General features: G+C 32.6%; 7 protein-coding genes and 2 long non-coding RNA genes across 10 annotated transcripts; 5 read left to right on the forward strand and 4 right to left on the reverse strand.

Moving 5' to 3' along the window:
* Positions 1 to 2,246: 2,246 nt before the first annotated feature.
* LOC8289113 lies at positions 2,247 to 3,093 on the reverse strand. Its single transcript, XM_002527648.4, has 2 exons — positions 2,920 to 3,093; positions 2,247 to 2,642 (listed from the first exon to the last, which is right to left on the reverse strand). Exons 1-2 carry the CDS (start codon positions 3,091 to 3,093, stop codon positions 2,490 to 2,492), a joined length of 327 nt encoding a protein of 108 aa, XP_002527694.1. The 3' UTR covers positions 2,247 to 2,489.
* A 3,945-nt stretch (positions 3,094 to 7,038) lies between these two features.
* LOC8289112 (homeobox-leucine zipper protein HAT9) lies at positions 7,039 to 11,017 on the reverse strand. The gene is made up of 3 exons (XM_002527647.3): positions 10,409 to 11,017; positions 7,836 to 7,915; positions 7,039 to 7,680 (listed from the first exon to the last, which is right to left on the reverse strand). Exons 1-3 carry the CDS (start codon positions 10,724 to 10,726, stop codon positions 7,485 to 7,487), a joined length of 594 nt encoding a protein of 197 aa, XP_002527693.1. The 5' UTR covers positions 10,727 to 11,017; the 3' UTR covers positions 7,039 to 7,484.
* Positions 11,018 to 15,455: 4,438 nt separating this feature from the next.
* LOC125369491 lies at positions 15,456 to 17,215 on the forward strand. The gene is made up of 2 exons (XR_007215192.1): positions 15,456 to 15,965; positions 16,820 to 17,215. It is a non-coding gene; the product is annotated as an uncharacterized LOC125369491 (long non-coding RNA).
* LOC8289109 (protein trichome birefringence-like 5) lies at positions 16,716 to 21,226 on the reverse strand. Of its 2 annotated transcripts, none has more exons than XM_015724493.3 (5): positions 20,478 to 21,226; positions 19,116 to 19,236; positions 18,409 to 18,602; positions 17,895 to 18,053; positions 16,716 to 17,545 (listed from the first exon to the last, which is right to left on the reverse strand). In XM_015724493.3, exons 1-5 carry the CDS (start codon positions 21,209 to 21,211, stop codon positions 17,212 to 17,214), a joined length of 1,542 nt encoding a protein of 513 aa, XP_015579979.2. In that variant the 5' UTR covers positions 21,212 to 21,226; the 3' UTR covers positions 16,716 to 17,211. The 2 variants fall into 2 exon arrangements, with proteins under 2 accessions (XP_015579979.2, XP_002527690.3); XM_002527644.4 differs by having other exon boundaries at positions 19,116 to 19,308.
* A 6,081-nt stretch (positions 21,227 to 27,307) lies between these two features.
* LOC8289108 (nascent polypeptide-associated complex subunit beta) lies at positions 27,308 to 30,348 on the reverse strand. The gene is made up of 6 exons (XM_002527643.4): positions 30,191 to 30,348; positions 28,819 to 28,886; positions 28,129 to 28,277; positions 27,990 to 28,046; positions 27,823 to 27,861; positions 27,308 to 27,696 (listed from the first exon to the last, which is right to left on the reverse strand). The coding sequence occupies exons 2-6, from the start codon at positions 28,884 to 28,886 to the stop codon at positions 27,521 to 27,523; spliced, it is 489 nt and encodes a 162-aa protein (XP_002527689.1). The 5' UTR covers positions 30,191 to 30,348; the 3' UTR covers positions 27,308 to 27,520.
* A 1,784-nt stretch (positions 30,349 to 32,132) lies between these two features.
* On the forward strand, positions 32,133 to 33,193 carry LOC107261942. The gene is made up of 3 exons (XM_015724482.1): positions 32,133 to 32,264; positions 32,369 to 32,925; positions 32,974 to 33,193. Exons 1-3 carry the CDS (start codon positions 32,133 to 32,135, stop codon positions 33,191 to 33,193), a joined length of 909 nt encoding a protein of 302 aa, XP_015579968.1.
* Positions 33,194 to 35,149: 1,956 nt separating this feature from the next.
* On the forward strand, positions 35,150 to 35,533 carry LOC107261941 (uncharacterized mitochondrial protein AtMg00810-like). The gene has a single exon (XM_015724481.1). The coding sequence runs from the start codon at positions 35,150 to 35,152 to the stop codon at positions 35,531 to 35,533; it is 384 nt and encodes a 127-aa protein (XP_015579967.1).
* Positions 35,534 to 49,638: 14,105 nt separating this feature from the next.
* Positions 49,639 to 56,892, forward strand: LOC8289107 (bifunctional D-cysteine desulfhydrase/1-aminocyclopropane-1-carboxylate deaminase, mitochondrial). Its single transcript, XM_002527642.4, has 9 exons — positions 49,639 to 50,028; positions 50,113 to 50,307; positions 50,522 to 50,632; positions 51,931 to 52,022; positions 53,269 to 53,361; positions 55,009 to 55,066; positions 55,144 to 55,257; positions 55,969 to 56,066; positions 56,483 to 56,892. The coding sequence occupies exons 1-9, from the start codon at positions 49,711 to 49,713 to the stop codon at positions 56,685 to 56,687; spliced, it is 1,284 nt and encodes a 427-aa protein (XP_002527688.1). The 5' UTR covers positions 49,639 to 49,710; the 3' UTR covers positions 56,688 to 56,892.
* A 4,448-nt stretch (positions 56,893 to 61,340) lies between these two features.
* LOC125369481 lies at positions 61,341 to 62,134 on the forward strand. Its single transcript, XR_007215182.1, has 2 exons — positions 61,341 to 61,624; positions 61,743 to 62,134. It is a non-coding gene; the product is annotated as an uncharacterized LOC125369481 (long non-coding RNA).
* The last annotated feature ends 9,655 nt before the right edge of the window (positions 62,135 to 71,789 follow it).

The following is a 71,789-nucleotide window of genomic DNA, read 5'->3' on the forward strand; positions in this document are numbered from 1 at the left end:
ATCGAGAGAGAACTTGTAGATGTGGAGCATGTTCCAAGAGTTGAACAAAAGGCGGATATCTTAACTAAAGCTTTGGCACGAATAAAGTTTTAGTGAGATGAGAAGCTTGATAGGAGTTCAAGACATTTCCAAGACCAAGTTGAAGCTTAAGAGGGAGAATGTTGGATAAGCTTCAATAACGTCGAGCTCAAGACATCCGTAACAAGTCGGTTAAAGGATACGATAGGCTAAATAAGGAACATAGCTATTTCTATTAAGAAAAGAAAAAAGTAGTTTTCCATTACGTATAGAAATAGGAGTTTGTTCAATGAGAATTTACTATATAAGGAGATGCCGAGTTGTGGTATCCCTCAAGAAAAAGCATTAGCTTTGTGTTTAGTTTTTAGAGAAGATTTTCTAAACATCAATAAAAAGGTAGTTTTTTATTCAAACGCGCTTAAGAAACTATATGGTCAGCCATCAGTGGGCGCTAATCTGTATTTGACACCACTTAACTCCTGGGATTTGCTCAGCACTACGATAACTACTGTTTCTATATGCCAACTCCTCGGAAATTGGCAATGAACAATGTTATCTGAACCAATTTTGCAGCTAGGTCATTGGTATGGTCCTATTGATAGTTCTTTGGATAATCACAGAAAGTTCTTACTGAAAGAAGGTGATGTTTTGTATGTTCCAAGAGGCTTTGCTCACGAAGTATGTACAGCGGATGCCGGATTTGGTTAACTTTCCAGATTTTCATTCCACATCATATTCGGAATTGAAGTGGAACCTCCTTTTGAGTAAGTAATTGCTTACTTATTCTTTATTTGTTTTAATCTCTTTTTCCTTTTTTCTTTCCCTCCTCTTAGCTTCCCTTCGTGGTATTTAATTTATCGGCCATATGAGTCATTAAAAATAGTTTCTTTTATTGGATCTCTTATTTCTAGCATTGGAGATTAGATATTAATAATCTAAGTACATCTTCCCACTACTTGACAGATGCACATATGACCATTCAAATTAAACTGTAAATATTGGTTGATTGATAATAACAAATTGTATCCAGGTGACATTGATATGATCCCAGTAGTAACCTTTGGCTGAGATTCTGCTAGGGCCAGTGATCCATGTGCAGTGGCTAAATCTTTTTGTCAACAAGGTCAAGTAATAACTCCATTGGCCCATTTAATCAGTGGGATTTGGATCTCTGTAACACATCAGATGATTCATGAATGGCAACCGATGTTCTCAAGGGCATAGAACATTATCACTTCCATTTTCAAATATTTTTCCTTTGTCCACATCTGTTTTATTTCAAGTAAATTCCTGCTAATCTCAGGTTTTTTGACTGTTGAGATTTTGTTACCCTTACGATCATCGGAATCTATCCCTGGCGTATCTTCCTTGCTCTTTGTGTTTTGTGAGTTATAGATTTGTGGTTTCTTATTCTCCTTTCACTTTAAGTTATAATCTAATATCTAAAATTCTCCTTTCACTGAATATTTACAGTTACTTTAAATGTGTTTAAATTCATGTTGATGCATTTGCTCATCGGTGGGGAAAAAAATCGTCTAGAGATTGTAACTAGAGCTCGAAATCAAATTCACATGCTTATTGGTCCATGCTCTGGACAAAATTGTATAATGAAGAAGTCTTGTCTGCGAGACATGTAGACAGGGTTTTGGCCCAGATTCTCTGGAAAAGCTGACTTGTGGTCACGCCTTTAAAATATTAAAGATCTGTTTGCATTGCGGCTCCACCTGTTTCTCCATTTTTTGAAATTTTCTGGGGATTTCATATGAAAATGCATTTTGGAAAGTACATAGTGATGCTCTTTTCCTCAAAGAAAACATATCGATGCTCTTTTGAGAATCAGACCTGCTTTCTGGTGTTAATATCTGTTGCCAGTATATGCTCAGCAAACAAGACTGAGAAAAAGCTGCATTCATGCAAATGGCATCCAAGTTCTGTGCTGGGGCATCATTTGAGGTTGTGATCTATTTGAGAAATATAAGAAAGTAAGCAAGCAATATCTGAATGGAATGCTTTCACTGCCTTATAACTAATTTCATTCCTTGGGTCATTGTGTTATAATATCTGATAAGCAGATCTTGACCTGCATATTGAGATCCAGTTTGTTTCCCATTTGATGCAGCTTTCCCCTCAAAGAGTCGGCATAGTCTGCGCTTTGCATCACAGGTATGTTTTGTATTGTCATATTTTCTTTTGTTAAACAGAAAGGAGATGTATTGCAAAACTGACCATTTAACATAATCACTCTTGCATTCTCGCTTTGGTTTCCAATTTTACAAGATTATGTCACACTATGACAGGTACATAGACATCTTTGATAATCCAACCAGTAAAAAAGAAAAATATATATTGAGAAACCAGAAGAACTGCACTAATACTCATCAATCATCTAATACATTGCTAAACATGTATGTTTGATTCCTCCAGCTGGGAACTTGGAAGGAAGAAAATAAAAGAAAAAGAGAAGAAGGATTCTATGGTCTCGGATGTTTTGGAGTTGGGACTGGATGAGTTGTCACACCATTGTAGTCAATGAGGTAAACAATCTCTAAATCATTTCTGCTATCATGCTCTTGTTCTCTGAAATGCTCTTGGAATGTCATTTGCTTTCTGTTCTCATCAAGAACCTGCAGTTCATAAATCCATAGTGAGGAACTAGGGCTACAAGTTAATAATCAATGAAGAGCATGATTCTGTTAACCTTCAGCGTACTAGGTTATGTTTGGTTAGGGATGGTGCTTTATCCAGGGGGAAGATTTGTTAAAGATTGAGTTGCACTTCTTATGGAGAATTAGGGTATGGTAGGAAAGAGTTTTAGGAGAACTCACTGGGGAGGCTTTTTTGGGTCAGATTCAGATAAAGGATTTCTGTGGTGTTGTTTATGCAAGCAAATCGAAAGCATACCTTGTCTTTGTGGTGCCCAATTCCATGGTCGAGTGGCAACATCCTCCGTTCTCTCAAGGATCTCCTTCCTGTAAGAACCATGGCAGAAGGAGAAGGAACAGAGGAGATATTATGGGAAAAGAAATACAGAGAAGTTGCAAGGAGATAGAAGATAACAAGAAGCAATAATTTCATGGTAAATGTAGCTGAAGTTTGCAATCCTTGGGATAGAAGAAGACATGTAGGAACAAATGCATATAAAGATGGGAGAGGGAGAGAGAGAGAGAGAGACTCAATTATTGGTTAAGGGGTTGGGGAAACACAACTGAGCCCATGTCTATAATTATGTTGCTTATGTGAGATTTGAAAGACACAGCAAAGCATGTTAAAATCCTGTATATCTATTTCCATGTTCAGCCAAAGATTTTATTTTGTATCCTTCTTGATATTGAGGGGCTTTTCTTTTAAATGCTGGTACAAATTGGTGTAAAATGCCCCAAATGTAAGTTCATTATCATTATTAAAGTCTTCTTTATCAAAATTTTGAATTTACAAAGTTTATGGATATAAAACAGATCAGAAAGAGTAAGATCAATGGCAAAAAGATTCTTTACTTTTTTTTTTCTTTTAACAATTGGTTTAACTTCTTCATCTTTTACTTTAAAAAAGAACTTTAAACAAAGGACAATTTTGATTAGTCAAAGAAAGGTGGGAAAGCAGCTTTATACATACTTTTCTTTTCTTTTGATTTAATTGTCAAAATTAAGATTAATTTTAATTTTAACCTTTACTGAAATTATTATTTATATTTGTTTATGTGGTATAGACTCTAATAATAATAATAATAATAATAATAAAAGACTAAATTAGTAGTTTTGTTATTAAAATATTGTAGTTTAAATATATAGGATAAATAAAATGCTAAATTAAAAAGATTAAAATTATATGTATAAACAATTTAGTAATGTGATGAATCAATAACTCTAATATTAATTTAAATTTGTTGTTATTGTTAGAATTCGCACCACATCAACAATTTTAATATATAATCTTAGCAAAGATTAAAATTGAATAAATATTAAAGTATGGTGTTAAAATTTAAAAAATTTAAAAATCATATGCTAGATCTGATAACAAATGAAAAGTAATAAAAACATATTAATACATAAACCTCTTATAATATACATATTATATTAAGAGAAATTAAACATATTTAAATTGTATTAAAATAATAATTTAATATTCTATTACATACTACTATTTTTTTACTTTATTTCCTTTCATTTGTAATAATAATTTTAATATATAAATCAAATGCAAAAATAAAATTATGTTCATTTTTATTAAATTATAAATCTAAAATTATTCATACGATTTTAAAATTATTAGGTACTATTTATATAAGATAGGTAAATATATATTCTACAATTGTATTTTAATTTGAATTAGCATTAAAAAATTTAAGTAACAATCGAATTAATATAATTCAATTATTATTATTATTATTATTATTATCATAAGACTATGATGATATGTTAATTCTTTTTTATTTTAATTGGTAATATTCTTAGCTTTTGTAATGAACTATGTGTGCTATCAATTTATATTATAGCTCTATAGTATTATTTTGATATACTTATTCTTTAATATTAATAAGCTTTGAAAAATCATGCAAATCATTTTTCTTGTAGAATAAATTTTTTATTTATCATTACTGTCATTTTGTATTATTTTAATTATTTGCTTATGATTTTGATGTGTCTAAGTTAGTATTTGAAAGTGTACGAAATATTTTTATAATAAAAATGGTAAAACACCTCGAAGTCGATATGTCTTTTCCTTTAATTATTCAAACTAATGATATAACTAAAAAAATTTCTACCAACATAGTTTGAAGCAAATATCGTGTCTCTAATATATTTAACATAAAAATCTTCTTAGCAATTACTATTATTAAATAATATGATGGTTAACTAACAATAATAACTGAGGCTAATAAATATATACAGATAAAAAAATCACTCATTAAATAAATAAATAACAAGGTTCATACATAAGTAAAAAAGTTAAACTAAACATTATGAAAAATTAGCCTAACAAATTATCATGGTATTAAATAGAAAAATATAAAACAAGACTGAAAATTAAAGTTTCTTATAGATCCAGAATCTCTTCAAGGTATGAAAATGATTGATCATTACTCTTCACTTTTTGAAAAGCTCCTTAGATCTTAAAAGAATAATAAAACTAAGACTAAGTATTTGTGAAAGATGAACTATAGAGAATTATAGAGAAAATAATGGTGGATCGATGCAGGTGAGAGATGTAGCAAAGAGCAGACAGGAGAAATCCCCCATCCTCTTTTCTTTTAGAATTAGGTTTGCAAAGATATATATAGAGTAGAGTCCTCCTCTAAATAAGTCTCTCTAAATATTATTTTTTCCATATAAGTCTATCTAATATATAAGACTATAGATATCCTTGACTCCACCAAATATTATTTCATAAATAACTCTTAATATAAATTCTAATAATAATATAAAATGGTTAAAATATCACTTAGGTAAATAGTGATTTTCAGCTAGCATATTAAAATATCCAGTCCACGTGTCTTGATTCTTGGGTCTTTAATAGCAGCAATCTCATTTAAATTTATTTTTTTAATATTTTTCTCTTTTGGCTAATATTATCTGAAATTAGACAATGAAGTATAAGTGAGATAAAAGAACATATTTTCACCATATTATATATAGAGAAACATATCATTAAAGCTCTAAAATTTTCTAAATAACTATATATAATATGAATCTATCAATATTAAAATTAGATTAAATATATATTTAATATTGAGATTAGAGTTAATGTGCTATTTTTGGATTGAAAATCATTGTATAATTCAAAAAATAATTTGTTAGTAATGTTAAAATAAAATCAGATGCTACTTTTTAGGATAAATATCATTCTTAATTTGAAATTCCAATAAAATTGGACTTCTAGAATTAAACTTGTACTATATGAATTATTAATGATAAATATTATTATTAAAATAAATTAAATTAATGACCAAATTAACTTAATCAAATAAAAAATTAATAAGACTTTATTAATATTTATTTGTCCCCCCTCATTTCGCATTTATATATATATATATATATATTAATAATGATATAAAATAGAAAATATTACTAAATCCTATTCGAAATAAAAAAATCCCAATCCAACCAAAAATACAAATCCTACCCATTGTTAATCCAACTAAAAAACCTAAGCAAGCTTAATAACAATAATAATAATATTTTTATTATTATTAAATAAGTTAAAATAATATAAATTAGTAAATTAATACAATTAAATTAACTAACTTAATACAAGAATTTTATCTATCTTTCTCGTTTCACATATATATATATATCAAAATTTTTATTTAAAAAATTATATAATAAAATGACATTCCAATACATTCTCTATTTTCTAAATATAAAGTAAAGAGTTATTTTGGCTCTCTATATAAAGAACCAAAATTCACTTCACTCTTTATCTTATATTTAATAAATGCACTATAAATATTTATACATTTAATTAATTAATATTTATAAGTTTTATTTTTTATTAGTAAAAATTTAAAAAATAAAAAATAAAAACTAAAAATATTAATATTTATAAAATAAAAATAAATTAAATATAAAATATAAAAAGACTCAATGGACTTAAATAAAATATTTTGTCCTATATATCAAAATATTCTTACTTTTATTGGAAAAACTATGTTGTTTAAAATAAAGAACATCATTAGAGATATTTTTATAATTATAAATTTATATTATTATTTAGGAATAAAGTGTAATTTGGCTACTAATCTTATCACACGGGTTCAATTTAGTCCTTTTATAAATTTATGAACTTTTTAGTCCAAATCTTTGTTTATTTGAATCAAATTTATGGACTTTCAATTTACTCTATTTTATAATTTTAGTACAATTAATATAATTTAGCAATGAGTAACTATTACCACTATTATTCTCGCGAAACCTCCAACACCCTCGACACAATTATCTTTTACTGTCATTATTAAAAAAAAATATAAAAATATTATAGTAATATTTATTTTTTTATTGTGTTTTATTTAAATATCAATATATGTATATTTTAATTTAAATAATTTAGTATAAAAAATTAATATTTTTTTACTTTTCATTCTATCAACTCTTTTTATAGGAGTTGTGTAACTCACTCTCTCCTTTTTACAAAAAAAAATAGGACTAATTTAAATTAAATACATACAAATTTGAGCTAAAATATTTATAAATTAAAAAAAAAATTAAATTAAACCTGAACAATAAAATTAATAATTAAATTAAATTCTATTCTTATTATTTATAATAAAAAATAACAAGAACTGCCCTCAATTAGTAATTATTTGAGATAGCTGAAATTATTTGATGGGGTAAAATCCAAATAGAGTTGAAACCAAGGAGTGATTAACAGTTATATATTTTGGGTTCAAAGCGTGACCGACTGACTGATATAAGCCATGAATAATAATTAATTAATAATATGATTAGTGTGTGGAAAAATGGCTTCGGAAATTATTGGTGCAGTGGAGGAACACGTTCAGATGGCGCAGCTTTCTTAGAGGTGCTGCAAAGTGGAAGATGAAGGCAGAATGGTTTTAGGGTTTTCAATTCCTGCAATTCTTTCTTCAGTCTTTTGTTTTCATCACTCAAACTCTCACACCATTTCTTCAACAACTCGCAGTCTTCCTCAGTTTGCTTCAGCTTCGTCCTGTCACAGTTTCAATTGCCATTATTATCACTTCACATTACTAACACCTGTTTACAATTGATTTTCAAAAAGATTTAAAGCTTTCTCTTTTCTTTTTGCCAGTTTTTCAAAAAGATTTTACTTGATAATCATTCCAGAAAATAAAAACACTTCACCTTGCCCTCCTGTTCTGAAACCATACTTCAACTTGTCTTGGGGTCAAACTCAATTGGTGAGCAAGTGCATGTTTCTGGACCTGCATTAATGTTCCACCAGCTATTACTCATGAAGCACATGAACTTAAATAAAATCAATAAAAAGAAATTAATAATACTTGTCACCACCCTAATAAACTATAGCCAACTACAAACAGTTTCTTTCTCCTTAATTATTGTTTAAAGATCACAATTATTGAACAATACTAACACCCTATTCCTATCACTAACTTTATTTATTTTCTATTAGATAATTATCCTAATTCTATTCTAAAAATATAATATATTATTATATTTTAATGTTATATTAATTAATAAACTAGTTTTTTAATTAGATAATCATTTTAATTATATAATAATTCATAATTCTAAAAAGTAGGAATGTACAATTGCTCTAGTGTTAATTTATATAAACTAAAGTCAGTTAGTAAATATTTTTAAAATAACTTTTATATTATTGTACTCATAAAATTTTAAAATATTAAAAGAATTAAGAAAGACAATTTAAAAATATTTAATTTACTGTTATTTTAAAATATTATAAATAAATATTAAATTTAAAGAGTATTATTTTTATCTATAAATTTAATTTTATAATTAAAATAATAACAACATCGTGATGTGTAACAATTATATGTATTGTATAATTAGTTTATTAATTAATAAATTACTAGCTAATCTTAAAAAGATAGTATTTTATTTATATATTTATTATTATATTAACTACTAACTTAGTTTCTAAATTATACTTCTAATTTTAAAAGTATTATATTAATTATATATGTATTATTGTATTATATATATAATTATATATATACATATCTATATATTAATATTGATTAATATAACTCTTAAATTTTTGTATTAATGAAATTCTAAAAGAATTTATAAATTTTATTAAGACAATATAAATTATTTTAAATTATTATCTTTTCTTAAAATATTAAAAATTCTATTAATTTTTTTTTATTAATTTAAATATATATTATTATTTATAATATACAATTAGAAAATAAAAAATTTTAAATTTTTCTCCACAAATGTGTTACTTTTTTTTTCTTTTTTAATTATCAATAAAGAAAATAAACGTCACTCTAATTGAAATATGTATCTATGGATAAACTATCCTATAGAAATAATTATGTGATTTATTTTTAATATCTTATAATTTGATGTTGTTGTTGTTCTTATTTTATTTTCTTATAACCATTATTATTATTATTGTAACTAGACGGGCGGATTAAAATATTATTAAAATAATATTAAATAATCTTAATTATTTTTAATGAGAAGATAACATGATATATTTATAAAAATATTAACTTATAAATAACATGATCTTAAATAATGCTAATAATGAATATAATATTTTTAATTTATTTAAATATAAGATTATTATATTTTTAAAATGATTATACTAAATATAATAATAGTAAAGGTACTCCATATTGATAATAAATTTTATTATCTTTCTAATTAAATATATGCTTATATTGATATGTATTTATATATATATATATATATCCAAAAAATTAATAAAATAGTAAAAGAATAGAAATTTACATTTGAATATAAAAATAGTTAAAAGAAATTTGTGGCATATTAAAGAATTTATTAGTCCAAGATAATAAATAAATAATTTAATCTATATATATGTGATATCAAAATAATAATAATAAATAAATAGTAAAATTTATAACAATCTTATTTATTAAAAATAAGTATATAATAATATATGAGAACTTATTAGTGCAGTAAAATAGATAAAGAGTTAAAATTGATAAGTATATATATTTTTCATATTTATTTACCTTAAAATGCAAAAATAAAAAAATTTCATAAGAATGTATTATGATTTTTATAAAATACTAATATATATATATATATAAGTATTATAAAATAAAATGAAAGTTTATGTTTATATTAATATAATTATAAATTAAATTATATAATATATAAAATAAATAAGACAATCATCCAATGACATGAGTAAAGTGCTATGAAAAAAAATAAAAAATAAAAAGTTAAAGAATTTAGATAGAAGATCAATAAAAGAAAAAAAGCTAAAAAATTCAAGTGAAATAGAGTTTCTTAAGTACCTCATTTTAAGAAAAGAAAGAATGAACTTAAGAAGAAAAGAAATAATTTAAAAGAATTATTCATATAAATTAAGAGAAATACTTTAAAAAATAAAGAAAGCTTACTTTCATATATATATATATATATATAGAGAGAGAGAGAGAGAGAGAAACATCGATAGATTTGCACTCAAATCTTCCCATAACAAAGGAAACATAAAAGGAACCAGATAACAATTTCAGATTATCAATTCATATGGTAACTTGCACAACTTATTAACTCAAGAGTGGAATGAAACCCTAGCAAGCAACCGAACGCAAACAGAAGAAGAAAAAAAAGATAGAATAAAAGAAAAATCTAAATATAAATTATGGTAATGGGAAAGAAAAAGAGAACAAGATTTTGCAAACCAAATAAAAATAAAAGTTTTGCAGAGAGAAAATATAGATACATACAGGATTAAGAGTGTTGTGTAGCTTGAAACTGTCCTCAAGCAAGGCAGACTGGTCTTTAGTGAGCCTCAGTTTCTTTCTGCAAATATTCTTAGTACCATTACAGCTAAAGAAATCAATTCTTTTATTGCTTGCATGTTCTGCTTCATGAACTAACTTGAAAGTCTCTTCTTCTTCTTCTTCTTGTTTAGGACAAAGGGTAAAAGAGAGGTCTAAGGTAACAGCAGATTTGTTCTTGTGATTTTGTTGCACTTTTGGTATGCAGTGATCACCTATGCTCAGCGCAAGAGCAAGTCCTGTGGCACCATCTTCTTCTCCCATGGTGTGTAATGCTTTTTCTTTTTTTTCAGGAACAAAGGAGACAAGAGAAATAGGAAAATTAAGTGGGCAATTATCATATGCTCTTAAATTTTAGTCTAATATATCAGTTTCGTTACATGTTGTAATTTTTAATTAATGAATATTCATCTGATAAAAAAAATATATAGTTCGGGCTTTGATTTTATAATTAAATATCAAACTCGTTTGTATTTTTAATTAGATTAGAATTTCACTTTTAATATGTTTTAATTCTAGTGCCTAATAAAGTGACAATAAAATTTATATCTTTAACTATAAATATTTACTTTATTTAGTTCATTATACTGTGATTTATCAATGTGGCTCTATATACAAGTGCTCTTAATTTTTAAAATCTTTAGAATACTAAAAGTTGGAGTGACAGAATATTCATTAATGATTTTTATTAACATTGAAACTATCTTGTTACAAAACTAATTACTAACCCTATTAAAAATAATAATTTACTTTAATTGATAAAAAAAGTTAATTTTGTAGACATTTAAAATTTGGTAAGAATTTTAAGAATTAATTTATAATTTATTTTTTGATGATATTTATTTTAGTCAGAGGTTAATTTTGTGAATTTATAAGAGATTTTTAATATAATAAAATAACACGGGGCAATCCGTATATATATTAAAAAGAATTAGAAAGTGAAAGGTAATTATTCTAAATATAATTGGCTGAAGAGGTATAATTATTATTATTATTATTATTAGGGTAAGACTTTATAGAGGAATTTAATGTGATTCAATCAGTTATTAATTAGTAGAGATAGTTAATGTAGCTGCTATACTAATGACAACTTCAGTTACGAACTGTAGCTCCTCCTAAGGAAACCGCAGCTTCTTTTTATTCAACCTTTGACTTTACTTTCTATAAAGAAGTACTAATTTAAATGCCTCTTTTAATTGTTCTTCCCACTAAAATGAAAATTTCTAGTGGTCTCTTTTGTTTTAATCAAATTTTAAATGTTTAATTTACTGTGAATTATTTTTAAATCGGTGGCGATCTGTTTCTTCGTATCTTATATTAATTATTTCTTAGGAGTTTTATAATTTTTCGTTATAAGGATATTAAGTTCTCTTTGTATTAGCAGTTTTATAATCCTCTAATATAAAAGTGGTGAAGAGAAAAAAGAAATTGAATTCGAAATTTTTATCAATAAAGCTCGTTAAAAAATATTTATAAAGTTAATATGTAGTTTAATGTCACCGATTAGTGTATTTTTCTCACAAAATTACAATCTACTAGTCTGGCATCATGATTGATAATTGTTATAAATATATTTTTCTATATGTAGTTTTTGATGTATTTATATGTTTGATATTTATTTTTATCATTTTATATCAGGATATACTTATTAATCTTTATCAGTGGAATATTCATATTTTTTCTGAAAAAAACTCGTCCATTCCCTATGGTCGCGAGTTGAATTGGCAATTTTAGTATTGACACAATCTGTTAGACACTCGAAAAAATTATTACTTTTATAAAATTGTTTTTTTTTTTCTTAAAATAGTCTACTTTATAATTTTTAAGTATTTTTTTTATTTTAATAGTAGATAATATAATAGAAAAAAACCCAAGGCCCATTACTAAGATGAATGAAGGCCCTTTTATCTTCTCTAAGCCCAGAATTAATTCCCTAAGCCTACCCACACAAATACACTTTCTCACCCTCTTAAGCCGCCCTCTGTCCAGTCAAAACCCTTTTACCCAGGCCCCATACCAACCCGAGCCCCACCGAAAGTGGTAATATCCTCTAACAGTCCCCAAAATCCCTTTTACTTGCCTGTTCCAAAACACAAGAACTGTGTCTTAGACTTTTTTCGATTGCCAAGATACCAGAACCCAATCTTCTTCCAACAAAATGGCAAACTAGGACACTAGCTTGTCAGGCTCTCATTCTTCCTTTGAATGTTCTATACAGAAGTCATTTTTCAGGTGTTTACTCAAGTTCTCATGAGATGGTAATCAAAGCATACAAGGACCCTAAAAGAATAGCTTAAGCCTGCGAGGGATTCAATCTCAACAGCTGGATCTGTGTCAAATGCCAGGGTTATAAACGTAACACTAGAGTGTATTCAATCACCACCTCGAGGCTAACCTCCGAAAATGAGGCTCAAACAGATGGCCAGAAGGATGAGACCGGTCTCTGAGCTGAGGCCAAACAGGGACAACCTACGGAAAGGAAAACAAAAGATGGAGAGGTCGAGTGAAAAGAACGCAACCAGGGGGAAAAAGTTTGTTGTGATGGAAACATTGCTTCTTAGTTAGTAGGCTCTGCCAGCCATAAATGGCACCCGGGTCCAAATGAAAATTGTATGTTGGACAGTCAAGGTGTGGAGAACTCTGACTTCCATAATTTGAAGAGTATCTGCTATACTCATTCTCCAGATGTTGTGTGTCTTCTAGAGATGAAAAATAAAAGTAGTCCTATTGGTAGAAAAATAAAATGTTGTTGGTTTATTAATGCTGCTTTTGTTGAACCTTTAGGATTAACTGGTGGTTTTGTGTTGCATGTAAGAGTAATTGTTCTATTAATGCAATTTCTTCGGATTCCTTTTAATTGCATTTAAGAGTTAATGATTTTTCAACAGGCCTATGTTGGGATTTTCGGGTGATGCACCTGAGTAGCAAGGCGGAAATTAGGCGTGATCAATGTGCTCATCTAGTCTTTTACTTACCATATGTGTCGGATCAGGTTTTACTACGTGGAGATTTTAACCTTCTTCTGAGTGCCCAACAAAAACAAGGCGGTATTCCTTATGAATGGGCCAAAGTACATGAGTTGAAGGTTTTTCTAATGAACTCCATGTTTATGATTTAGGCTTCTCCAGTTATCCATTTACGTGGAATAACAAACGTCGTGGGGAGGATAATGTACAAGAACTCTTGGATAGATTTGCATGCTTGCATGCATGGAGTAATATCTACCCTAAGACTATTGCATCTCACCTTGAGGATTTGGGATCGGACCACAGTCCCATCTTTCTTGATTCAGGCTTAGTAATTCAAGGGCATAGGATATAGTTTCATTTTGATGCAAGGTGGGTTGGTAAGGCTGATGCGGCGGAAGTGATCTCATCAGCTTGGAACTCCAGTGTGACGGGTTCGGCTATGTTCGTGGTGCATGGGAAGATTAAAGCATGTCGTCCTCAACTTCTTGCATGGCGAAAACGAACAAAGTCTAATGCTAGGCTCAAAATTATGGGAATGGAAGATGAACTTAAGGGGCTTAAAGCGCTAGATTGAGCTTGGGCTAGAGTGGAAATTCAAAAGAACAAGGAGCTACTAGCTAAGGAAATTCAGTGTGAGGAATTGTAACGGGCTGACTGGTTACGTTTGGTGGACCGAAATACGACCTTTTCCATGCTTAGACTGTCCAAAGAAGGAGACAAAATGCTATTGCGGGGCTGTTTGATGGTCAAGGCTCCTAGAGATCGGATAATGAGATAGTGATGCGAGTGGCAACAGAGTATTTTCAAAATATCTACTCCTTGGTAAGCCCTTAAGGAATGGAATTTGTGACTAATTTGGTTTGACCTAAAGTCTCGGATAGAATGAATGGAGCCCAAACAAGGAATGTTTCAGAGTCAAAAGTTTATAAGGCAGTGTTTTCAATTAATCCTAGGAAAGCTCCAGGCAGTGATGAGATGACAAGCAAATTTTTCCAAACTTATTGGGATATCATTGGGGATAATGTATGTAGGGAAGTGGTGATTTTCTTTTGAATTGGTAAGCTATAAGGAGTTTCAATCATATGGTTATATCTTTGCTTCCCAAGGTTCAAAAGCCAACCGAAATGGCACACCTTCGCCTTATTGGTTTGTGCACAGTTTCTTATAAAAAAAATATCAAAGATTCTTTTAGGCAGACTACATCACTGTATTTTAAAAATCATCAATGAATCATAGAGTACATTCCTCAAGAGTCGCCTGACCTCGGATAATATCTTGATTGCTCACGAAATGATGCACAATCTCAAAAACCGCACGGGGTTTTTTAAGGGGATGGCAGTCAAAATAGATATAAGCAAAGCATATGACCGAGTTGAATAGGGTTTTCTTCATCCAATGATGGAGAAGTTGGGCTTCTATTAACAAGGGATTGGGTAGATTATGGAGTGCGCCTCTACAGTTTCCTTTTCGATTCATTGTAATGGCAAAACTAGTGGTTTTTTCTGACCTACCAGGAGTATTCGGCAAAAGGACCCACTATCCCTCAATTTGTTTATCATATGTGTAAATGGTCTCTCTCAACCATTTCAACAAGCGGAAATGGAAGGTTATATTTCGAGTGTTAAGATTGCAAGGAACTCTTGTCAACAACCTACTATTTCTTGCAAAGGCATCATCTAAGGAGGCTAATAGAGTAAACAAGCTTGTCATGAGTTTCTATGGGGCTAGTGGTCAAATGGTAAATAAGGGTAAATCTACTATTTTCTTAAGTAAGAATACTTTGGACCCGTTCGTTATCAACTGGCTAATATTATAGGTATTGCTAACATTAGATGCCTTGAAAAATATCTGGGTCTACCGATAATGATAGCTAAATCGAAATGACAAACCATCATGGAAAGGAAAGAAAAGGTGTTCAGTCGGTTACTAGAATGGAAGGAAAAACTGTTGTTAGCCAGGGGTAAAGAAGTTATGATTAAAGTAGTGGCCACGGCCCTACCAGTCTACTCAATGTCATGCTTTCTACTCCCAAAAAAGCCTATGTCAGGAAATTAATAATATGATGAGTCAATTTTAGTAGGGCCAGAAGGAGAGGGAGAATCGAATTCATTAAATTTCTTGGAAACGTCTATGCCATTTGAATAGGGATGGTGCTATGGGGTTCAGAGACTTGCATAGTTTCAATTTGGTGCTTTTGGCAAAATAGGGGTGGAGCTTGATTCGGTATCCAAACTCTTTGTTAGCTCAAATTATGAGGAGCAAATATTTTTCAAATGGTGATCTTTTTACCAGCTCGCTCGAGATTTAATTCGTCAAAGGGCATGGAGGAGCATAATGAAAGTTAAGGAAGTCTTAGCGCTCACCGTAAGTGAAGTATGGTACTCCAATTCAGTGTATATGAATACCCTTTCACCCCTTTGGTTCAAAGCCCATGCCCTCGGGATATCCATTGGGTATCACAATTCTTAGATTCTCGAATGGGTGTGTAGAAGGAGGATCCAGTTCGCAGCATGTTCTCTCCCTCGAATGCGAAGGTAATTCTCTCCATTCTAGTTAGCGTGACGAGTGCAAGGGATTGGTTAGTATGGCATTTTTCCAACTCAAGTAAGTATTGTGTAAAGTCCAATTAGCAGAGCGTATATAATTTTTAACACACATAAAATTTAAGTTTATGTATAAATAAAATTAAAAAAATTTAATTTATTATTTTTAAAAAATATTATAAATAATTATAAAATATTAAATATCTTATTTAATTCTATCTATAAACTCAAATTTACATTATTATTTATAGTCAAAATAATTATGAGTATCATACAACGCACGGATAAAAAACTAATTTTCATAAATATATAAAAAGTTTACTCAATGATTTTTTTAATATAACATTAATTTTTATGGCTTGCCTCTTTGGAACACCTTGAAGAATAATATAAAGAGCATCATTTTTATAAGAGCATTTTCAATGTTTTTTTTTTTATTAAAAAGTATAATTTTTATAATAAAGAGAATTCTGAAAAATATTTAAATATAAACATTTTATTTAAGCCCAATAAACTCTTCATATTTTATTCCTTCTTTTGCTTTTGTTTCTATAAATATTAATAATTTTAGTTTCCCTTTTCCTTCTTTTTTGATTTTTACCAATCGAAAAATAAAGTTTACAAATATCAATTAATTAAATGTGTAGCAACTTATAGTATATTTATTAAATATAAAATAGAGAGTGAAATTTAGAAAGCTAAATCAACTCTCTACTCAAGTGGAGATGAAATGCCAAACAATTTTGAGTAAAATGTAGCATCCAATGCTTAATTTATAGAAGGATAATAACAATGAGAACATTTGCAAAAGCTTTAATATTTCCTCTCACTTGCTATCTTTGTAGCAAAAGGGTTTAAACATTCCAGATTGCCAAACATTTGAAACCATAAGAAGACAGTGAATATCATACGGACCTTGGTGGCTTTTGAGTTGTTCGCTTGAAGGGCTATGAAGAAAAGTACCAATGTGGAACAGAAGATTAAAGCTGCTACCATCACAAGGACCATCAGCTAATCATGCTTCCTCCAGAATGTGCATTCATGCGAATGCCTGCACTTGCACGCGTGTATGCATGCGGGTGCATAAATAGGTTAATATATGTACATGCTGCATCACATCATTCTGATTGTTGAAAAAATGGTGCAACTGTCGTTTCTATTGTAATAGGGAAGCGCATATTCTTCACATCTCACCAAAACTTTTTATGCCGCATGGAAGGAAAAGGCAGATTGTTGATTAACTCTTGGAAACTGTTTGTCCAAAAACAAGATTCGCATATATCAGCTCGTTCCATGCATCAGGGACTCCTGGAAGACACCAATGGCTACAATCTTGCCGTCTTGTGGAAACTTTTTTACCTGCAGTTGCATTCTTGCCAAATACTGATGGATGTCCATCTTTTCTGAAGTTGGTCAACCTTGTGACGTTTAGCAGTTTCACAGGGATCTTCATTTCCCGGATTACCTCCTCCACTATCTTCATTTTCAAAGGATAGTTATTGAGCATTGTCCCACTCAATATTGGTTCAGTCTCCCCATTACATGATCCTCCTGAGTCCCAATCTCCACCCCTGTTAACAAAAGTAAATTAAACAAATAAAAAAAGTTTGTAGAAGCCATATATAATTCTCTACAGCCTTTTATTTAAACAAGAATTTTAATTGTTGCATAATTTTATCCTTTTTGTGAAATGGCCTTTGATAGTGTAAGAATGGCAGAACCATCCATGCAGTGACTGTAGGTTGTTTAAATAGAGCTAATAAAGTTGAGTTTTCCTGATTTTTCACCATTCAGTGAAAAGGAAACATGAGATTAGCCCATATCCCACTTTTCCTTTCTCTTTCTCAGTTTTTGACTTGGTGCACACTGTCAAAAAGAAAGGAAGGAACTCCGCAAGGAAAACAATTCAAGACAGCATACCTGAAATGAGCAGATGAATATCCTCGGTAGAAGACCAACTGCTTTGCAGGATTTATATTATCATCAATCCACTTTGCCCATGTCCTTAGAGCCCTTCTATAAGCTTCAACTGCATCAAACTTTGGATAGAGATAATCACCTTCTTTATAGTAATTTTTCCTGCAATAGTCAGCAGTATCTGTTTCATTTTTTTATTGCAGGTTCACAATATGAACTAAAAGCAAACAAGACACCAAGAAAAAAGAAGCAAGTGCATGTTCATAACTTAAGTAGATATGTGCCTGATTTTTAATACATGAAAAATAATTAAAAAAAACGAATACTTTTATGATGAGTAGACAATAATTGGTTGTCCTATCAATTCCTAGATTCAGATTCTTCTTTTCTTTGTCATTAAAAGACAAGGAAGGGGCTACTATAATAGAAATACTTGAAAAAGCATATTTTGGTGTATAAAACTAACATGAAAAATTTAATTGCAAGAGATTATAAAGACAAGATGTTATAGACATACCCACGAGCAGTTTTTCCATGAGTCCACCAGTGCCCAGTATTAAAAACAAGAATGTCAGCCCGCTTCCACCGCCCTGATGTCTTGTCAATTCGATCAATAGATAAAGTTGGATTTGAATTTCCCTGTGCATTGATGCGTACCCCTTCCCTTACAAGGAAATGCGATCTCACAAATTCCACTGTGCAGTTAAAATCCTGCTAGGCTCTCGCAAAAGTTAAAAAATTTCCTAAACAAATGCCTAATGTAGGAGAATAGTTATGATTAATTTAATCAAAACTGAAAAAGCTGCACAATCAGTAACTGACACTTGTGGACACAAATTAGAGAGATGAGAAAACTAAAGTATTTTAACAGTAAAATTTGCAGGGCATGTTCCAATAGATTACACATTACCAAGGAATGAGACAGAAGATTTCCATTCCTACAGTATAACCTAGCCTGCTAGTGAAGCCATTATGAGTTATGTTTTAAAGAATTCAGATTAAGGAGAGCTACTCCAAGTTGCCTGCATTCTAAATTATTTTGGACAAAATAATGAGTAAATCCAAAATGAACATTTAAAGAAGCTTGATGTTTTTCCCATTGGAAAGTTGTGTTCAGGCAAAGAAGTTTCCTTTCAAATAGCCAAGGTGTCATAGCAGCCAAGGATAAAAGACTGCATTATATAAGCTATAGGAGCTATATAATGATGTAATGTGTGTAATTACCATAAATTTGAAGACATAGTAGCCTCTTCCCTTTGTTATTTTGTGGCCATGGATTTCATGCATTCTTTCTTTATCAGGAAGGCCTTCTCGTAGAATACATAAAATTGATTCAAACTGATTCCTGTTCATGGAATCTCCAACCAGCATCAGCCTCTTACCTCTCAATCTTGTCAAGAAGTCTGTTGAATTAAACCTACAAGTGAAAAGTGAATGCAGAAACGAATTGCCTTTTTTGATAAATTGATTAAGTAATTGAAAACATGGAAGGCTAAATAGCATTCAGTCCATGCATTCGTGAAAGAAAATTACTTCAAATTTGTTCCCTGAATAGTTTGAAGTGTCAACAGGACACTCGCACAATACAAAACCAAATGGCCAAAAATATTTTAAATGGAACGTATGTTTTAACACGAATGTACACAGATGCACAAGCAAAAGCTAAAGAAAAGAATTATGTGCAACCGCCAAATATTTCAACTTTCTGCTGAAGATTTCAACTTCCATAAGTAACTATTTCTATTTCTTCTCCACATCTATTTTCAGAAAATCTAATGATTAGATTATACTGGAGAATCCTAAATTCCAAAAAAACTGAAACAATGGCTAATTAAGTAAGAAGTTTTTAGGATTGGACATGTTCAATTAATTACCTGATAAACCGTACACATAATCTACACCATAATCAGAATTCTCTTGCTTTATTAAACGGACTTGTAGTCTTAATTTAAAAGAAAGGGGGAATTGACGGAACCAAATCTGCGTGAAGAGCATTGCCTCCCTTTGCCAAACTTTGATCCTCTTCAAAAGATACAGCAGATCTAGAATCTCATTAATCACTGATAAAATATCCCTTCCCTATCGTTAAGAGAAAAGTAACAGAATGTGGAACATCTTGTAGTTTCAACTAAAAGTACTTAGTTATATCAGAAGGCCACCCTTCCCTATCGTTAAGAGAAATGTAACAGAATGTGGAATGTCTTGTAGTTTCAACTGAAAGTATTTAGCTTGATCAGAAGGCTACGAGGAAATCACATGTTTCCAGCATTACTTAAGAGGAATTGTTCTAGTCTACATCACCAAATTTGCTAAACGATTGACAAGAACAAGACTAGGAAACGCCAAATAGTAAGCCATAAAAAATCCAGTAATCATAGCATCAACAACAACCAAGTGTTTTGACAACAAAGAATCATGTATAGGGCTGAGGCAGTTGACTTCCTATTATGATGCAGCAGTAAAACATTTCGTGCTCCAAAGAAATCTACTTTATTACTTATCACTGAGTTTCTTTCATATAATTTTTATAATATCAAAAAATAAGAAGGGGTTATTATTAAAAATTTAAGTGGCAAAATGACAAACCTGGGAAGATCACAAGTATCAGGCTTCCATCTCCATTTAAGATAATCAGAATCTCTCCTTCCATTGCTTTGGCAATCAAAAGCCTCATCAACATAAGGACAAGAACTTGGCTTGTATATTGGGTAATGCTCCTCGTCTTTTACCCAGGTTCCCATGTACAAATTACAGTTCTTAGCATTCTCAATCAATTTATCACCACCATTATCACTCAGAGCCGCCACAGGACGAGAATACGAAATGGGTTCTTTCTTATAATCAATGGTGGTTTCCCCATTACTTGACTCTATGCTTCTGTTTGGGGAAAATGCAGAAACGGGTTGGTGAGTCCATGCCTCAGAGTCAAGAAATGTCTCTTCCTGTTGCTTCTCTTCTCCAAAAGGGACATCCCCAGAAACGGGGTTGGGATCTATGGATTGGGTTTGAGAAAACGGAGATACAGGTCGGAGAGCGAGTAAGGAATCGTTGATGGCATCAGATTCAGAAGAGGAAAAGTGAAGCTTGGTTTGTGGAAAGAAATCTCTGTAGAGGGAAAGAGAAGGCTCGAGAGCTCGTTTGGTGAAAAGGAAAATGGTGAGGAGGAAGAAAACAAGGAAGATGAAGGTGATTATGGTGTAACGATTCTTCATAGAAGACGAATTTGCCATCCCGTGAATTGGGAGAGCATCCTTCTTTTCTTCCTTTCTTGGAACACTGTTGCCACTTAAGCTACCTATACAATGTAACCAGTTTGTCATCTTAAAATTTTGAAGGTTAATTACTTTACGGTCTCCTAGGTTTTATCATAATTACCGGTTGGTCTTTTTAATTTCAAAATTGAATTATAGCATCCTCTTAAAGAGTCCTTTTAGCATGCACCTGGTGTATTTTACCCCAATAGGGGTAATCCGGGTGAATAAAAGGTAATCTTTTTAACCTGTTAGAGCAAGTTATCATCAAGTTCTGATGGGTTCCCCTTCCATCCTTTCTCATTTTTATTACATATTTATTAAGTAGCAAGTAATAGATTTTTAGTTGTCAAGATTAGAAGTATAAGATCTAATGGCTATAATCTAATAGGTGTAAATTAGACCAAGTGCATGCTAGAAAAAGTCCCTCTTAAAATGACAATATTAAGATTGGGAATCCTGTCTCACCAGATGAAATCCAGTTCCAACAGACACTCCACCACATGTGAAAGTAGTTATCTACGTACCATCAACAAGTACATTAAATTTGTTGAGTTGGGTTTTACTATTTTAATGTTTACAGCTAATAAGTTTCTATCTGTTAGAAATCAAGTAGATATAGTTATTCCTATTTGTTAGGAAGCAAGTAGATAGAGTTGAGTTTTGAATTAGTCTATAACAAACATTGCTATTTGTACGTGGTTGATATTACTGCTTTTTATTTCTTATGATGTACAGGCTATATATGCCTTAGTTGTTTTTTAATAAAGGATTAATCTTTTCCAAAAGTCTTATTGTGTGATTGTGAGTCTATCAAATTCTGGTATCAAAGCCACAAAAGAGGCTTGTGACTCTGTGAGTGAGTGAGTAAATAAAATAAAAATTACAAAAGTAAGTCTGATAATGGCAGAGGCAAGCAGCTTCGCACAACCTTGCATTCCCAAATTTGATGGGGATTAATGATCATTGGAGTTTGCTCATGGAGAATCTCCTTAGATCAAAGGAGTACTGTAGTGTTGTTCAAGAAGGTTATACAAAACCAAAAGATGAGGATGCATTGACAGTAGCTCAAAGAAAGACTCTAGAAGATATGAAGTTGAAGGATTTAAAATCAAAGATTTATCTCTTCAGCTCCATTAACAGGTCCATTCTAAAAACAATCACCCAGAAGGAGACGGCTAAACAGTTGTGGGACTCAATGAAGGTGAAATATCAAGGAAATGCTCGAGCACAGCGTGCTTAGCTTCAAACTCTTCGCAGAAATTTTGAGCTGCTTGAAATGAGACCAGGAGAGACAGTCACCGATTATTTTGGTAGAGTGATGATGGTGGCTAATGATATGAGAAACTGCGGTGAAAACATTAGGATGTCAAGATCGTTGAGAAGATTCTGCGTACTCTCACCGAGAAGTTTAATTATATTGTGTGCTTAATTGAAGAATTGAAGGACATTGATAGTCTTTCAGTTGATGCTTTATAAAGCTCATTGTTGGTTCGTGAGCAGAAGTTTAGAAAGAGTGGTAGAGAGGAATAAGCATTGAAGGTCAGTTATGAGGAAAGAGGAAGTAGAGGCAGAGGATTTGTAGTGAGAGGTCAAGGAAGAGGCAGAGGGAGGCAACTTAACAGGGCCAACGTAGAATGTTTTAAATGTCACCAAATAGGACATTATCAATACGAATGTCCTAGTTGAGAAAAGAAAGCCAATTATGCTGAGATTGATGAGGAAGCAGATATGCTTTTGATGGCTTATGTAGAAACCGACAACGTAAAAAGAAAAGAGGTGTGGTTCTTGGATTCTGGTTGTAGTAACCATATGTGTGGAAATAAGGAGTGGTTCTTGAATTTTAATGGTGAGTATAGACATTGTGTGAAGCTAGCCAATGACATAAGAATGGCAGTGATGGGGAAGGGAAACATACGGCTGGAAATCAATGGCACAACTCAGGTGATTATTGATGCTTATTATGTGCCGGATTTGAAAAATTATTTACTCAGTATAGGCCAGCTTCAAGAAAGAGGATTAGCTATTCTTATCCAGCATGGAGAATGCAGTCTCTTTCATCCAAAAAGGGGTCTAATCATGCAAACATGGATGACAGTGAATCGAATGTTTGTATTGTTGACTAGTGTGGTACCTGAAAGCTCTACCTACTTACAAACAATGACAGAAGATGAATCGTAGTTGTGGTATATGAGGTATGGGCATATGAGTTATAAGGGGCTGCAAACACTGAAATATAGAGACATGGTAAAGGGAATTCCCCTTTTAAAAGCTACAACAAAATCATGCACTGAATGTTTGGTAGGAAAACAATACAGAGAGTCTATTCTAAAAAGAAGTCAATGGCGTGCATCCAAGAAATTACAGCTCATACATGTTGATATTTGCAGCCCAATTACACCATTTCCTAACAGCGATAAGAGGTACATTTTAAATTTAATTGATGATTATAGTAGAAAGCTGTGGATATATTTTTTGAATGAGAAGTCCAAGACATTCAAGACTTTCCAATGCTATAAGAGTCTTATTGAAAAAGAGTCTGGAATGTTTATTTGTTGTGTACGCACTGACAAAGGAGGGGAATTTACCTCTGATGAGTTTAATAATTTTTATAAAAGTAATAGTATAAGTAGACAACTCACAGCAGCCTACAGGGTAGCTAAGCGTAAGAACCAGACTATCATGAATATGGCTCGATGTATGTTAAGTGACAAAGAGGTACCGAAAAGATTTTGGCCAGAAGCTGCAAGATGGACAACACATGTTCTCAATAGAAGTCCGACGTCGGTAATAAAAGAAAAAACACCATAAGAGATGTGGAGCGGAGTTAAACCAAAAGTGGATTACTTTAGAGTTTTTAGATGCCAAGCTCATGTTCATGTTCCAATCCAGAAAAGAAAGAAGTTGGATGATAAAAGCTTCCCTTGTGTGCTTCTTGGAGTTAGTGATGAGTCAAAAGCATATCGATTGTATGATCCAGCAACCAAGAAGATTGTGATAAGCCGAGATGTGTTTTTTGAAGAAGATAAGGGCTGGAATTGGGAAAGGACAGCAGAAGAAGTAAGACTCGATGTATTGTTATGGGAAGATTGTGATGAATCAGAAAATAAAGAAGAAGATGCTATGAACCAAGGAGCTGCTGTACTGCCAGAAAACATTACTCATTAAGAAGCACCAAGTCAAGAAATTTCAAATGCGGATAGATCTCGAAGGGCTCCTACATACTTGCAGGATTATGTATCAGGAGGTCTTTCGAAAGAAGAAAATGAGTCGAATAATCTTGCTATGTTTGTTTCCTGGAAAGATCCTCATTCCTTCGAAGAAGCGGTAATAGAAGAGAAATGGAGAAAAGCTATGGATTGTGAGATAGAGTCCATTGAAAAGAATGAGACTGGCGGTGACTCTACAGGAGGCAAGAAAAATTGGCGTAAAGTGGATTTTCAAGACCAAGTTGAATGAGAATGGTAAAGTGTACAAGCACAAAGCCCGTTTGGTAGCTAAAGGCTATGCTCAGAAACATGGGATCGATTACAATGAGGTTTTCGCCCCTGTAGCCAGATGGGATACGATTCGGATGATTTTGGCACTAGCGGCACAAAAAAGTTAAAATGTGTACCAGCTTGACGTTAAAAGCGCATTTCTTCATGGTGATTTGAATGAGGTCGTGTATGTAAAGCAACCATTGGGATATGTACGTAAAGGTGAAGAAGAGAAGGTTTACAAGCTTCGGAAGGCACTTTACGGATTGAAGCAAGCACCATGTGCTTGGTACAGTAAAATTGAAGCTTATTTTGTCAAAGAAGGCTTTGAATGGTGCAACTATGAACACACTCTCTTTGTCAAATCAGAAGAAGAAGGTAAGAGTTCTTTAATTGTAAGTTGTACGTTGATGATTTGATTTTCACGGAAAATAATTCTGGCATGTTTGAGAAGTTTAAGGGCTCCATGAAACATGAGTTTGATATGACAGATTTAGAGAAAATGAAATACTTCCTAGGTGTTGAGGTTATGCAAAAACCAAAAGGCATCTACCTAAGTCAAAAGAAATATGTCACTGAGTTGTTGGAAAGGTTTCATTTGCAGAATGGAAATCCAGTTAAGAACCCAATTGGGCCAGGTTCTAAACTCTCGAAGGAAGGAGGGGGAGCTATGGTAGATGCAACCGTCTATAAGCAATTAATCAGAAGTCTCATGTACATTACTGCTACAAGACCATACCTGATGTATGTGGTGTGTCTATTAAGTAGATACATGGCCAGTCCTACCAAAGTGCATATGCAAGCAGCAAAGAGGGTGTCGCGTTATTTGAAGGGTACTATGGCACTGGGACTGCTGTACAAAAGAGGTGACGTGAAGGAACTAGTTGCTTATACAGACAGCGATTATGCTGGAGACGTCGATGATAGGAGGAGTACAAGTGGCTATGTGTTCTTGATGAATGGAGGGGTTGTATCTTGGGCTTCGAAGAAGTAGCCAGTGGTGACATTGTCCACCACAGAGGCTGAATTTGTTGTCGATGTGTCTGGATGCGAAGGGTCTTGGAGCAATTTGGTTATTCACAGCCACAATGCACAACTATACTCTATGATAATAGCTAAACAATCAAATTATTTAAAAACCAGTTCTACATGGCAGGAGCAAACATATTGATGTTATGTTCCATTTCTTGAGGGATCTTACGAAGGAGGGAGTCGTGGAGCTTGTTCATTGTGATATGAAGGAACAAGTAGCTGATATAATGACTAAGCCCCTGAAGCTTGATGTGTTCATGAAGCTGCATGAAGAACTGGGGTGTGTGAAGTACCACTGAATTTAAACTGAAATACTACTGCTTTCAGTTTAGGAGAGGCATTGTTGAGTTGGGTTTTACTATTTTAATGTTTACAGGTAATAAGTTTCTATTTGTTAGGAATCAAGTAGATAGAGTCATTCCTATTTGTTAGGAAGCAAGTAGATAGAGTTGAGTTTTGAATTAGTCTATAACAAACTGCTATTTGTACGTGGTTGTTATTACTGGTTTTTATTTCTTATGATGTACAGGCTATATATATCTTAGTTGTTTTTTAATAAAAGATTAATCTTTTCCAGAAGTCTTATTGTGTGATTGTGAGTCTATCAAAATTTAGATGCAATTATATAAGGAAATAATGAAAAGAATTTAGATGGACTCTCTTAAAAATAATTTTGTAATAATATATTAATATAAAATTATATTATTGTGCAATTAATTTTATCTACGTAATAAGTAAAGTTCTAAATTGCACCAAAATAAAAATAAAAAATATGACACGTCATAAACTCATAGCATGGTCTAAATCCTAGCTTCTTTTTCCTACCAGGCGAGCATGAGGAGTATATCTTCCAACTTAATATCTAAAGTTATTTCTATGTTTAGTGACATAGTTTAAAATTGCTCGAATTTACTATATAGCAATCGATGAGAGAAATTAGAAAAAATACAGTGCAATTTTTTAAAATATATTTTAAAACCAATAAATAATATTATTTTTACTGTATAAATTTTATTCTTTTAAAAATATTATTTTTCTAATCTTTCTCAAATTTATGGTGACTATTTTTTAGTTGTTTTTTTTAGTAATTTTCAGTTTTTTTTTATTTTTTTATCCAAAAACAACCAAGACCGTAAATTTAAAAAAAAAAATTAAACAAACTGTATTTTTTTATGACGAATGTTGGAGCATTCCTAATAAATTTTTTTATTATAAAAATATATATATAATTTAAGTTTTTAATATTCTCTATTCATTCTGTTTTTAAATAATTTAAAAATATTAATTTTTCTCTTTAAATCTAAAGAGAGAAAAAAAAAATAGCTTTTAAATATATTTATCCTATTATATCTTTCTCTTACTTTTAAAAAATAATTATTTATTCAACTCTATTAATAGAAATTTAACTAGAAAATAAAATAGAGAACATTATTAAAATACATAATTTCAAAATAAGTTAAAACAAAAAGTTAATTATTTATAATCTAATAAGAATACATACAGAAGCATTGTTTGATAATAAAACCCCAAAAATGATGCTGCTTCAAGGAGCTTGCCAACATTCAACCATTTTAATACAAAATGGTCTCTCATTGGCAAACGAGTTCTCATCTTCTCTAGTCCAAAACATTGCCACCAAAATTGAATTAGTAGATGGAAGGAAAGCACCAGTATAGTAAAATAATAAACCGACAAACAATCAGAAATTTCTGTAGTGCATACATTGGATCAGGAAATCAAACAAGAATCTAGTGTCACTAAAACATAAGATCAAGAAAGGCACAAGGATGAAGGTGTAGTAAGAAAAACAAGAACTTCAAAAACATAGGAAGTGTATATAATAACACAAAATCCCTTCCCTGTCTCCCTAAGAAGCAGTTTTACCCTCCTCCGCAGCAGCTTCAAATGTCTCTCCAGGCACAAGATCTGGAACCTCATCATCGTCATCCTCAACTTGCTCTGTGGTTGCAGCAGCGCCGGCACTGGGTGTCTGCTTCTGGATTTGCTCCGCCAACTTCTTAAGGTTGTCCAAATTATCAGGACCTAGATCATGTGTTCATGAAAAAGAAAAAAACGAGAGACAGAGAGGAAAGGAGTTAGTAGAAGACCCTTGAGGATCCAATACAAAACTAATAAGTTATTATTTGGAAAAGATTTAGAAATGCATACCTAAATGTCCAAGCACTTGAGGGAGAATATCCTGCAATTCTGAAGAGAAGAAACAGAAACAAAATGTTAGTTGTCAAGAAACTTAAGCCGATAAGAAAGAATATTGCTATGAACATTCTCTTTGTTAAAAAATAAAAAGAAAGAAAATATTGCTGTTAGAGACATACTCTTAGTCTGTGGAGTGCCACTAACAACCCATGTATTGGCTGCAATGGATGCTTGAACTGAAATATCGAAAATATGTTTAGTCTATTATAAGAGAGAAAGCCGCAAATAACACCACCCAACTACAGCAGTGGATTTCACCTTTGGGATTCACAAACTGGATCACTATGTCATCCTTGAATATGTTGACTTCCTCAATTGCAGGAATTGTATTCACTCCTATTCTCTTTAAAGTGCTCTGAAGCCTTTTATCATCTGTTGTAGTAGTCTTGTGGACAGCCTTCTTCTTTCTGTGGTTAGAAGAAAAAAATTTAAAAGAGATTCCACAACCAAGTATAACCAGAAATCTCAATGTAAACTCCACATAAATTAAAGTAACAATGAAAAAGAAAAGAAATCCCAGAACTTGAAGATAAAAAATATAACATATGGCATTCATCTCAAGTAAAAGAAAAGGAAAAAAATGGAAAAAGCCATTACTTCTTTGGTTAGCAAAGAATCTAGACAGATTTTATTACTTCAGATTAACACCTTCAATTTCATAAGCTGTAGACTGATCCAATGGAGTGTTTCTCTTAGTTAAGTTGACAAGAGACCAATCACCGATAACAACTATTTGAATTAGTGTCCAAAAAGTTCAAAACATACCCAAGAAAAAGGCATCATTATGGTATTCTCTAAATACTGGCACTAGACTTCTTCCCTCCATAAAAAATACAGCTAAAATCTTTCTTTTCTTTTTAATTTACTTGTTTACAGTTGTTATTGCAAAGTCCATGAGATTAATCTAGTGACATCTAGAAAAGTAACAAGTCTGAATACACTTCCTACCTTCTCACGCTGCCCTTCCCACCGGTGCGAACTGCACCAGCCATCTTCATAAGTCTTTCCCTATTCATCTGCATAAAAAGAAATATAGCAGTCAATTAAAAGAATAACAGAATAATTGAGATAGAACAAGACAGAGACAGATATTAATTATCAGACAAGTGTTACTTTATCCCAAATTAAGTGTTGGATAAGGATATTTGTATGTAGTTTGTACATATGAAACTTGACTCTTGAAATCAGCAAAAAGAATCTATAAAATTATTTCTGGACACATACTAAGCTCAATCCAACTCCCAAATATGCACCCAAGACTATGCTGGTGCCTAATTTCCAATTTAAGTAATATGTAAATACCTTGACAAAAAATAAATAAATAAATCCTTGGATCTTAGCATCACTTCTTATAGACTATATTTTGTCCTGAAACACACAACAGAAATCTAATGTAGACTCTCTAACTGCATTGACTACAGGGAAGCAAAAGAAAGATTTGCAAACCAGTAGAAAACCCAAGTGTAAAAGAAATATTACTACTAACAATTCAGAATCTAAAGCAAAGCGAATCCTTATGTACAAGAAATAGACTAACAATGAGTAAATAACTACGGCAAACCACTCCAGAACAATTCCAGAGACCACAGCTTCAAATGCAATGAAATTTCATCGCCCTAAAGTATCTTAGATAAGCCAAAATAAGCATAGATATGGCTTAAGAATAGTTTACACGTTTCATTCCACTAGTTGAGCTTGAACACATAATTACACTGCACAATGAGCTTTATAGTCAATCCTTAATGGCCAAAATAACAATCATGATCAAGGTCTGCTTCACATTTTTCTTGCAACTTTACTTTGAAATCATTTTTCTTTTCAAACTGTTACCATCACTCAGTCGTACATAAACATGCACTGAGGGGCAACTTAACCTAGGAAGCAAATAAGCTTTAATGCAATTACTTTTATAAGAAAAAGTGAAATGCAAACTACCCAAGCTCCTGACACTAAATTCCAATGACTTCAAAGAAAGCTCATGAAAAAGGACACTATCAAATAACAGTATAACAAGAACCAAACCAAGACTAACTATGTACATAGGAAACTTAATCCGCAGGTCTCGGGAAACACACACAAAATCGAAAAAGAAAAAAAAACAACAAACAGATCATCACAAGCCCAATATACAACTGTGTTTCGAAGATGAAAAATGCTCAAAAGATTAGGATTGCACAACAAAAGGCACAAACAACAGAAAATGCTGCTAGTAACTAAAACCCTAAAGAAAACAAAAATTTCAATGAGAAATGATGTGAGCAAACATATAAAAAGAGGGTGAGATTCGAAAAGGCAAAAACAGGAGTCTTGGGGGATTTACCTTTAGCTTAGGGTTTAGGGTTTGCTGTGGTGGGGAAGTGATAAGTGATATGGAAGAAGAAGGTAAAGAAACAAGAAAGAGTTTCTGTGCTCTCAGGCGGCGCCCCTGGATGCCCTCTTTTCTTTGTTTTTTCTTTTTGTGAGAGGCTTGAGGATCATATAAAAGATAATCGATATCCGACGGCTATCTTTAAGTTTCCTCTTCGCACGTGTCAAACATCATAATCCATTGGTGTATGAGCAAGTTACCAATGTACAATAATAACTAATTTTAATGCTATATTTAATTAAAATTTTATTAAATAATTTATTCTATTTAAGAAGATATAAAAACATAATAAAATTAAAAGAGATATTTTTAGTACTATAAAATATATAGAATATATTTAAAAATTATATCTATTTTATTAGAATTTAATTTAACTATAACTAAATTTACACAAATTTAAATATATAAAATTTTATATTAATATTTACTTGAATTTACAAATAAATTTTATAAATTTTATGAATTTCAACCAAAATATAATGTAAGATTAATTTAAAATATAATTAAAATATTAAGTTTTTTTTTACTTTCATTAATGAAGAGGTATAAATCAAAAACAAAAAATTTTCGACCAAACAAATAGACGAGGTTCATCTTTAAGTGTAGATGAACTTAAGAGAGTTTTCCTCCCAAATCTATGTGCCACCCAATTACAATAGTGGTTGATATAATCAAAATTATACAATCCCAACTTTGAGGACATCTATTGAATATTCTAAATGACTATTATACAATTTATCATAGGAAGACACACCCTGCAATGCTAGGATTGCTGCTAGAATATCACTTTCAATCATATAACTTGGCCAAAATCTCTTATGGCCAAGCATTCAAGGATTATCAGCTTAAAATTTTAGGGGATAGGTTTACAAAGGGTAAAGAGCACCTTACTGTTGCTATCCTTAGCAATAACACCCATAGCACCAATTTTTTTAGAAGTGTCCACCACAACATCCGTATTTAACTTGATGAAACCCAAAGGAGGTGGACGCTTCCTTTACACATCCTTAGGGTGCAAAATGCTATAAATAAGTTATGTATTCTAGCCTATGCTTCTCGGGTTTAACAATAGGTCAACTGTAAAGGGAATTTCAAGATCATTGCTCATTATTCTCAGCTTGAAAGGAAAACTGGATGGGATCCATATTATCATCAACAAAAATATGTGTGCGATCACCAACTCTCCTATGAGCTTCCCTTTCAACCATCTTTTTTCTCATTAGCAAACTTTACCATCCCTAGGGTGGGTTAGAGCCCCTTTGTGTAGTTAAGAACATTGAGCCATGATAGTATCTACCTCTAAGTACCCTAATAAGTAAGGACTAAGGGTTCTTAATCAGGTACTATCCTTGTTTTGTGAATAAGGACAGATTGAAAGCATTCAGATCATGAAAACCAAGTCCACCCTTCCATTTCTAACAATAAAGCTTTTTCTAAGACACTTAGTGTATTTTGTTGGAAGAGTTTCGTTGTTTGTGGAACAAGTCCTTAGTTGTTTGTTTTGAATAAACCTATTCTCTAGAGATAGGATTCTTTGTTGATTTGTTCTCCCGTAGGAATAGCCATAATATAGTCATGTAAATCATGGATCCTTCTTTTACTCTTTTTTTCTGTTTCTGTATTGGCTATATAGAGCCATTCATTCTATTGAATATAATAAGCTTAAGAGCTACAATCAATCTTGATATCATCTGATCTTAACAGTGGTATCAGAGCCCGTACAAGGGCCTGACTTTTAGATAGAACATCACAAGAGAGAAGAGCTGAGTGAAACACAGAAAGAGAAGTTGAGTGAAACGCAGAGGAAGAGAAAACAACAACAAGCCATGGCTGGCGACAATAGCTTTCTCAATATCCCAAAGTTTGATGGAGACTATGATCACTGGTCCATGCTATGGAAAACTTGCTGAGATCAAAGGAGTACTGGGGCTTGGTGGAGCAAGGTTATGAAGAGCCTGAAATAAAGGAGCCACTCACAGGAGCAGAACGTCGAACCTTGGAGGAGCAAAAGCTGAAGGACTTGAGGGCAAGAACTATCTGTTTCAATCTATTGACAAGAATATTTTGAAAACGATCACCAACAAAACCACCTCCAAAGCACTTTGGGATTCGATGAAGCAAAAATATCAGGGGAATGCTCGAGTTCAACGAGCTCAACTCCAAAGGCTGTGCAGGGATTTTAAAATTCTAGAAATGCAAAATGGTGAGTGCGTGAATGATTACATTTCTAGAGTCATGTTAATTGCAAATGATATGAGAGGAGCAGGAGAGACCATGGAGGATAGACATATTGTTGAAAAGATTCTGCGCACATTGTCTAACAAATACATTTATATTTTATGCTCAATCGAAGAATCCAAAGATATCAATGAGATGACAGTAGATGAGCTGCACAGTTCATTACTTGTACATGAACACAAGATAAAACGGAAGGAAGTGACTGAACAGGCATTGAAGGTTACAGGAGACAGCTCTACTCTACGAGCTGATGAACGATTCGGTGACAAAGGCAGAGGACGTGGTGGATATAGAGGCAGAGGCAGAGCATTCAATAAATCCATAGTTGAGTGCTATCGGTATCACAAGCTGGGACATTTCCAGTACGAATGTCCCACCTATGCTAATTATGCAGAACACACAGAGCTGGATGAAGGAGAAGAGATGCTGCTTATGTCATTTATGGAAATGTAAGGAGCCACATGAGATGAAGTATGGTTTCTGGACTCTGGATGTAGTAATCAAATGAGTGGAGACAGGAAATGGTTCAGTGAGGTTGATCAATCATTCAGGCACAATGTTAAGCTGGGAAATGACTCCAAATTGGTTGTCATGGGAAAAGGCAACATTCAAATAAAAATAGATGGACGAGTTGTGGTCATCACAGAGGTATTTTACATTCTTGATCAAACCTACTTAGCATTGGTCAGCTTCAAAAATGAAATCTATCTATACTGATTAAGAATGGCTACTGTAGCATTTATCATGATATTAGAGGTCTCATCATATGAACTATGATATCTGCAAATCGTATGTTTGTGCTTTTGGCATCTATTCCCTCTGTCTCTACTAATGCATCAAATGTAGCATGTTTCAATGTAACCTCTGAAAATGTCACAAACTTGTGGCATCAAAGGTTCGACCATCTTAACATGAAAGGACTGCGGACTTTTGCCTATAGGAAAATGGTTCAAAGCCTACCAATATTGAAGAATCAATCCAAGGTGTGCACCATATGTATGACAGGAAAGCAGCAACGTGATTCTTTTCCAAAGAAAAGCACTTGGAGAGCATCCAGACCTCTACAACTCATTCACTCAAACATATGTGGTGCAATTATTCCTGAATCTCACAGTTATAAGAGGTATATCATTACTTTATAGATGATTATAGCCGAAAAATATGGTCCTACTTTCTACATGCCAAGTCTGAAGCTTTTAATACATTTAAAAGCTTCAAGTCATCAATTGAGAAGGCAACATGATACAACATAATCTGTTTGCGCACCGACAGAGGTGGAGAGTTTAGTTCATCAAAGTTCAATGACTATTGCAGTACTAATGGAATCGCAAGACAGCTCACCGCTGCCTACTCACCACAACAGAACAAAGTTACAGAAAGAAGAAACCGAACCTTGATGAATATGATAAGATGTATGCTTGCAGCACGAGATGTTCCAAAGGATTATTGGCCGGAAGCAGCAAACCTAGCCACTCATATTCTGAATAAATGTCCAACCTCAGCCTTGCCAAACATGACACCTGAAGAAGCTTGGAAAGAAAGAAAACCATCAATGGTACCCCTCAAGGTGTTTGGATGCATAGGACATGTTCATATTCCTGATGTCACAAGGAAGAAGCTAGATGAGAATAGCATCAAATGCGTGTACATGGGAGTCAGTGAGGAGTCCAAAGTTTTTTGAATGTATGATCCAGAAAAAAAGAAGATTCTCATTACCCGAGATGTAGTTTTTGATGAAATGGAAAAGTGGGATTGGAAGAAATCAAAAGAGACTAATTCTCTTGATCTTATATGCGAAGAAAATGAAGAGAACAATGAGAATGAAGATTCAGAAGCTGAAAATCAAGCAAATAATGACAGGGAAGAAGAAGTTGTAGGAGATGAGAGAATCAATGTCCCTGAAAGGAGAAGAAGAAAGCAACCAGTGTGGATGGGAGACTATGAGTCTGAAGCCGGATTGTCAAAAGAGGAAGGAGTGGAGCAGCTCACCTAGGAGATGCAATAGCTTGTTATGTTTGTGTCAAATGATCCTACCACCTTTGAGGAAGCAGCCAAAAGTCAAGTATAGAAGGATGCAAAGGAGTGTGAGATTGCAACAATTGAGAAGAATAGAACATGGGAACTAACAGATCTGCCAACAGGAGCAAAGAAGATTGGTGTTAAGTGGGTATTTAAGACCAAAATGAATGAAAAAGGAGAAGTAGACAAATGTAAAGCTCATCTTGTAGCGAAGGGGTATGCACAATAAGCTGGAATTGATTACACTGAGGTATTTGCACCTATGGCAAGATGGGATACCATTCGACTAACTTTGTCCATTGCAGCTAGTCGAGGATGGAATGTTTATTAACTCGATGTCAAGAGTGCATTCCTACATGGAGAGATAGCAGAGGAAGTGTATGTGGAACAACTAAAGGGATACGAGGTGACAGGTGAAGAAGACAAAGTGTACAAACTAAAGAAAGCTCTCTATGGGCTTAAACAGGCCCCTCGAGCATGGTTCAGCAAAATAGAATCATACTTTGTCAAGGAAGGTTTTGAACGAAGCACGAGTGATCACACTCTGTTTACAAAGAAGAAAGGGGGAGGAGATGTTCTTATTACAAATTTGTATGTGGATGACCTCATCTTTACAGGAAGCGGTGAGAAAATGTTGGCAGAATTCAAAAGTCAATGAAAAAGGAATTTGAGATGACTGATATGGGAAGCATGAGATATTTTCTTGGTGTGGAAGTCATACAGACTTCCAATGGCATTTTTATTTGTCAAAGGAAATATGCTAACGAAGTACTGGAAAGGTTTGATTTACAGAATTGCTCATCTGTGTGCAAGCTCACAAAGGATGCTAGAGGGTTGAAGGTTGATGCTACCGCATATAAGCAAATAGTGGAAAGTCTTATGTACTTAACTGCCACTAGGCCGGATCTGATGTATGTTGTGAGTCTGGTGGCTCGTTTCGTGGAAGCTCCAACGACTATGCATCAACAAGCTGTGAAAAGGGTCTTGCGCTACTTAAGAGGAACCACTGAACTGGGGCTATTTTACAAAAGAGAATGAGGAGAGAATTTGGTAGCTTTCTGTAATAGTGACTATGCCGGAGATCTTGAAGACCGAAAGATTACCTCAGGGTATGTTTTTAAGATGTCAAATGGATTAGTTGCTTGGAGTTCTAAGAAGCAGCTTGTGGTGTCACTGTCCACCACTGAAGCCGAATTCATTTCTGCAGTAGCTTGTGCTGCTCAAAGCATTTGGATGATGTGTGTACTTGAGACGTTGGGGATTAAGCAAAGTAAGTGCATTATCTTCTGTGATAATAGTTCAACGATTAAACTTTCTAAGAATCCTGTTATGCATGGTAAGAGTAAGCATATTCACGTTCGATTTCATTTTCTTCGGGAGTTGGCAAATCAAGGAGAAGTTAAATTAGTGCACTATGGTACTAAGGATCAGCTAGCTGACACCATGACCAAGCCTTTGAAATTGGAAGTATTCGTGAAATTAAGAGAAGGACTTGGAATGTGCAGCATTGAAGGGATAAACTGACTGTGTTCTGGAATAACAATTCAGTTTAAGGGAGGGTTTGTTGGAAGAGTTTCGTTGTTTGTGGAACAAGTCCTTAGCTGTTTATTTTAAATAAACCTATTCTCTAGAGATAGGATTCTTTGTTGATTTGTTCTTCCGTAGGAATAGCCATGATATAGTCATGTAAATCGTGGATCCTTCTTTTACTCTTTTTTCTGTTTCTGTATTGGCTATATAGAGTCATTCATTCCATTGAATACAATAAGCTTAAGAGCTACAATCAGTCTTGATATCATCTGATCTTAACATATTTTATGTTTATTTCCCCTAGCTCCCCACTAGAAATAGGCAATCGACTCGTTAATATCATCATAAAGACTTACCAACAGCCTAAAACACTCCATAGCACGAATGGGAAGGGCTTTCATAACTGATTTATTGATGGTGTCTTTTCCAACAAAGGAAAGAAAAACTTTTCCTTCCAACTTGCAATCCTTCTTTCAACTTTGCTTTGAATTTCCCAAAAAGTTTGCTTCTTTGATTGTTGGCTTACCAACGACAGGCCCAAGTATTTATTTTTGCACCTACATTAGAGATTTCAAGCATGGTTGTCAGGGATCTCTTGGTAAGTGTTGTGACTAAAAAAAACTATTGATTTATCCTTATTTATATATTGACCACTAGCCTTAGCATATAGATCAATGATCACCTTTAAGGTTGCCATATCTACACTTATGGCTCTATAAGAAAAATGAAAGAATCGTCAATAAGAAAATAAGTGGCTGACATGCGAGCACCCTTAAGAAATCTGGACTCCTTTGCGGTTTTCTCTTACCTCAGCTCTTTTAATCAACTGTGAGAAACCTTCCACACATAGAATGAATAAATAGAGTAACAATAGGTCACCCTGCCAAAGATGTCTTTATGGCTTGATATAATCCTCTACCGAGCCATTGATATTGAACGAGTAAGTGACTGTTGTGATGCACTCTTTAACCTAGTTTATCCAAGTGCAATGGAATCCCCAACATTTAAGGACTCTAAATAAGATCTGATTGCCATATCATGTTTGTTTCCTCGTTGGGTCTTAAGCGAATGCATAATTTTATAGGCCACAAATATATTGTTGAATATGGACCTTTCTTATAAAAAGGCACTCTAGTTTTTATTGATGAGTTAGGGATGAATTTCCATAATCTGCTTATTGAAATTTTGGAAATGATCTTGTAAATTATCGTACATAGGCTGATGGGCCTTAATTGGTGCATGGAGGTTACTGATGGAGTCTTCAGAATAAGGGATATTGTGGTATGTTTTATACCCTTCAGCAATTTGTTGGATTTAAAAAAAAAATTAACTACAAGGCATATATCTATAGTGATAATATCCCAAAAAGATGAAAAGATTTTACAATATAACCATCATAACTAGGCGCTTTATACAGGTGAATAAGAAAAAATAATTTTTTTAATTTATTATCAGTTACACATTTGATTAAAGATCGATTCATTTGCTCAGTAATATGATGAGGCCAACCCTACAAAACATCCTCAATTCTTAATGTCACGACCCCACCCGTGGGCCCGTGACCGGTACTAGGGAATGGGTAGGCTTAAGGCCACCTTTCTTAAGCTTCTTACAATTACCAACTCAACCATAACAGCCGACATCCGCTCGACTTCCCAGGCACTACTTTCGGCGCTACTCAATAAGACGATGCCTAATGCGATGACGAGGCAGTCCATAACACGACTGCAACCACGCTCTACACTAAAACTGACTGCGATGCCCACCATCGAAACAACAATCAAAGCTCCTAAAGGAGGACTGCACTAATCACTTGAAGAAACAGCACGAGTCTATCGCGCTTCGGATCTTCCCATCGCTACAAAGCTCATTCTCAGCACAACATCCAGGACAAGCTCGCAAGAAAGGAAAGACTGACTCTAACGTTGAAGGCGGAGACACCGGAGTCAATGAAAACAACAAGATGTGACATGATCCTAACTCCGCATTCAAGAAAATCTTAACTTAGGTCGGAAGGAAATCTAAACCTAAGCTCGATACCAACTTTGTCACGACCCCACCTGGGCCCGTGACCCAAGACTAGGGAATGGGTAGGCTTAAGGCCACCGAAACCCGTAGTAAGCCCCGACACTCAACGACTTAAACAAATCTCATCTCAAATTAATATTATTAAAATCATAAATTATCTTAATAGTTACACTTTACCAAATTTACTTCGGTCTACCAGAAAAACTAGGCGAGACCCGAAGCTCAGAAAATTTACAACTGATACATCTACTAATTACTACTGCGAGAATCTAAGATTTACCAATTTACATACCAAATCAAATACATCACCCGATGATGAAGGAGTCAAGATTCTTGAATAAGAGTCGCAAGAGAACTATGATCACGAATATGAAAAATAAGAAAATGAGACTCGGCCTCGAGAGTGAGTTAAAATCAAATAATCTAGAGACTATTGCTTCTTCTCAGAAAACATAGATTATTCAAATCAGTATATCAAACCATACTATAATTATACCCTACTATTTCCTTCATAAAATATATTTTTATTATTCATTTATTTATTTATTATGGTATGATTATAATATGGATTGTATTTACGTGCATGATTGATATTTTGATTCGAATGTCAACCATGAACGTAAATACAATCCATATTATAATCATACCATAATAAATAAATAAATGAATAATAAAAATATATTTTACTTTTACGGACGAGTGGCTCGGTAGAACCCTAAACCCCAAAATTTAACGACCATTTTGGCTCTCTTAATCCAATAAGATCACGAGAGCAAGCTCGATCGGGGTCCTTACCTCCGACTGAACACTTGAATTCCAAATAAGCCATACCAGAGAGCATCGCTCGATCGGGGACCTTAACTCCTAGTAATCAATCGAACTCGGCCAGAGAGCAATGCTCGATCGGGGCAAACAAATCCATAATAACCTTATGTCCATAATCATTACCTATGACGCGTCCCGATGCAACCCACCAGGTGGCATGTTCTACGAAAGCCACATTTCCCAAAACGCAATCATCACATTAAATAAATATCATTATATAATGAAATCATTCAACCATATCCAAATAACAATTAACAATTAAGAGTATGACATCAGGCAACTCATGTGAAAAACTGATAATATTCGGTATTATCATAACATTACTATAATAATACTTATATTATCTTCAATAATTAATAATTCAGTAAAATTAATTACATTGAGATATTAATAACCATGTTATGCATGAACTTTTAAATTAGCATATTAAATCAGACTTAGCAATAGTGCAATGATTAAATGACTTCCTAATTCGGTTTTGGCCCAAATTAAATAGTTAGGGGCTTAATTGAAAGTCTAAAAAGAAGTTTGGGGGTCAAATTGGAATTCTGCAGGATGAAATTGTAAGTAATTAAGAAAGTTGAGGGACCAAATTGTAGTAAGGAAAAGTTCGGGTTGATACAACTATGCCATCCCGACACAAGATTCCTCTTTGGCTAAAATCCAAAAGCGTCCTATATTATCTAACATGGGGCCTACTACGCCACAGATTCATTCCCACATCAACTCACCTTGTCATCCAGAGAATTCTCAAGCTAACACAATTTACTTTGAAAAAATTTACTTATTTATTTACTTTATAATCAACACCGATAGAAATTATTATTATCTTGAAAAACACTTTTACAAAATCGTAAAATCTCTAGCCATTTTTCTTTATATAAAATTCTACAATATCGCACGCCAGGGTGATGATGCCCCCTATCACCAAGGGTTGCAATGCACGATGTATGATACATGTGCTAAAATGAATTTATGCATGCCTAACAGTGAAATGCCATAATGCATTTTTACGGGACTGGGCGCAATATTGTATTTTAAAACACTTGTTCTACTTAGAAAAATAAATAATGTTCGCTTAAGTTTCTCTGGATTCTGAGCATCCGAAAATACTCCTGCCACCTTGCTTAAGCTTCTTACAATCACCAACTCAACCATAACAGCCGACATCCGCTCGACTTCCCAGGCACTACTTTCGGCGCTACTCAATAAGACGATGCCTAATGCGATGACGAGGCAGTCCATAACACGACTGCAACCACGCTCTACACTAAAACTGACTGCGATGCCCACCATCGAAACAACAATCAAAGCTCCTAAAGGCGAATCGCACTAATCACTTGAAGAAATAAGATGAGTCTATCGCGCTCGGATCTTCCCATCGCTACAAAGCTCATTCTCAAAGACAACATCCAGACAAGCTCGCAAGAAAGGAAAGACCGACTCTCACAACGTTGAAGGCCGAGACACCTGAGTCAATGAAAACAACAAGACAGACATGATCCTAACTCCAGCATTCAAGAAAAATCTTAACTTAGGTCAAGGAAATCTAAACCTAAGCTCGATACCAACTTTGTCACGACCCCACTGTGGGCCCGTGGACCGACTAGGGAATGGGTAGGCTTAAGGCCACCGAAACCCGTAGTAAGCCCCGACACTCACTGACTTAAACAAATCTCATCTCAAATTAATATTATTAAAATCATAAATTATCTTAATAGTTACACTTTACCAAATTTACTTCGGTCTACCAGAAAAACTAGGCGAGACCCGAAGCTCAGAAAATTTACAACTGATACATCTACTAATTACTACTGCGGAGAATCTAAGATTTACCAATTTACATACCAAATCAAATACATCACCCGATGATGAAGGAGTCGGGTTACTGAATAAGAGTCGCAAGAGAACTAAATACGAATATGAAAAATAAGAAATGAGACTCGGCCCCGAGAGTGAGTTAAAATCAAATAATCTAGAGACTATTGCTTCTTCTCAGAAAACATAGATTATTCAAATCAGTATATCAAACCATACTATAATTATACCCTACTATTTCCTTCACATAAAAATATTAATCATTCGAATCAAAATATCAACCATGCACGTAAATACAATCCATATTATAATCATACCATAATAAATAAATAAATGAATAATAAAAATATATTTTTACTTTTACGGGACGAGTGGCTCGGTAGAACCCTAAACCCCAAAATCTAACGTACCATTTTGGCTCTCTTAATCCAATAAGATCGGGCGCCCCAGAGAGCAAGCTCGATCAGGTCCTTACCTCCGACTGAACACTTGAATTCCAAATAAGCCGGCATACCAGAGAGCATTGCTCGATCGGGGACCTTAACTCCTATGAATCAATCGAACTCAGCCCAGAGAGCAATGCTCGATCGGGGCAAACAAATCCATAATAACCTTATGTCCATAATCATTACTGATGCAACCCAGGGTGGCATGTTCTACGAAAGCCACATTTCCCAAAACGCAATCATCACATTAAATAAATATCATTGTATAATGAAATCATTCAACCATATCCAAATAACAATTAACAATTAAGAGTATGACATCAGGCAACTCATGTGAAAAACTGATAATATTCGGTATTATCATAAAATTACTATAATAATACTTATATTATCTTCAATAATTAATAATTCAAGAAATTAATTACGTTGAGATATTAATAACCATGTTATGCACGAACTTTCAAATTAGCATATTAAATCAGACTTAGCAATAGTGCAATGATTAAATGACTTTAACTCACAGGTTTGGTGACCTCCTAGCTCTGCTCCGGTGCCTCGGTTGGAGCAAGCCAAACAGACAGATCTAATCACGGAAAACAATTTATCAAAATGCTAAAACAATCGATCATTAATCCTAGGTCTAGACTCCTAGGACTGACTGTCTAAGAATCTCGACTCGAGAGAATTCTACCGAAAATCCGGCAGAACCTCCCCTACAACACGAACATTACCCCCCGTAAAAACGGGTCCAGGACCTGCCAGAAGAACACTTCAAATACTTAACGATTTAAACAACGGGAGTCGGGTCCCCAAACTTCACTATTTCCCGACTCCGCCACACAGCACAAAATACAACTATGGCAGGCCAACTGACAGACAAATATTTATGACTCACAAATATCATCAAATACTCAATATAATCCAATAGACACAATTAAACCAAGAATTTCTAAAATTAACGGGCCAAAGATAATTACCGAGACGCTCGGTCGCTCAGTCGACTCGCCTCCGGCCGCCGGAGTCTGATCGACGATCCGAACACACCATCGGACTCACAACGACGCGCTGATGACGATCCTCGCTTTCGATTTTCCGATCTGACACCCGATCATTCGGAGAGATTTGCGGACGATCTCGACCGTCGATTCGCAAACGAAGCCCGATCGCCACGAAACCGGTGCCATCGCGAAGCTTGAGATGAGGAGAGTCGGGATACAACTATGCCATCCCGACACAAGATTCCTCTTTGGCTAAAATCCAAAAGCGTCCTATATTATCTAACATGGGGCCTACTACGCCACAGATTCATTCCCACATCAACTCACCTTGTCATCCAGAGAATTCTCAAGCTAACACAATTTACTTTGAAAAAATTTACTTATTTATTTACTTTATAATTAACACCGATAGAAATTATTATTATCTTGAAAAACACTTTTACAAAATCGTAAAATCTCTAGCCATTTTTCTTTATATAAAATTCTACAATATCGCACGCCAGGGTGATGATGCCCCCTATCACCAAGGGTTGCAATGCACGATGTATGATACATGTGCTAAAATGAATTTATGCATGCCTAACAGTGAAATGCCATAATGCATTTTTACGGGACTGGGCGCAATATTGTATTTTAAAACACTTGTTCTACTTAGAAAAATAAATAATGTTCGCTTAAGTTTCTCTGGATTCTGAGCATCCGAAAATACTCCTGCCACCTTGCTTAAGCTTCTTACAATCACCAACTCAACCATAACAGCCGACATCCGCTCGACTTCCCGTGCACTACTTTCTACTCAATAAGACGATGCCTAATGCGATGACGAGGCAGTCCATAACACGACTGCAACCACGCTCTACACTAAAACTGACTGCGATGCCCACCATCGAAACAACAATCAAAGCTCCTAAAGGCGGACTGCACTAATCACTTGAAGAAACAAGATGAGTCTATCAAGGCCGGATCTTCCCATCGCTACAAAGCTCATTCTCGTGACAACATCCAGACAAGCTCGCGAAGAAAGGAAAGACTGACTCTCTAACGTTGAAGGCCGAGACACCTGGAGTCAATGAAAACAACAAGACAGACATGATCCTAACTCGCGATTGCAAGAAAATCTTAACTTAGGTCGGAAGGAAATCTAAACCTAAGCTCGATACCAACTTTGTCACGACCCCACCTGGGCCCGTGACCGACTAGGAATGGGTAGGCTTAAGGCCACCGAAACCCGTAGTAAGCCTGACACTCACTGACTTAAACAAATCTCATCTCAAATTAATATTATTAAAATCATAAATTATCTTAATAGTTACACTTTACCAAATTTACTTCGGTCTACCAGAAAAACTAGGCGAGACCCGAAGCTCAGAAAATTTACAACCGATACATCTACTAATTACTACTCATGGAGAATCTAAGATTTACCAATTTACATACCAAATCAAATACATCACCCGATGATGAAGGAGTCGGGTTACTGAATAAGAGTCGCAAGAGAACTAACAGTCACGAATATGAAAATAAGAAATGAGACCAGTCTAGAGTGAGTTAAAATCAAATAATCTAGAGACTATTGCTTCTTCCTCGGAAAACATAGATTATTCAAATCGATATCAAACCATACTATAATTATACCCTACTATTTCCTTCACATAAAAATATTAATCATTCGAATCAAAATATCAACCATGCACGTAAATACAATCCATATTATAATCATACCATAATAAATAAATAAATGAATAATAAAAATATATTTTTACTTTCACGGGACGAGTGGCTCGGTAGAACCCTAAACCCCAAAATCTAACGTACCATTTTGGCTCTCTTAATCCAATAAGACTGGCCAGAGAGCAAGCTCGATCAGGGTCCTTACCTCCGTGAACACTTGAATTCCAAATAAGCCAGAGAGCATTGCTCGATCGGGACCTTAACTCCTAATCAATCGAACTCAGCCCAGAGCAATGCTCGATCGGGGCAAACAAATCCATAATAACCTTATGTCCATAATCATTACCGGCAGACGCGTCCCGATGCAACCCACCAGGTGGCATGTTCTACGAAAGCCACATTTCCCAAAACGCAATCATCACATTAAATAAATATCATTGTATAATGAAATCATTCAACCATATCCAAATAACAATTAACAATTAAGAGTATGACATCAGGCAACTCATGTGAAAAACTGATAATATTCGGTATTATCATAAAATTACTATAATAATACTTATATTATCTTCAATAATTAATAATTCAGTAAAATTAATTACGTTGAGATATTAATAACCATGTTATGCACGAACTTTCAAATTAGCATATTAAATCAGACTTAGCAATAGTGCAATGATTAAATGACTTTAACTCACAGGTTTGGTGACCTCCTAGCTCTGCTCCGGTGCCTCGGTTGGAGCAAGCCAAACAGACAGATCTAATCACGGAAAACAATTTATCAAAATGCTAAAACAATCGATCATTAATCCTAGGTCTAGACTCCTAGGACTGACTGTCTAAGAATCTCGACTCGAGAGAATTCTACCGAAAATCCGGCAGAACCTCCCCTACAACACGAACATTACCCCCCGTGAAAACGGGTCCAGGACTGCCGGAAGAACACTTCAAATACTTAACGATTTAAACAACGGAGTCGGGTCCCCGAACTTCACTATTTCCGACTCGCCACACAAAGACAAAATACAACTATGGCAGGCCAACTGACAGACAAATATTTATGACTCACAAATATCATCAAATACTCAATATAATCCAATAGACACAATTAAACCAAGAATTTCTAAAATTAACGGGCCAAAGATAATTACCGAGACGCTCGGTCAATGACTCCGCCTCCCACGGGAGTCCGATCGACGATCCGAACACACCATCGGACTCACAACGACGCGCTGATGACGATCCTCGCTTTCGATTTTCCGATCTGACACCCGATCATTCGGAGAGATTTGCGGACGATCTCGACCGTCGATTCGCAAACGAAGCCCGATCGCCACGAAACCGGTGCCATCGCGAAGCTTGAGATGAGGAGAGTCGGGATACATCCTCCGATCATCCATCCTCCGGAGCTCGCCGGAAAAACCCTGAAAACACGGTTGCCACCACTTCGCCAGAACTCTCCTCCCACCAAAACCGGCCGCCAAAAGGAAGCTCTCCAAGGGGAGTTGATCGCCACCGGGTCATTGAAAGGCCCAAAGCCGCCGCCACACGCGATTCCCGCCACCACGCCATCACGGAGCCATTGCCAAGACGCCACAAGACGCCCGGAGCTCGCCACCGTGCTCTCTCTCTCTCTCTCTCTACTTTCTCTCTCCCCGATTCCATTTCTTTCAATATCGACATTAGGCCCCCGAACTTTTCCTTACTACAATTTGGTCCCTCAACTTTCTTAATTACTTACAATTTCATCCTGCAGAATTCCAATTTGACCCCCAAACTTCTTTAGACTTTCAATTAAGCCCCTAACTATTTAATTTGGGCCAAAACCGAATTATTGAAAATACACAATTACAAAAATACCCCTGACCGACATATTTATTTACGAAAATACCAAACTCACAAATTTCCATTAAAACCCCATAAAAATAACATTATAATTTCAATCCTTATTCCAAAATAAATTTCCAATTTAGTCCTAACACACAATTAAATTAAATAATCAATTTCCAACTTAAAATTTAATACTACTAATCAATTATAATACCAACTCCCAAAATTCTTTTATAAAAACATCCTTTATAATTTCTTCCAAAATTTTCCGATATATAATTTTACTTATATAAATATGCATTTGGAAAAATTTTGAATAACCAAAATATAATCATTTCTCAAATAATTTACTTGAATAATTTCTTAAAATTTCAAACTAATTGGGTATAGAAAATAACTCATTTATTAAATATATAAAAAATAAAAAATTCCGGGTGTTACACTTAAGAAACTTGAGGAGTGAAAAAATATTATGAAAGTAAGTACTTACAATCTTGATGATTTCTTTCCTGTTATAGCTAATCCAACCTTCCTCATCTTATAACCCCATAATAATATTTTGTTTCCTCCTTTATTTGTCTAACTACATATTGTATAAATGGATCACATTGAAATCACAAATCTACTCATAATTATCTTTTATTTTCTTGATACAAAATTATATCTTTAGACTTAATTGCACTAAAAAGAGCATATAATTGTGAAGATAGGTAAGAATAAACCTCTTTTCTTTGGTGTCTAATTATTTATTTATCTTTTGTTACTAATTGGCTTATTATTATTTTCGGGCTCAAGCTTAGTACAATTGATAATAAAAGGCCAAGATCATAAGTCCATAATAATTAATTAATATATTTAATTGATTAATTGATTATTTAGTCAATAATTAAAGCAAACGCCCATGAAGGAAGTAGTGGAAGAAATTATACAGTAGTTATCTCCACCTTGTAAAGGAGACAATAGGCTCCACAATTATTTTTGGCACAAAAAATAAAAGCAGTTCCCTAAAAGAGCAAAATTTGGAGTTCTCTATAAAAAGCAGAACGGAAGAGGGATGAACATTGACAACGACAACATTACTACAACAATTATTATAAACTCTCTGCAAATATCTTAGCTTCTAGCAAACTATTTCTTTTCAATTTTTTCTTTGTATTTATTCCAGACACAATTTGTTTATGCAATTAAATATAAGTACTCCAACTTATTGTTTTACAGTTACTCACTCTTGTTTATAATTAATTTTTGTAGTGTTACTGATAATCTAAGTAAATCATCAAGAGAGCTTAGGAATTCACGAAATCTTATTAGAAAGTCAAGTTAAAGCACATTAATAACAATTATTCGTGTACTTAGACACGTGGCACGCTCAATATTTTAATTTTTTTTTAAATATATTTTTGGCACGCCGAGTAGGATGCATCCTAAAAAATGCCATCAACATCGAGAAATTTTTATTTTTGAAAATTATATTGCTAGGTCTTAAGACTTGGAATTTGCACTTGTAACAGCATGACATAATTTAAATGTTCCTTATGAATGAAGTTTTACTCCATGCTATGATCCATATTATAATGCATATGAAGAATTGGATCTTGTTTCTCACGAAAAGAAATCATCACCATGAGGCCTTTTCCACTTTAACAAGACTTGTTGTGGGAGGACAAAATGAATTTTTATCTTCAATAAATATTTTTGATACTAATATTTCTTTTCTGGTTGATACTTTCAGAATTCAAAAACAATTAGCCTACAAACATATGAGGAGATCATGAAAAACCAAAAGAAAGCAACTGAAAAATTATAGCGATAATTTAGTTCAATAATAATTAATATTGTTAAGAAAGTTACTTTAAGTTTGACTTGAAAAAATCATAGGGCAAAGGGTCAAGATGTTTAATATATATATATATATATAAAAGAGATAATTGTTTGACCTATAATTATTTTTGACCCAAGCTTAATACAAAGAATAATAAAGGACTAAGGCTGTAAGTTTATAATAATTAATTAATTAATCAGTTTGTTAATAATTAAAGCAATCGCACATGAAGAAAGTGGCGGAAAAAGTTATATAATAGTTATTTCCACTCCGTAAATAAGATAATGAGGCTCTACAGTTATCTCAAGCACAAAAGACTGAAGCAGCTTTCTAAGAAAAGTGAAATTTGGAGCTCTTTGTATAAACAAATATTTAGTTTCAAGTAAATTATTTATTTTTAAATATTTTTTTGTATTGACACAATTTGTTTATACAAATTTTCAGCAAGTTAAATACAAGCACTCCAATTTATTATTTTGCAATTACTCACTACTATTTACAATTAATTTTCGTGGTGTTATTGAAGATCTAAGCAAATTAGTAATAGGATTTTGAAATTTACAAAATCTAATTAGGAAATCAAGTTAAAGCATATTATTACAACAGTGCAAGTACCTATACATGTGAGCGCTCAACCTTTCAATTTTTCTCCAAATAGTTACTTCGAGCCCAACTACTTATCATAAAAATTATAGAAATGGTGATGTATTAGACGAGCATAATCTTAAAACTCTCTGTAATTTTTTTTAAGAATTATATTATTTTTAAAAAAAATCAAAACTCTATTTGCCAGTTGAATTGGTGGACAGCTCCTGTCTGTCAGTTGGAATAGTGGACAACACCTGTCTGGTGGACAGATCCCTCTCTCCCCACATCATTAAAAACCATGCATAAAGTGAAAATTTCTTTCAGACTACTTTAAAGATAAAATTTTATAAATTTTTATTCTAAAATAATAGATATATTTTTTTGAAATTCGGATTAAAGAAAAACTCCGCTTGACTTGGTCTTTTGCAAACAATATGGTTTTCATGCTGTATGTGTTTGATGGATTTTAGAGTTGATTTCAACATTAGGTTTTAGTTTAATTATATAATATGTTTATATTAATGTATAATTATTAATAACTTATAATATAAAATTTTAATTTAAAATATATTTTATTCTAATATAAAATGTTATATTATTAAAAAATATTTTATATATTTATTATTATATTTTAATAGCACTTAATATTATCATTTAATTTATATAACTTTAAAAATTAATGGTTATAAAGAATAGTTAGAAATTTCATAATAAATATATAATAAATTAGTGTCATAATATAATTATTAATTTTTTAATATATTTAGTTACTATTTTAACTTAATAAGTATTTAGTGATATTATTTTGTTCACTTGTGTCAATTTAAATTATTAATTTTCTGATTTAAATTTTTAATTTAAGATATTTTATTTTATATAACTAAATTATATTATAAGAATTAATATTATTATATCATAAAAAATTATATTTAGTTATATTTTAATTCAATAAATAATTAATATTTATTTTATATACATATATTAAATTAGTAGTATTATATAATTATTAATGTTTTAGTTATATTTAATTATATATTTTATTTTATTAGTATTTTATATTATTATTTTTAATTATTATTTTATTTTATTAATATTTAATATTATAATAAATTATTATACAATTATATTAAAACCGTAGATATTATCTTACTAAAGTTCTGCATAATATAATTTTATAAAATGTTGTCCAGTGAAATATTATAGAAAATTTAATTTTTTAATATATATATTGTAGATAGTACATATATATATATATATATATATATATATATATATATTTATATTTATGAAGAAATTTTTAAAAATATTTTAAAATTAATAAAAATATTATTAGTATGCAAATTTTTTAAAACTATCATTTTTTAATTTTTTAGAATTTAGCATATAGTTTATTTTTAATTATTTTTTAATTTTTTATTAAAATAATTAAAATATTAAAAAACAACTAAAATTATAATTTAAAAAAAATTAAAAGGCTTATCCTTAATGGCTCAATACAATAGAAATAAAAAACCTTAAACATATCATAAATTAAAAATAAAATATTTTGATTGTTTACTATATTTTTGCTATATTTTACCATTAAAAGCCTAGGATTAGCCCGGATGCATCCCTTTACTGAAGTTGGAATATGAAGACACAGTGACGTTTTCCACTAAAATGCTGTGCGATCCTTACATTTATTCTCTCAGTTCTTGCTTGAGCTCCTTCAAAGCCAAACCCACTTTGCACACTCGACTCTACATCAGATCATTGTTTGGCGACTCTCAATCTCAGTATCAAACAATGAGTTTTGATGAAGATAACAAACATAAAAGCTCTATTGATTTCCTAAGCAAGAAAGCTTACAATCCTCCATCATGGGCCACCCATCTCAATCCCATTCCAACCCACCAATTCTCTCTTGGTCACTTTCCTACTCCTATTCATCGGTGGAATCTTCCCAATTTGCCTAATGGCACTGAGGTTTGGTTAAAGGTAACCAAACATTTCTTTTGTAAGTTTAGACGCATTAGTTTTAACTTAAATTTTAATTTCTTTTGATTTATTTATTTTATGCAGCGAGATGACCTTTCGGGTATGGAATTGAGTGGTAACAAAGTGAGAAAGTTAGAGTTCTTGATGGCTGATGCAGTGGCTAAAGGCGCTGATTGTGTTATTACTATAGGTGGTATTCAAAGTAATCACTGCCGTGCCACTGCTGTTGCTGCTAAGTATCTCAATCTCGATTCTTATCTTATACTACGCACATCCAAGGTTAAATCTTTATTCTATTCACTTTTCTTTCTTTTCTTTTTACTTTAAATGGTTAAAAATTATTAAACTACTTATCTGACATATGTCTACCTATCCGCCAAACCTATAGATGCTATTTGTCACACACCTCACACTGGCGGAGTAGGAAAGTCTTAGCCAAACTATTTGTTTTGTTTGTTTTACTAAGAATGTATTGGTTTTGGATGTGTTGTAGGCTTTAGTGGACCAAGATCCTGGATTGACAGGCAATCTGTTGGTGGAGCGTCTAGTTGGAGCTAATATTCAACTAATTTCTAAAGAAGAATATTCACAACTTGGGAGTGTGGTTTGTATTTGCTCCTTTTTATTTTACCGATTATTCTTGATACCTGTCTTTTTATATCAGTGCTGGTTTGTATGTCTCTACGTAACTTCTATGAGCTTGCCATTTTTCTTGTGAGCATGCAACTTGAATATGCTAGGTTTAATAATCAGTATTTGGAATATGAGCAGTTATTATTAAAGTTATAAATATCTAGAAGCTTGTTGAATTGACATGTTCTTAACCTTTGTTGGAATCCATGATTTCTCACTGTTGTTTGGTTGTGCAAATAATTGTCTTTTATTTTTTTCCTGGTCTGGTTGAAATATGCAATCAAACCATCAAATTATCTAATAATACATCTTCTATTACACATTCTAGAGCCAATCTTTTACTTCCCTGTTGCAAGATGGTGCACAACCTTCCATAATTAACAAGGCTGTCTCGTGCTCCTTGGTAATACCGGGGAAATATTCAAATCTAAAGTCCCCCCATAGATAGTGGAAAGATCTTTATAGAAGTCCCTGTCTGAAAAGACTTGCCGTTCTCCTATCTGATTTAATGACTAACTTCGAGGACTGAATTTACTCTCATTTCTAGACAATTTTGCTGTAAAAGCTACTTAATGAGCCTTAGAATTGCTACTAGTTAGAGTACTTATGTTTGGATCTGTTAAACTATTGTGACTTGGTAAATGTATTTTATAACTAAGTTAGGAATATATAGCAGTTTTCTAAGCTCTCTTTACTTAACAAAAAATATAGGAACTAATTTTGGAATATTTTCTAAAGTAAATAGAGAATTGGTCAATGTTATAGCTTTCTAGTTTTCCACATTCATATTGGTGTCGAGAAATACTTGTCTACCCCTCTCTCTCTCTCTTTGTGTTTCACACATAAAACGCTTGTTTTCCTCTTATTTTTTATTGAAAGTATATGCAAGTATTATTTTCACCTTAACAGCATGAATGAATTTTGGATGTTTCATTATTGAAATCTTGTGCTAGAAACTTAGAATGTAACACTTTTTATCCGTTGATTTTAGCTAAAATAGAATTACCCCTTCCTGAAGTGCTCGACCATATTTAAACTCGTCCTTTAAAATTTTAGTTTTCGATTAATCAATTTAACCAAATGGTTCAGCTGATTTTTATTTCATGAGTAGCTAGCACTTCTTTGACAGTTATTAACTTGTAAATATTGCTTGAACTGATGCATTTTGTTTTAATGTGCCTTGTACTGCCTTTCTCTCTCACTCTTTCCTCTTGAACTAGTAATTATCTCTCAGTTGTTTAATTGTCTTTGTTCAACCTTTGGTATCAGACTCTAACTAAAGTCTTGGAAGAAAAGTTGCTAAAGCAAGGGAGAAAACCGTATGTTATTCCCGTTGGTGGATCAAACCTCATAGGAACCTGGTGAGTTTAGGTGAATGGTCTATATCTTCTTTGCTATGTAAGTTTGATTTTGCACCTACATTCTGGACGCATATGAATTGATCAGTATTTCATCTTGTGAGACTTACTGGTTAAGCTTTATTCTATATCAGCTACTGGTGTTTCATCCAACAGCTATCTATTTCTGCGTAAACTTGGTATACTTTCTTTAGTATTCTCTAGCAGCTGCACCAAGGGCAAAGCTCTTCTTAGGCTCTGGGCAAGATGCACTTACCTAGATGCATGCCCTTCCATGGATCCTTAGCCTCAAAAGACTCTACATCTTGTGTAGCTCTATCGATTTTTTTTTTTATGTGTTCAATTGTTTTAGTTTTATGGTGTTTTGCACTAAGTCCAATTGTTACCTTCTGTTATCAAGCTCAAAGTCGAGTAGACAAAAGAACACCTAAAAAATGTTATTATGTTACCCCTAGGAGCTCATGAGATCTATTTTCCATTTCTCTTGTTCAATAAAATGTTCACAGCGGCTCTCATTTCTTCCTAATTAGTGTGGTTAAAGGCCTTTTTCTGATCCTTTTCCTTGTCTTTGTAGAATGTCTACTTTGCATTGTTCTCCCTTGATAGAATCGAAAGAGGAAGAGTTAGTAGGATATCTACTTTGATATTATCTTAATCTATATTCTTGCTACAGGCCATGGTTCCTATAATGTCTTGATCACTTTAATATTGTATCCTTAATCCATATTGAAATCAAGAGTGCAAGTGAATAATATGGTTTACTATAGTGTGAGTCTTGTATGCCAATCAATCATGCATGGCCCTTATTAATTAATCTAACCGCCATAAAGTTCAATACTTAATATGTTCGAAATTTCAACACTAGGCTACCTAATTTGATACTTTGACTACTATATATCACAGAATGATAATCCAGAAATTTCAATTTAATTGAAAATGTTCGCCAACATAAGAATTAGTCCAAATTACATTCCACTTGGATGGACAATCATCATAAGGTACACTGGAAAGAAAAACTTTGGCTATAAGTTTTGTTGATAGTTTAGACGTTAGTATAGCCTATATTGATGTTTTTGGTTACAATTTGAAAACGCATAATTTGGGTTTAATTTTTCCCTTACAGTTGAAAATTAAATGAACTATTTGAAAAATTGTTAATTTTAGTTATGACCCATACTTTGTGTCTTCCTATTCTATTATCATTGCATTAAAGATATAACTTTAATTTGAATTTGAAAATTCCTTTCAGGGGTTATGTTGAAGCAATCAAGGAAATTGAGCAACAATGTCAAGCTAGTTGCGGCAAATTAAAATTTGATGATATTGTTGTAGCATGTGGCAGGTTCTTCTCTACTCTGCACAATTTTTCTTAATCTTTTTCTTTCCTTGCCTCCTTACCCTATAGCAAGTTTTACTTTTCAATGAAAACTCAATATCATAATATATGAGAGTTCCTTTCACTTAAATTATATGTTTAAAAGGTGTAGAGAGTTGAACTTCATTCCAATAAATCTAAACATGTGAGTTATGATGCAGGTAAAAGAATGTTTTCCTAGGTAAGACTTGGGAAGGAGGTAAATTGCTTTATGAGTGCTTGAGCAATTCTTGATAGGTTACAGAGGTTTAATTCATGTGATTATAGCAGATAAGTAGTAGTGACAGCCTTTTATGCATACACTATTATTTTGTTGGCCCTTTTGATTAAAAGAATGTAGGCTCAACATACTAAAATGTGATGATCTCAAAAGCCACGTAAAGTCAAATGAATAATTGGGAAACTATAAAATCTAGTAGGATGAAGAAGCATGGTTTTCACTCAAGTAGCATGAGCAACAACCCATTTCTCCTTTTATATTGTGGGGCTTGAGTATAGTGTCTTGTGGTTTCGGTCTAAGTTGCAGGAGTGAAAACTGGACTAGAGTGGCCCATCTATTGATTTATCTTATAGTACTAGTAGTCTTGAGCATAAACCTCAACTTAAATTAAGACATACTTAACCAAGCTCAAGTTTGAAATTATATTTGTAAGTTGGCAAGATTTTGAAATCCTTTTACAGCTATCATAAGTTTACCTATATGATTTGTATTCTTGTGCAAATGGAGTCTCCAAGCAATTGTATGTCTGTTGGTTGTTTTCTGGAATCTACTTATTTTCCTTATTAGACCATGTAGAAGAAATTGGACTTCTTTTATGGGTTTATTGTACTCTAATAACATCGTTTATTTTTGTCAAAGCTGTAGTAGTTTGGCATGTGTTTTATGTGTTGGTTGTGCTTTCGTGAAGGACAAGGCTTTAAGCTGCAAATAGAAAGTTCACGCCTAGTAAATTATCAAAATTTTGTATGTGCAAAGGAGATTGTTTGAATTGAGGATATATAGAACAAAGTTGGCGCATGCATGTAAAATCCTCGCTTGAAATGTTAATTAGTTGATGTCACAAGTTGGAGGGAGAATTCAATCTTTGTTTCTTTTTCTGGCTTAGTGTTAGTTGAGGACTTAGGGTCTCATATTGAGAAGGATATTACTTTCTGACTTGTGCATGATTCAATGATTACGGTTTTGACAACTGTTGTATGTTCTTCATTTGCATCTAGAGATCCAAAGTTAATGTATTCTGATATGGTCTTTTCTCCTCATGCGTTTGGCGTAGATAATTGTCCAATAACAAACATGGCATTCATGGATTAGTCTCTGGAAAAAAGCTATCCTACACCTATTATGTGGGTAGGACTCATACACCAGCTGATGACGGAGTAGGAAATAATATTTCCTAAAACTAAAAAGTGGACCAGTTAACGGATACTTATTTATTTCCTACTCTCCAATTAGTCTACCTACCCATACACCACATGTAAGGTAGAATTTTCTAGAACATGATCATACTAAATATAATGCAAAAAAGCAGAACCTGATTATGCCACAATTCATCATTTTTCCTTTGCTGCTAATAATGGAATTAAGATGGTTCTTTTCTTGCTATTGATTTCCAGTGGAGGTACAATAGCTGGTTTGTCACTTGGATCATGGTTGGGTACTTTGAAGGCAAAAGTATGTTCTCTGTTTCGAAGATTCTTAGTTTATGTTCTACATGTCAATTAACTTACTTGCATGTTACTGTTATGTAGGTTCACGCGTTCTCTGTTTGTGATGACCCTGATTATTTTTACAACTTTGTTCAAGGCCTAATCGATGGACTCGAAGCAGGTGTTAACACACATGACATAGTAAACATTCAAAATGTAAGTGCTTCATCGCAGTAGCAAAGAATCAACTCATTCTTTGTAGTCATTCGTTCTTTTTCTTTCTCTCCAACTTTTATCCACATATAGTCGATCTGTGGTAATGTGATTGGAGTGTGCAACTTCCTGAACATATATTGAGATGCTAGATGGAGATTGTGCAACCAGAGTAGGCAAATTATGTCAGACTTTGAATCATATAGCAGATCGACATGAATAAGGTCCTTGCATATCAGTAGTGTTTGACATGTACATATCATCGCATTCCTATACCTGTAAAACCAAATATTATGAACATTGACATCGTCTTTTTCAATAAATGTTTTAGTTTCACCAAAGAAGTTTATGGTTAGATTGATATGTTTTCCTATTGTTACAACTATTTCATATTAATTAGGAGTGTAGAGCTATAAATAATAGGAGAATAATTAGGGAATTACTTAGGAGTTAGTAATTGATTTAAATTTCTATATTAGAGATATAACTTTAATATAGAGGTGTAACAATCATTGACGAATATACAGAGAGAATTACTTTTCACATTGAATATCTAAGGTTAGTTCACACCTATTATCATATTATACTGAAAGTTTCTTGGATTGTGATCGTCCAATAGAACATTGCCATGCCTTAGTGATCTGATTGTGAAGCATAGAGCATGGAGTCTTTCTTGCCCTTGATTATTGTTATTTTGTTTGTTTCCACCTACAGGCCAAAGGTATAGGCTATGCAATGAACACCTCTGATGAGCTTCAGTTTGTCAAGGAAGTTGCTACAGCTACTGGTGTTGTGCTAGATCCAGTTTACAGGTGAAGCACATTGTGACATGGTCCATAATTCTTTTTGCATTTTTCTGTTTTCCCTAATGCAAAAGTTAACATCATATATCTTAACTTGCAATAAGTCAACTGAGATGGTGTATGTTGAATGGTTGGTCCTGTACAAAACTAAATCAAAAGCCTTCAGCATTCAGAAGGATCGTTATTGATAGATGGGGGCCAACCAGAAGAGAGAGACTTGCGCAATAAAATTGCCAAGGCTGTCAAATAATCTAGCTGATACTGAGCATGCAGTGAAGAATACTCATCATGTTAATGACAAGATTTTCTTAAAAAAATATATGAAACTCTGTACTGTAGCTGATGTAAAATCTGAATATCAGCAATTGATTCAATTGTCATCTTAAAAAGTGCTTCAGTTAATAACAGTTTCTTGATTCCTGTAGTGGGAAAGCTGCTTATGCTATGATGAAAGACATGGCAGAGAATCCAAAGAAGTGGGAAGGGAGAAAAATTCTCTTCGTACACACTGGTGGCCTCCTTGGATTATATGACAAGGTTGATCAAATGTCTTCATTGGTAAAGAATTGGTCTCGCATGGATGTTGATGAATCTGTCCCGAGGAATGCCGGGACCGGAAAAATGTTCTGAAGGAGCAATCTCAGTTGCATCATTTCTAAATTATAGTTTTGGTGAACCCAGGTCCAAGCGCATGTCTGTTCATGCATGAAAACATGTGTTTGCATTCATATTTTGATTAACAAAAACAAGATTGTATCTTGTACTTCAGAATATCCTCAAATTCTAATCTTTGAAAGGGCAATCAGAAAATAATATAAAGCCGACACTGACTCTATCTGTATCTACCAAAACCACTGGCCGCACCTCCATTGAAAGAGGGCGAAAACATAAGAACGAAGCAGCAGTAATCATCTCATACATATTAGTCATTTTCCTAGAAAAATATATTTTCCTCAACAAGATGGAAGTCATAGTGCAGCAGGCTGTGTGGTGGATAACCCTGCAAATGATTCGCACCAAGCTCTCTGGCAAGGAAACAAGAACAAGAAAAAAGGTATGTCTGATCAATCAAACTATACAAGTAGGCAGCTTTCCTGTTATTAAATGCAGAAATGAGCAACTCTCTGTAGAGCTGGATTTTATTATTACTGGAGAAGTAAGTAGCTGTTTATAATGCTGGAGTGCAGCAAAAGATGTGAATTTGTAGGTTGTTGGAGAGATGATGACTGATGAAATTAAGACTGAAGTTAACTTTTGGCTTGAAGGATTGTGGCACATTAAATTGACAACTTCCTACTGCAGATAACTTCCCATTGGAGTTCTGCTGTTCTCTTTAAATTGTAAGACCATACATTCTTAGGGACGGACTTTATGCCCCCAAATAATTACATTTAAACTAAAGGTTTAACAAAAAAAAAAGAAGAAGGAAATTGTTCATTTTTAACTATTTTGAATTTTTCCCCATATTTAAGGGCTTACATTTGTCCTCACGTAATTATAATTTGAATCTATCTTTATATGTATTTTATATTTGTATACTTCTTAAGTTTGTTTCTATGAAAAAAAAATATGTTAAAATTGATATATTGGCTATAATAATTTTAGAGGTAATTACTATTTTCTTAGGAGATTTGCTATGGTATACAAGTCAATTTTTTTATTTTTTAATAATATAAAAATATTAATTATAATATGATGAGTTTATTTCTACAATATAAAGCTGAATAAAAATTTTGTGGCCCTAGTTATTTATAGTGTGAAAATAATATTTATCTGTAGAACAATATATTAATTTATCTTTCCAGTAAATTAAAAGTAAATGATAAATATGTTATCTAACTAATAAAAGGTTAAGAATATAAAGGGGCATTATTGTTTGGGATAAAAATAGTGACTTATTTATACGGTTGAAGCTATTGTCGAATCTTTAGCTTCCGACCGAGCAAATGAATTGGTGCTTGCCCTTGTCTTCATTCACTTTTGAGCGTATAGGAACATGGATACATGATATTGAATGTCATCCATGCCAAGCCGCAAGGTGAGCCAACGTCAGCAGAAAGGAGGAGGAGACGGAAGGTTGTATTCTGAATCTATGTTGGAATTGGCAGATCTCAATGACGCGACGGCACCTGGAACCACACTGTTGTCGCTGCCCTTCAGGCGCGCCTCCTACGCTTGCCACTCACCCACGCTCTTGCAGCATGCCCTTTTCCTTTTAAAACCAATGCTGTCACGACCCCATCTGTGGGCCCGTGACCGGCACTAGAGAATAGGTAGGCGTAAGATCACCGAATCCTGTAGTAAGCATGATACTCACTAACTCAAACAAATCTCATCTCAAATTTTACTATTATTAATGCTATAATTTACCGTAACATTAAATTTTACACAATTAAATCGGTATGCTCGAAGAATTAGGCGAGACTCGAAACTACAGAAAATTACCACTGATATCCCTACTATTACTACTGCGGAGAATCTAAGATTTTTACAATTTGACATACCAAATCAAACACCACCCGATAATGAAGAAGTCGGGTTACTGAGTAAGAGTCGCGGGAAGACTAACAGTCACGAATCTGAAAAACAGTAAATTGAGACTGTCAGTCTCGAGAGTGAGCTAAAATTATATATCTAAAACAGTTTCAAACATCTTAATATCACATTATTTAATTTTAAAATAATTAATAAATCATGCTAACCATACGTGTCATGCCATGCTTATACAAAATAATTTCACATGCAACGGGACGGAGTACTTCAGTAGAACCCTAATCCCAACTCTAACCTCTCGATTTATTTCAACAACCTCAACTCTAACATCTCAAACCTCTCATTCCAACAGGACTGACGCCCGGAGAGCAAGCTCGATCAGGGACCTTACCTCTAGTCCGATCACTTAACTCTCAGCCTTAGCCTTTCGGCTCTCTTATCCAATAAGACTGGCACCCAAAGAGCAAGCTCAATCAGGGACCTTACCTCCAGTCTGGTCACTTAAATTTCCAAATAAGCCGGCGCCCAGAGAGCAAGCTCGATCAGGGACCTTTACTTCGACAACCACACTCTACTAAGTCCAGAGAGCGATGCTCGACCAGGGCAGGTCCTAATCTTTCTTTCTTAAAATTTTACATATTTACCCTTTTCTTATCTCACTCAGATTTATATTAGAACACTCATCCAACACCCATGTTCTACTGCCGTCCCATCCTGAGTCATCATGCAATATTAAAATTGGTGATAAAGGAAAAATATATTTAAATAGTAATTAAAAGCATCATGCAAATAATAATAATAATTAAATAAAAAATTGAAATTGCAAATGAATAATCACAGTAGCAAATCAAATTTTATGCATGACACGTGCATAAGCGATAAATGACTTTAACTCACTGGTTTGGCGACCTCCTAACTCTGCTCCGGTGCCTCGGTTGGAGCGAGCCGAACAAACAGACTATCTATTCACGAAAAATAATTTATTAAAACGCTGAAATAATCGATCATTAATTCTAGGTCTAGACTCCTAGGACTGATTGTCTAAGAATCTCGACTCGGGAGAATACTACCGAAAATTTTCTCTCTCTCTCTCTCTCTCCCTTCTTCCCTGATTTTCTTTCCCTTCAATATCGACATTTGACCCTGAACTTTTTTTTATTACAATTTGGTCCCTTAACTTTCTTAATTACTTACAATTTTATCCAGCATAATTCTAATTTAACCCTTAAACTTTCTTTTAGCCTTTCAATTAAGCCCCTAACTATTTAATTTGGGTCAAATTATAATTATTGAAAATACACAATTATAAAAATATCCTTGCCAACATAAATATTTACAAAAATATCAAACTCACAAATTTCTATTAAAACCTCATAAAATAAAATTATACTTTCAATCCTTATTCCAAAATAAATTTTCAATTTAGTCCTAACACAAAATTAATTTAGATAATAAATTTCCAGCTTAAGATTTAATACCACTAATTAATTTAAAATACCAATTTTCCCAAAATTCTTTTATAAAAAACATCCTTTACAATTTCTTCCAAAATTTTTCAATATATAATTTTATTTATATAAATATACATTTGGGAAAAATTTGAATAACCAAAGTATAATCATTTCTCAAATAATTTACTTAATTAATTTCTTAAAAATTTAAACTAATAGGATATAGAAAAATGACCCCTTTATTAGTCTAATATTAAAATTCAAAATTTGCATTTAAATCATTCCAATTAAACCGAATAAAAATAAAGCTAAAATTAACTTAAATAAAAACTCATTATTAATCATTATTAATATTATCTTTATTAAAGAAAAATTTCGGGTATTACAAATGCTTTTATGAAATAAGAAACAAAGTCGGAAAATTCTTAGGTAGTTAGACTAAGTCAACTGTACGGTGACATATTTATTATTAATTGTTATATTTTTATTAATTGGTTTATTTATTATCATTAACAACTCATGACTAAAATTCAACTAATGAGAATGCGATAATTAATAAATAAAGCCACATGTCATTATGCAATTAATTTAGTATACAGATGACACGGTAGATTGAGTCTATCTAAAAATTTCCCTCAAGATATAAACCAACCATAAAATCAACTCTATTGTAACATCCAAACTGAAACAAAAATAAAAACAGAAAACCAAAAAAGAAAACATATTAATCCAATAAAAACTTCATTGCGTCTGCCAAACATAACAATAAGAAAATAACATATTTGGATTGAAGTATAAGTTCAGTTTTGAACATTCAAATCAAGTTGCAACTCATAATTTAGTAATAATATAGATTGTTTTGAAGTTCATACAATAGATCGTTATATTTAAAAATAAAGTTCATTATATTTGAATATAACAAATATATACTTTCTAATTCTACAAAAACAATAAAGAAACTATTATATATGTAATGTTATAATAAAATATTAAAGAAATTCTATATAATATAATTTTATTTTGATTTAATAAATTATCAAAAACTAATACATCAGTGTATGTTTTCAAAATTCTACATAAGGATTAATTACATATTAAATCACGACTCACCGTATTTTACATATTTAACATGAGTTTTCAGTTTTGGCAATTTCAATCACCAACTTTTCAAATTTGGAAATTCGATACACCAATGCCTTTTTTTAGTGAATTTATGCTTACGTGTCAAACGAACTTGCATGTGTTACACATTAATGACACATCACTCCTACAAGTTAGTTACATAAAATGTTGCATTTTTTGTACTAAAAAAATTAAAAATTGAAATAGAAAACCTAATACTAACTCTATTTTATATCAATCTTCTCTTTTTTTCTTACCAATACTTTTCACTAACTATTGTAACAAACCCTATAATCATTTATTGCTCATTCTGTAAGGAAAAACTACTAAAAATGTCTTCTTCCAGCTTGCAGTCAAGAACCTCACGAAGATCATGCTCAGTTGTTTCCTATACTAGCTCGACCCAACAATGAAATGCAGTCACAATCTTGATGCTGAATTATTGACATCTTGGATAGAAGACAACCCAAGAAGAAGATTTTTTGTTGTCATGTTAGAAAGGTAAGAGTTTGAAGCTGTAATTTTTGTTTTGTTCCTTTTTTTAGGTTATTTTGGATATACACTTTACTCAAATTTTTTTTCTATGAATCCGTATAATGATTGTGAGTTTTTCTAATAGCTCGATTCTGACTTGTCCCCTTACCATAAAAGGGTATTTCTGAGAATGAAGAACCAAAGGGATGTTTGCAAGAGCAATTGAAAATGAAAGTTGAAATGGAAAAACTAGTTGCAGAGAAATTGAGAGCTTTTGATACGAGAAGTGAAAGAGTAAAAACAAGTTTTGAGTGCAATAGATAAGTTGTATAGGAAGAATGTAGACCTTTTTAATTTAAGATAGAAACAACTAGAAACTATGAATAAATAGTTGGTTGTTTAAAAAAAAATTGAAGGAAAGATTGTAAAATAAAAAGGATGGACACAAATTTTAATTGTGTTGGTGATTGTTTTGTTGGTGGTTGCATAGACATGTCCGAGTTATAAAAATGGTGATGGTCGTGCTCTAGACAGGAATCAATTGATGTTATATTAGAAATTTCAAATAGACTTATTATGATTTTATGTTGTTGGGTTGTTTATGGTTTGCATGATTGTAACCCGGATGGAATTGTGGTAAAGTAATGGAATAATGATTTATTTTTCATAATTTCCAGATTGTATTACTATGCATGATTAGAAATAGAATCTACATATTAAGATGAAAGAAAAATTGAATCTGAAAATTGAGTGTTTGTATTCATTTCGACTTGTGCATATTAGGATAAAAATAGCACAACTGAGTTAGCTATTAAGCCCTTAACACAATTGAGTTTAAAGTTACAAAACCATGAAATCAACTTTCAAGTCATTTAGGTTTTAAAAAAAGTGTCACAAAATCATGAATTCAAATTTTAACTTCATTTGGGCATTCCTCCCTTGAGTGCCAACTTTAGGTCCTGCACTCGAGATATTTGAGTTAGATTATGATGACACCGCACCTCTACCCCCTCTTACAATACTATATCCTCTCCCAGCTTTGCCACCTATAGCACCACTATACCTTCTTCGAGCAGTTAAAATTGATCTTATATATATGTAGGAGTTGCACCACTACTTAAAGTCTATGTAAGGTTAGTTATTCTTGGTTTTATATATGGTTCAAATATAGCAATTTTGATAGCTGCCTTAGCTCCATGTATCGATCGAACTTTTTTTATTCTCAAGCATCTGTAGATATAAATACATCATTCAATATAAAAAACACTTTAAATAATCATTTAATTATTTTATAAAAACTTGTTTTATCCTCATATAAATATTTTCAGATCCCTCAAATATTCTCACGTCATATCCTTGTTTAACTTGAATTCATAAAATTTTACATGTTAGGACATATAATATATGAATAATTCACCAAGTTATCATATGTTAGGATATACTTATCTTTTTTCATTTAGAATATCATATTGTCAGTTGAAGGCTTTGATCCAGCAGTAGTTGGAGGCTCTGGTCTAATAATATTTGGAGGCTTTGGTGCAGTACTCCTTGAAGATCTTTTTCGTAGAGTTGATCTTTCTAGTAAAGGCCTTTTTCTAGGTCTCTCCTTTTTGACCTATAATATGTTTCAAGTCACCAGTATAAATTAAAATAATATTGAAATTGTCATAGGTATAATATTTACTGGGAGTTTCTAAGGTCTTTTAGTTGCTCACATATTGATGTTAGTACATGACTACTTATCTATTACCTACCATGTCACACTTATTGTATGTCATTTGTATGCCAAACCTTGAAAGTTTGTGTAGATTCCTAGGATCTTTTTAGGTGCCCATTTCCTCAGTTTCTTGGGTTTGCCTCGCATTTTCCTGTAAGGGGAGTGGTTGTATAGGGTTTCCTTCAGCTGCTGACCGCATCCTTTTTCCATTTATTGGTTCAAATGCATTTTGGTAAGTCTCTATATACTTTTGAACACTACAAAAAGGGTCTACAAACTCAGCAATATCTCTTTTCATGAAATGTATACATGTGCATGCATGCATGCATACAAAGCATTCATATAATGTTCCAATTTCGATAAATACAAATCTCTTTCTTCAAGTCTACTACAAATTGGTCCTCATCTATTGACACTTGAAACTTATCACCTACTGCTAGCTAATTTTTACATAATCTACTGTTATATTTATTCTTCTCAAGCTTAGCCCTTATCCTAAGACAAATAATTTCAGTTATCCCACTCATCTGCATCAATTTGTTGTGTTGTCTTTCCGTTAATGCACACCTAATTTCCTCAAGCATATCTATAATGTGTATTCCTAGCTTTCACTATATGTCTATTAAATGTCACAGACATTACACCTAATTTTCTCAAGCATATCTATAATGTGTATTCCTAGCTTTCACTATATATCCATTAAATGTCTCGCAGACATTATTATCAACCATGTTAGATTTAGGCAATATACTCACATATGACTTATAGAATTTTGCATGTCCCTCTTCATAAAGTTCACATATGTAGCTTCATTTATTTTTTTCATTGCATCTAATACTTCATTTAGGGCAATTTCATGTGTGCTCCTAACGACCTGCCAAAAGACATTCTTTAAAACTTGACCTTTGAATTCCTTCTTCCAGTTGCAATACACGTGTATTATACAGTTTCTAGTCTAGTAAATGGAGCTAACTTCTTTATGGCATTCATTAATCCCTACCATTGCAAATATCATTCATTAGTTAATAGCATTATAAATAATAATATTCTTCTAAAACAAAATGTAAGAAAAATATTCATACCTTTTACTGGTCAAAAATAAAGGTCCATCCTAAACCATTAACAATCCTTAATTCCTTAAAAATAATTTCATAAACCAAGTCCATAAGAACTCATTCTCAGCCTCAATTACAACCAATAGACTAGAAACACTTAATTATTATTGTCTTTGGCATTGGCAAATAAAAGTGCACCCTCTAAGAATATTTTCAAAAAAAATTAATCAAAGCTTAAAACTAGCTTACAACCATTTAAGAAACCCTTGATCAATGAATTGAATCCTATAAAGAAGCCCTTAAAAGCACCATACATCATCCAATAAAAACTCAAACACTCCCAGCTTTGTCTACCCTCATAAGTCAAGTTTTATATGACCTAAGAAGTGCATAATGATCATGCACAGAACCCCTCAACATCTCCAAAGCCTTCCACTATGCCCTATAGCATTTCCACTTTATTAACTCCATAGAGTACTTGTCCATTACATCATCCTCCAAGTCTTTTACTGAAAAGTTAGGATTTCTCTTAAATTTGTTGAGGTACTCATTAGCAATCGAGGTTGTAGTGGCTTGCCTATTTTTCATATTCCTATAGCAATTGTGATCCCCAAAATATACCTTTATAGCAAATGTCTTCTTCTTATTATACTGTCATATAGCCTCTAATTGCAGCATTCATGACATTTTGCCTCCATTTGTACATTGTTTCAGCTAGTCAGCTATATATTGTAGCCATTAACTATTGCATATCGTTGTACAACTGTCTTACAATGATGACTATCTTCAACCACATACCTAGAATAAACTCAAAACCCTTATGATCATAATATGGATCATATCTTACTTTCTTTTTCCTTCTCTTTTTGTACTCCTCATCACCATATTCATCTTCTTCTTCACTAGTGCAGTCTGAATTAATATCACCATCATTATCTTCATACTCATTTATAAACCCACCCTCTTCATCATTTCCATTTTCACTCATAGAAGTCTTTGATTCATTGTAGTTTATGCTAGTGTCCATATGCAGCCTCTCACTAACATCCTCAACATGCACATAATTCTTAAACTTTATTTTGTTTTGTCTAGCTTCTATTTACTCATTATTACTTGATGCTAGCTCATTGTCATCAAGTCCATCATTTATGTCACTTTTTGCCACTGGAAAGTAATACGGTTGCTCTTGTTCAATCTCATTTTATAGACAAACATTAACATTAACACAATCATCATGTTCCTCTTACTCATCTTGCTCTACATGTACACCCACAGCATCAACAACCTCTTAGTACTGACTAGAATCTTGCACAATACTGGCAAACTTATGTTGTTCTTCATTATATCATCACCTACAACTACTTTTAACTTTTTTCAATCCATATACAAATAAATCATCCCATGCCTTTTACTACCATAATGAAATATCTCCATTACACCAACATCATCTTTCAGATCTTTAAACCTTTCACTGAAGTTCAACCCTAGGATTTTATATGCAACTTTCTTATATGAACTATATCTTAACTTCTCAACTTCATCACATAAATCAAAATATTCAAACCTGTCTAAATCTATTTCATGCTTGGAAGTAGTTTTTCCACCAATATACCCACATTAATATGACCAAATTTAAAAAATCTACCACCGTAATAAAAGTACAAAGAGAACGTCTCCCTTCACAAACCAAGTAAGAAATAAATTAGAACCATAATTATTTTAAGGTTAACGGTTGAAACCCTAGCATAATTACTAATAAATATTACAATACTATTGTTCAAAGTGAAAAATAAAGTAAAGCCCTAAATATTTTATTCTTAATAGTTGAAACCCTAATACTTTTACTAATACAATATTACAAGCAAGAAAGGGAAAATATCTGGGACCACTAATAAAACAAATAGCATACTTGTTCGCCATTATAGCTACAAAGAAAAAAGTTGGAACTACAGGAATAAGGACCACAACTTTCCAAAATGCAAAAGTTGCCTTTTCTAATTTGTAATATATTGATTAAAGAAGATTTATCTAGAAATATATTATTGATTAGAGAAACCACTATCGATTTTGAAGGAGAGACATAAGAATAGATATTGATTCTTTTTGGAAAATTAGGGTAAAAGTTTTTGTAATATGGCAAAAGATATTATATTTAAATAAAATAAGATTAATTAATTAGTTAATTAATTAAAATAATAATAATAAAGTACGTGTAAAGAATTTAAATTTAAATTTTTTATTATTACAATTATAGATTAGATAAAATATCATTTTTATAAATTAATATTTATAAAAAAATGACAAATGATATATTTTAATAATTTCACGTGACAAGCTCTAGTTAAACGGTTTTCTTTATTTCAATTTTAATATATATATATATATATATATATATATATATATTATATATATTTAAATAAATAAATTTATTTAAATAATTAATAAAAATTTTGCTTTTTTCTTCAATTTTTATATTTATGCATAAAATATATAAAATCAAAATGAAAGACAAAAGTAAGTACAATTATAAATGTAAATATGTGATATAATATATTTCATATTATATTTGTATAATTTAAAAATATAGGATCATAACATATATTACTATCCAAATAACTATTAATTGGTGGATGAAATAACCTTTTGAAAAAATCTTCGCTAAATTATGATATTGTTGACAGTTCATGGGTTAATTAGACCATTGGGCTAAATGGTCAATTTATCCCTTTAATTTGGAATCAATAGGCAATTAGATCAGATTTTAATTTTTTTGGGCAATTTACACATTAACTTGCCAAAGATGGCCACTTTACCCATTGGGCTAAATGGTCAATTTATCCCTTTAATTTGGAATCAATAGGCAATTAGATCAGATTTTAATTTTTTGGGCAATTTACACATTAACTTGCCAAAGATGGCCACTTTACCCATTAATTAGTAATAATTAGGCGCGTATCATGCAAACTCTATTTACTCATTAAAACATAAAAAATCTTAAAAAAATCTTAAAAATAAAATAAAAACAAAATTAAAAATAATTTATAATATATTAACTCTCTCTCTCTCTTTTCTACTTCTAACAATAAATTATGCAATTATTATCTAACAATCAATCGATAATTAAAACAAAAAATCAAAGCACTTTGATTTTAAAAGAAGAAGAAGAAGAAAAAGAAGAAATAGTTTGTGCTTTATTATTTATTTCATTTTGGTGCAGGAGGTGATTTTGAGTCTATATTTGTAACAAAATAAACAAAAAAAATATGTTTAAGAGAATTTTGATCATGGGTTTAACATTAAGAATCTGTATAAATATGTTTTATGATCAAAGCATATTACAACTCTTTTTTACTTCTTTTATATGTACAAGTTTGTTCACTACCTTATCTAAAGATAAAGTTAAAATCACCTCTTTTTATTAGAAAGGTTAGAGAGAATAAAAAAAAAAATAAGAGAAAAAGGAAGAGAGAAAATAAAAAAGATGATATTTATTTGAAAGAGAGAGAGAGAGAGAAAAGAATTGAAAAAGAAGATATTAATTTACATTTGCTGTTGCAAGTATTTTTTTTAATTTTTTAATTCTATCCGCTCGCTTGAAATAAAAATTATATGACACGCTCTATTTTTAAGCTATATTGAGGAGTAAATTGGTCATATTTGCCAAGTTGATAACCTATTAGACCATAAAGTTCATTTTCGGGCTAATTAACTGTTAGCTCCAAGTTCAGGGGGCAAATTGACCATTGAAACCTTTCACTATTGACATTAAAGAAAGCATTATTGTGCTCTACAACTACACACGTGGACAAGGACTTTCATAGACATAGATAGTCAATTTTTTTACACTAATTCTCGAAACCTCTCATTCTCACGAGCATATGTTCCTTCTTTTTCTTAATTTTATTGTGCTGCATTTGACACGTGGAGGTGGGCACGATTCCTAAACAAAACAAGACAAAGTAAAATGATTGTCTAATTTAATGTTTAGTATAAGGAAAAGAGATTAATTGTCTAAAAGAGAGATGCCAGCAACTTTCTCTTTTAAATGCAAAATTATCAAATCAGACGGTCATTTTTTCATCTTTTATTTTTGCTTTTCCCTGATGCAAATGCTCCACCCAATAATTAAATATTTTTTTAAGCATAGTCAAATTAGCACTTAAACAAGGCAAAACGGTAGGTCACGAGGGAAACTTTCTTTCTTTTTCAGTTAAATTCTTAAATATATGTCTAAATTTAATTTAAAGTGTATCGGACAGGACTCTTATGAGTGGTAAACTTTCTCAAAAATTTTAATATATATGTATATTTAAGGTTCGAACTTGAAATTTTAATTAAATTAAAAAAAAAGTTTAATATCTCATCTATATATTTTTTACACTTTTCATTTCATACAAAAGAATAGAATACTTTGTTACCACCGAATTCTAAATATATATAAAGTGAATACATTGTCCTTTTAGATTAATATGGGTTTCAAAAACAGAAAATGTTGTTAGCTAAGCTTGTTTTCTTTTTCCATTTTCTTTCTCTTTCTTTTTCTTTTTTGACATGTCTTAGATGCATGTTTTAAGTCTACGATTATACAAGTGGAAAGGAAAAAAGGAAAAATGTCACCTTGATTTATCGAATTAGAAATTAGACATCTTGTAAATTGAAAATGGTGGGGTTTACTTTGTGTTGCTCACTTTCTGTGTATGAAATTGGTCCTCACTGCTTTGCTCCAATTCAATGAAAGAGCCTCCAAATAAGCAAAATGGCACCATCCATTCTAATTACACTCTTCTTTGGTCATAAATATTTCAACTCATCTACCCAACTGCTCCCTCTTGGCACTATAAAAGAGTGCTCCATCATATCCTCATTATCATTGCTTTTCCTGTCTCTCTAATCCTGTGCTTTAGCTTCCCCAACTCTGAGAGAGGGGACAAATTGTTGCTCCTGGGATTGGGTCATTTTTGACAGGTAATATAATTGGCCTTAATCTCTCTGATAGCTTGCTGTATTCTACTCACAGTCTTCTCTTCCTTGCTCATCTTTAAAAGCTTCACCTCTCGTGCAATTTTTTCAACAACTCACAAATTCTACCTCAATTTTGCGAGTTCTTTGCTTTGACACCCTTATTCTGTATGATTCAGATTTTTCTGGTCAAATCCCACCAGAAATCTCTCATCTATCCAACTTAATTTCACTTGGTTTCTTGGAAAGATCTATAAACAAACTAAAGTAAAAAAGCCAATTCCGTAACTTTTTGCTTTTTCTTGGAAAAGAAAAAAAAAAACAGAGATAGCGTTAGTAGTTAATTAGCAGTGTTGATGAGGAAATTTGTATCTGTCATCCTGCACATCACACAGAAAGCCTCAAATTGAATCTGCTGCTTCTAATTGAGAATCATGCATCCTCCTTCATTGTCTCTTGTATCAGATTGAGGTAACAAATCAATCCAAGAGAGATCAACTGAAATTAAATTGGATAGATGAGAGATTTCTGGTGGGATTTGGCCAACGAAATCTAAACTATATAGATTAAGGTGTGTCAAAGCAAAGAATTGGCCAAATTGAGGTAGAATCTGCGAGTTGCTGAAATAATTGCGAGAGAGGACAAAGCTTTTGCAGATGACCAAGGAAGAAAAGACTGTTATTAGAATGGATGGTGCCATACTGCAAGCTATCAGAGAGGGAGAGACAAATTATATCATCTGTTTCAACATAACAAGTGACCCCATTCCAGGAGCAACAAATTGTCCCGTCTTTCCATGATTCTGTTTTGGGAGTTGAGAATGAAGGTTCGAATTTTGAAATGGAAAATGAGCTTTGGAATTGGAGCAAGCAAAATTCTGATCATGCCAGCATATTGTTGTTGAAGAGGAGGAGTTCATAGAAAATACAATTGAACCCAAAAAAAAAAAAAAAAAGAAGCAGAGGAAGTGAGCAACATAAAGTAAATCTGTGTTGAAAATAATTGAGTGAATTGGGAACATCTGTGTTGAAGTTCTGAACTGCGAAAATGAAAGTGACTTTTTCCCTTCTCTGTTTCCACTTGTATCTGTGTTGAATTTTGTGGATGAAAGGTTCACAAATCAAACTTTTCTTTCTTCTGTTCATGCATCAATAAAATGTATGCATCGTCTCTTCTAACTAAGATATTTATTTCGAATTTTAAATATACAGCTTCGATAATATTTTCTTAAAGAGTGTTTTATCATTCGTAACAATCCAATGCGCTCTAAATTAATTATAGATATATGCATAGAGAAAAACAAAAAAACATTCTCTATTCTTAAAACACAAATTAATATATGAAAAATACTATTCGCTGGTCAAGAACTCTTAAATTATACTCTTGATTTAATATTTTTTGTTTTGGCTTAACAATTTAAACAAATAAGTTAAAATAGAAACTACAGTCAAGATTTCAATGAAACAAAATAATATTAAGGTTTAATGTGTCTTTATTAATTGTTTTATAATGTTTATTGTCTATTTTCCTTCTTTCATTATGCAAATTCCTTTTATTTTTTTTTCATATGTAAGCTCTCTTAAATAATAATTATCGACTCAAACTAAGATCTCATATTCATAAATGCTAGATATTTAAATCTGGATTTTAATTTTAGTATACAAAAATATATTATTTTATGACAAAAAAAACTAAAATAATTACACAAACCAAACATATAAATAGTTTTATGAATACTGTCAGAATAAACAGCAAGAGAAAGAAAAAATATTTACAGTTAATAGGAATTGCAGAAACTTGTTTTATCTGGTAAGACTAATATATTAACATCATTTTATTGACTAAACATAAGCCCTTTTACAGGCTAAACCATAACAGATTTTAGAGAGATATTAGGACTCAACTAATCCACTAGCAACTATCTTCCTAATTATATGTAAGCACAATAACATATCCGATTTGCTCCTAAAGACTAGGACACCAACTAACAAACTCAACTAAAAATCATGCAACAATCCCTCCTTTAAACTGAAAACTGCCTTCAGTTTAACTTGTCAACATCAAGTAGCTTTCTCATCTTCTTAAACAAATCCAACTTGAGAGGCTTGGTAAAGATATCTACAACTTGATCTTCACTTTTGCAATAAAGAATTTCTATGACACCTTCCTTTCTGAGATCTCTCAAAAAATGAAATTTGACATCTATATGCTTACTTCTTCCATTTAGAATAGGATTTTTTGAGAGTTTAATGGCTGAACTATTGTCACAATAAATTTTTATACCTATCCGCTGGTGACAAACTAATTCTTCAAGAATCTTTCTAAGCCAAATAGCCTGACACGCACAAGAACTAGCAGCCACAAATTCAGCCTCGGTAGTTGACAAAGTAACAATTGGTTGCTTTTTTTATGACCATGAAATAGCTCCCGATCCATATACAAAAGCATATCCTGAAGTACT

This window comes from Ricinus communis, chromosome 3 (assembly GCF_019578655.1).
Source record: "Ricinus communis isolate WT05 ecotype wild-type chromosome 3, ASM1957865v1, whole genome shotgun sequence".
Taxonomy (NCBI): Eukaryota; Viridiplantae; Streptophyta; class Magnoliopsida; order Malpighiales; family Euphorbiaceae; genus Ricinus; species Ricinus communis.

Excerpts from the sequence above, each read along its gene's own strand:
- LOC8289113 (XM_002527648.4), bottom strand. The coding sequence starts at position 3,093 with ATGAAATTATTGCTTCTTGTTATCTTCTATCTCCTTGCAACTTCTCTG. Across the intron at positions 2,643-2,919 it reads TTGGGCACCACAAAGACAAG|GTTCTTGATGAGAACAGAAA; the intron begins GTATGCTTTCGA and ends TATGAACTGCAG.
- LOC107261942 (XM_015724482.1), top strand. The coding sequence starts at position 32,133 with ATGGAAAACTTGCTGAGATCAAAGGAGTACTGGGGCTTGGTGGAGCAA. Across the intron at positions 32,265-32,368 it reads AAAAGCTGAAGGACTTGAGG|GGGAATGCTCGAGTTCAACG; the intron begins GCAAGAACTATC and ends CAAAAATATCAG. Across the intron at positions 32,926-32,973 it reads CTTATGTCATTTATGGAAAT|TAATCAAATGAGTGGAGACA; the intron begins GTAAGGAGCCAC and ends CTCTGGATGTAG.
- LOC8289112 (XM_002527647.3), bottom strand. The coding sequence starts at position 10,726 with ATGGGAGAAGAAGATGGTGCCACAGGACTTGCTCTTGCGCTGAGCATA. Across the intron at positions 7,916-10,408 it reads TACACAACACTCTTAATCCT|GTCCAGAAACATGCACTTGC; the intron begins GTATGTATCTAT and ends ACATTAATGCAG. Across the intron at positions 7,681-7,835 it reads TTTCAGAACAGGAGGGCAAG|GACGAAGCTGAAGCAAACTG; the intron begins GTGAAGTGTTTT and ends AAACTGTGACAG.
- LOC8289109 (XM_002527644.4), bottom strand. The coding sequence starts at position 21,211 with ATGACAAACTGGTTACATTGTATAGGTAGCTTAAGTGGCAACAGTGTT. Across the intron at positions 18,054-18,408 it reads CATGGAAAAACTGCTCGTGG|GAAAAATTACTATAAAGAAG; the intron begins GTATGTCTATAA and ends TGACTATTGCAG. Across the intron at positions 17,546-17,894 it reads TATTCATCTGCTCATTTCAG|GGGTGGAGATTGGGACTCAG; the intron begins GTATGCTGTCTT and ends TTTTGTTAACAG.
- LOC8289108 (XM_002527643.4), bottom strand. The coding sequence starts at position 28,886 with ATGAATAGGGAAAGACTTATGAAGATGGCTGGTGCAGTTCGCACCGGT. Across the intron at positions 28,047-28,128 it reads CCAGTTTGTGAATCCCAAAG|TTCAAGCATCCATTGCAGCC; the intron begins GTGAAATCCACT and ends TCGATATTTCAG. Across the intron at positions 27,862-27,989 it reads TGGCACTCCACAGACTAAGA|AATTGCAGGATATTCTCCCT; the intron begins GTATGTCTCTAA and ends TCTTCTCTTCAG.
- LOC8289107 (XM_002527642.4), top strand. The coding sequence starts at position 49,711 with ATGCTGTGCGATCCTTACATTTATTCTCTCAGTTCTTGCTTGAGCTCC. Across the intron at positions 50,633-51,930 it reads ATTCACAACTTGGGAGTGTG|ACTCTAACTAAAGTCTTGGA; the intron begins GTTTGTATTTGC and ends CTTTGGTATCAG. Across the intron at positions 56,067-56,482 it reads GTGCTAGATCCAGTTTACAG|TGGGAAAGCTGCTTATGCTA; the intron begins GTGAAGCACATT and ends TGATTCCTGTAG.
- LOC107261941 (XM_015724481.1), top strand. The coding sequence starts at position 35,150 with ATGAAAAAGGAATTTGAGATGACTGATATGGGAAGCATGAGATATTTT.